The 58230-nt window shown below is 36.0% G+C and overlaps 3 protein-coding genes across 8 annotated transcripts; all 3 read right to left on the bottom strand.

Moving 5' to 3' along the window:
- Nucleotides 1-2718: 2718 nt before the first annotated feature.
- On the bottom strand, nucleotides 2719-21792 carry LOC6567570 (sodium/potassium-transporting ATPase subunit alpha). Of its 5 annotated transcripts, none has more exons than XM_043214991.1 (11): nucleotides 21340-21792; nucleotides 19605-19621; nucleotides 16151-16231; nucleotides 14409-14543; nucleotides 14062-14328; nucleotides 12194-13975; nucleotides 11906-12121; nucleotides 11239-11333; nucleotides 4244-4418; nucleotides 3935-4167; nucleotides 2719-3867 (listed from the first exon to the last, which is right to left on the bottom strand). In XM_043214991.1, the coding sequence occupies exons 2-11, from the start codon at nucleotides 19614-19616 to the stop codon at nucleotides 3747-3749; spliced, it is 3117 nt and encodes a 1038-aa protein (XP_043070926.1). In that variant the 5' UTR covers nucleotides 19617-19621; nucleotides 21340-21792; the 3' UTR covers nucleotides 2719-3746. The 5 variants fall into 5 exon arrangements, with proteins under 5 accessions (XP_043070926.1, XP_032595846.1, XP_032595845.1 ...); XM_032739955.2 differs by lacking the exon at nucleotides 11239-11333 and adding an exon at nucleotides 6745-6839 and having other exon boundaries at nucleotides 19605-19742; XM_032739954.2 differs by lacking the exon at nucleotides 11239-11333 and adding an exon at nucleotides 9680-9774 and having other exon boundaries at nucleotides 19605-19742.
- A 12274-nt stretch (nucleotides 21793-34066) lies between these two features.
- Nucleotides 34067-36265, bottom strand: LOC6567569 (solute carrier family 25 member 45). Of its 2 annotated transcripts, XM_001993756.2 has the most exons (5): nucleotides 36073-36265; nucleotides 35044-35156; nucleotides 34736-34976; nucleotides 34548-34662; nucleotides 34067-34481 (listed from the first exon to the last, which is right to left on the bottom strand). In XM_001993756.2, the coding sequence occupies exons 1-5, from the start codon at nucleotides 36116-36118 to the stop codon at nucleotides 34100-34102; spliced, it is 897 nt and encodes a 298-aa protein (XP_001993792.1). In that variant the 5' UTR covers nucleotides 36119-36265; the 3' UTR covers nucleotides 34067-34099. The 2 variants fall into 2 exon arrangements, with proteins under 2 accessions (XP_001993792.1, XP_032596094.1); XM_032740203.2 differs by lacking the exon at nucleotides 36073-36265 and having other exon boundaries at nucleotides 34736-34959.
- Nucleotides 36266-40539: 4274 nt separating this feature from the next.
- LOC6567568 (serine/threonine-protein phosphatase 2A 56 kDa regulatory subunit epsilon isoform) lies at nucleotides 40540-43591 on the bottom strand. Its single transcript, XM_001993755.3, has 7 exons — nucleotides 43034-43591; nucleotides 42766-42965; nucleotides 42269-42463; nucleotides 42013-42203; nucleotides 41610-41943; nucleotides 41317-41546; nucleotides 40540-41239 (listed from the first exon to the last, which is right to left on the bottom strand). The coding sequence occupies exons 1-7, from the start codon at nucleotides 43170-43172 to the stop codon at nucleotides 40912-40914; spliced, it is 1617 nt and encodes a 538-aa protein (XP_001993791.1). The 5' UTR covers nucleotides 43173-43591; the 3' UTR covers nucleotides 40540-40911.
- Nucleotides 43592-58230: the final 14639 nt, after the last annotated feature.

Here is a 58230-nt window from a genome sequence, read left to right on the forward strand (position 1 = left end):
TGACGAGTGGTTGGGGGTTTGTTGGTATAACGACAGGGACAGAGACAGGGAATTGGTATGGGTAACGGTGCTGGGAGAAGCGGCCCCACCCCCCACTTTCTTAGACAAGCGAACGCGCAAGTTTTTGATGCCCGTGTTAAGTCTATTGGAAAAGAGGTCTGCTCGTTCGTTTTTTAAGCGTGTGCGCTACTTTAACTGAGGTATATGCGAATATGTTCGAAATGGAAATTAGAAAATTAAAATCGCTATAAAAATATTTTAATAAATTTACTATTATAATTTTTTAAATATATATGATAATCAGATAAAATGTGTATATTTCTAATTAAAGTAAATTAAATTTCAATTTCTGATTTTTTGAAGTTAATCAATACATTTATACATTGGAATTCAGTTCATTCAAGTAAATCTACCTTGAATTTTAAAATGACATGAATAAATGCAAATGATATTTTTAACAAAACGTTAAAATAAAAACAATGTAATTAGTAATTCCACTTTCAATGCCACTCAAACAGCTAATAACCAAAAATTATTATTACAACGTTCTACGTAATAAACCATGGCTGTAAAACTACATGTAAAGCGCTCATTTAGCCAATTTTACGATGCTTTGTCAAAAGTAAAAAACATTTTCATTTAAATTATAGAAAAATGCACAAGTTTCAAGCTCAGTGTAAATCAGGGTGTTAGTTACAGTTAAATAAATAAAATTCACCTGAATACGTTTGAGGTGTCTCAGTCGCAATTCGCGTTTACTTTTCGCGCTATCGGCGATGCTGACGTAGAACAGGGCCATAAGCCACCCTAAAATATCATCAAAATAAATAAGCAAAACGGAAATTAATAAGACCCAAAGATTGTTACCCCGTATGGAGTCCATTTGCAACAAAGCAGCAAAAAAAATATAAAAAAATAAAAAATCAGTAACAGGGACAGATACAACAATAAAAATGGCAAAAAGAATAATGGGAAATGTGCTCATCGATTTAGACGGAGGTCCTTTTCATATACCCTATAATTGACTAAGAAGCTTCGTTGACCAATCAAGATTTAAGTAACAAATATATATCCATTATCATGATTTATCAATATTTAATCTAATCTTTTTTTTCAATTTCTTTGTACATCATCCAAAGAAACTGTTGAGCAGCCCAATAAAACAAAAATTTTGTTTTGTTTTTTTTTTTAAGTTTTATTTATGTAGTTTTTTATTTTAATCATTGTTTAAATCTACAAATACATTTACAGCGGAGGGCGAAAGAACAAAAAATTAAAAATGTTTACTCTCATGTTTTTCATTTGTTTTGTTTTGTTGTTGTTGTTGTTTCTGTTTCTGTTACACATTATATCGTATGCAAATTGTTTACCATTTCTGCTTGTTTCTCGACAATTTGTCAATGTTTTGGTTATTGTGTCGAAAGGTTTTATAGAATTGTTTTGCATTCGTTATAAATGTTTTGTTTGTTGTTCACATTATGAATTTATATTGGTTTTTTTGTATTCGCTTTAGGTTTTTTGTTTTGTTTTTGTTTTGTTTCATTTTTTTTTTTAGTTTAGTTTCACTTTCACATCAACAACAATATTCATGATGATGAACATCGTTATCATAATTATTATTATTATTCAATATAATTTGTTAACAACTAATAATAATTTTGTTTTGTTTGTCATAACTAACATGCCATAATGCAATCCATTAATGTATCATTAATTTCAATGTCAATGATCATCATTAAAACTCATCATAAATGAAAAGATAACAAATCGAGAAACTAGTTGAAAAGCAGCGGCGGATTTATGTCTCTGCGTGTGTTGTGTGTTGTGGGTGTAACTGACTAACTGACCAACTGACCGACTGACCGATTGGCTTAGTGACAACTACTGTCAGTATTGTCACAAATTGTCATTTATTAAAAACGCTCAATTTGTTTGCCATTTGGATTGAATTGAAATTTTGCTGTTTATTGCCTACATGTCAACAATTCTAACCACAAGTCAGCTAGTGAGTGTGTGTGGAGTGTGTGTGGGGTGTATGTGTGTGTAAAGCGAAAGTTATAGAAAAAAGAACACAATACTGTTAGGTACTGCCTAGGGCTTGCCCAATTTCTGGGGGACGCTGTGCCGTGTAAAACGTAACAAACATTCATTATCATTTTGTGGGCGTGGCAGTGTTGTATATACGCCCAAGTGCCCAAAAAACGTGTGAGTGACTGAGTGAGTGTGTGTGTCTGAGTGTGTTTGTGTGAGGATTTGTGTTGCTTGGGCTTCAAATGCACACAAAAGCATAATATTCAATTTTAGGTTTTATGGCTTTTATAAACATTTACTCGTCATATAACAAATTGTTAGCTGCTTTCACTCAGCTGCTGTGTCTCTCTCCCTAACCGACTGCCGGCACAGCACAGTAGTTCGCAAATGCTCTCTCCACTTTGTTTTTATCTTGGGGTACACTGCTGTTTTCGGTCCATGTGGCTCTGTGCCGCTCTGTTCCCGCCAGTTGGTAGATTTCGTTATCGTTTTTTGGTTGTTGTAAGTATTGTATAGCTCCATTTATATAATCAAATTTTTTTCCATATAATATTTGTGTATATATATAAACAATTATATTAATTGTGTTGCCTCTTTATTATTATTATTTTATTTTTTTCATTTATTTATGCTTATTTCTGCATTCGCTTTTTTCTCAGATGCCCCACAAATTTGTCCAAATATTCGTGTTGTTGTTGTTGTTGTTGCTGTTGTTTTATCTTTGCTTCGTCTCTGCTTATTTTGTAACTACGCTAATTTATTCCATTTTTGTTTTTTGCCTTTTGTTTAGTTTTTTTTTTTGTTTTTTGTCAAAATTTTCGTTTCTTTTTTTATTATTTTTTAATTTCTCTAAACTTCTTATATAATTTGTCTCTTCATGCGTTGTGTTATCTGTCTAAAGGTGTGTGTGTGTGTGTGTTTGTGTGGGTGGCTGTGTATATGTATCTGTGTGTGTGTCTGTGAGTTGGGTATGTAAATATTATTAATGTTAGTTGCGCTTTAGCTTTGCTTTTGTTTCTTCGCGCTGTTTGCGTTGTTATTATTTTTTTGGTTTTCTCCACTTTTATAGCATTTTTATTAAATATATTGTTGTTTATGCTTTTTGTTAAATAATTTTACTAAAAACTTGGTTTGTTGTTAGGTTATTGTTTGTGGGGTTGTTTTTGTGTTCTCGAAATTTGTTGTTGTTTTTTTTTCTTTTTTGTTGAAGTTTTTACTTTATTTTTATTTAAATCTTATTTATAGCTTTAATTTATAATTTAAATTTACTTAAATGTTTAAAATAATTATCGCTTGCATTTTTGTTTTTGCTTGTTTTTTTTTTGTTTTTACTTTAAATAATTAAATTAAAATTTAAAACATATCGCAATATGTTTTATGCTATAGCTTTTGTTGTTGTTATTTGTTGCAAGAGCAGCTGCAGTTGTAGCTGTTGCTGTTGTTGCTGTTGTTGTTGCTGTAGCCACACAATATTCTGTGGTTGCACTATTTTGTGGCTTTGTTGCTGCAATTGTTGCTGTTGTTGGAGCCACACAGAATTCTGTGGTCGCTGTGGTTGCACTTTTGTGGTTGTGTGGCTTTGTGGTAAATAAACAATTACTATTTGTTGCCTTTGCTGGTTGTATGTGTATTGGGTATGTGTATGTGTGTTGGGTGGTGTTGGGAGAGTGTGTGTGTTTGTGTGTATGTGGGTGTGGGTGTGGGTGTTTAGGTGTTTAATAGTATGTCTCCTGCTCCAACCAGCCGCCGGGATTGCGACGCAAGTAGAAACGACGCGTCTCATCATACACAAAGATGGCCAACATAAATGGAATGGCTGGGAACCACCAGACGAGTCTGTTGACAGAAAGAAAAAACAACGTTTTCAGATTGATATATTATAAATCGCAGATGAAGTGCTCACTTCAGTGGGTACATGCGCAGACCCTTATCCATGCCGGGGCAGTATGAGAGGAAGGCGGCGAGAACCGTTTCGAATACTAAGCCAAAGTTTAAGGCCCAGTTACGCATGCCTTGGTGGAAGATGGAATTACGACGCGTCTTACAGATGATCAAATCGGCCCATTGCACAACCACAATCGAAATGAAGAAGGCAGTGTGGCAGGTATATTCCAAAGTCTTGCGATCGCGATAGGTCTACAAAAAAAGAAACACATAGCATGATTCGTTAGAAATCGTCAAACTTGTCCAAACTTGTGCTATTACAACTCACCCATTCCTGACCATACGAGTCAGTTAGATCGTTAACGGCCTTGGAGTCCCACATCTTACGGATGCCAAACAGTTTCATGGGCAGAAAGCCGTTCTCAGCCATAATGACAAAGTATACGAAGAAACCGGCGGCAGCTTGAATCATGCCAATTTGTCCATAGGCCATCGAAATCAATCTAATTTTGGTAAAGCCGTTAACAAATTGAGCAGAGAAATGAAAAGGCAAACAAAATGCGTTAAAATGTGCTCGAGACAATGCATTCAGATTTAATTTTTGTGTGGTAATTTGTTGATGTTTCTTTTTTTTTCTCTTATTTTTTTGTTTGTTTTTGAACTGATATTGAACGCAAAGCGACCTTCCAAGAGCATTAAAGATTAGGCATTGTTTGGGCATTTATTTGTTCATGGTTTTTTTTGTTATCACAAAATAAATGAAAGAGGAATGTTTTCCAAATATGGAAGTAATATAAAACATAAGTTGATTGTAGAAATATAAATGTAAGTTGGACATTTTTGCAAAAACCCTGAACAAGAGCAGTTCACAAAATTGCAATCGAGTTTCCTTTTCTTTTGTATTTGGTAACTTTGATCTTTATGTCTTATCTTTAAGCTGATGGACGCACTCTTTTTTACTTTAAGCAAATGAATGTTTAATGTTTTTTTAGTTTTACGAGTGTTAAATTTTACATATAGCGTGGATTGTGTTTTAAGCGAATCATTTTGTTTTCGATTATTTTATATTTATTTGTTTTGTTAGCTATAGCGCGCATTTAATATAAGCGTGAGAGCGCAAAGAATCGTTATCTTAATAATTCTGATTTTGTTTTGGCATCTTTATAAAGTTGTGGTGAAAAGCAAAGTTTTTATTGTTAGTTTTTGGGGTGGGCAACGTATTAAAAACATGCAGCTACTCTAAGAATATTTAGTATCTAAACATGCAGTGGTATATTAAAAATTAAAAGCACACAGAATGGGACAAGCAAATGCAGCTATTCACAACTGTTTGTATTTGGTTTGCATACCATTTTTCATTTACTTACGCTTAAAAAACTTTGGAACAAAACAAAAACACAACTTAAAAACATATGGAAAACTTACACATAAAATTAACATGTGGAAAAACCATTGTTTTTCGTAAAAAAAAAAATGCATACATAGACTTAGAAATAAAATTGATTATAATACGAAAAAAAATATCCATTGTTGTTTAGAACCGAGCCCACGATTGAGACTTACTGCGACGTTGTATTTTTGGTACCAGACTTGGGGAGGATTTCAGTTTGCGATTGATATTTGATATATAGTATATATATATATATCTAAATATCTATATATATATTTATGCGGATATGAGTGTATATCATCTAAGTAAAACACAACTGAAGCATTTGGTATTTGGTTTTATGCTTATCGACTTGAACAAACTCAACTACTAAGTAACACACTAACTGGGCTAAAAGTAACGGCAGTAAGCTTCGTTTTGTTATTGTAATTGTTGTAGTCTGTTGTTTGGTTGGTTGTTTTTTTGTTTGTTGGTTTGTTTGTTTTTATTGTACTAATTTTAACTACGGTTATGATTTTTTCGCTAGTCGTTTTGTTTACTTTTGTAATTTGTCAACGTACATGTGTGTGTGTATCTGTGTGTGTGTGTGTGTGTGGTGTGGTGTGGTGTTATTTTCTTTTTGGCTATTAATGCTCAGCATGTCTCAGAACTAGGTCTAGAAGCGACTTGATTATTGTTTCGGTTTGGAAACATATATTTAATGGTAGTAGATATGTGCGATAAAACACATAAACATTGATGCACATTGATTTTGGTTTTGGTTTTGGTTTAACAACGAAAAGACAAAAAACAGTTAATATATAAATTGGGAACCTTTGTGGAATAAACTAACAGAAGGAAGAATTTGTTTTTTTTTTTTTTTGTAATATATATTTAGAAATGTTTTTTAGAATTTGGAAAACAGAAACACATTTTTGTTTTGGTGATTTTTAAGAACATTTTTCATTCCACATCAAGAGCTCGAATGAAAAATACAAGAATTTAAATGATAAATTTGATTTAATTCAAAAACCGTTGCAAGGTTCAAATATGTAAAAATCTTTTATCGAAATAGTTGAAGAAGACACCAAAAAACAAAACCAAATGAAACAGAACACAAAAATGCATCAGCAAACGAACAAACAAATGCAAATTTTGAGGTTTTTTTTTTGTTTTTTGGGTTGCACTAAAAATTAGGTGTGTGTTTCAGTAATAATTTTTGTAGATTGCTGGCCAATTGGAGAGAGAAAGACAGGTTGGTAGGGAGGGAGGTAGGAAGAAAGAGGGTACGCGACACACACACAACTCAAACCAAAGTCAAATTGGAAAATTTAAAATAAGATGTGGTTGCATGTTTGTTCATTTTCTAGTATTTTGTAACTAAACAACTAAAAGTAAACAATTCTTAGTTTTTTTTTTTTTGTATTTTTATATCCTTATCGTAATAGATTTGTCCTGACCTGCGGTTTACCAAGTTGTCGCGGTACGGATCTCTCGGCTGACGCTTCATAATATCGCTCTCGGCTTGCTCGTAAGCGAGTGAAATGGCCGGTATCTTTGCGGTATTATTTTCATTTTCATTTTTGGTTTTCGTTTTTTGTTTTTTTGTTTTGAAGATTTTAGTTTAGTATTTGTTTTTATTAGTTGTTATAGTGCAATTTGCAAGTAGTTTCGTCATTTTTTGAGTATAATCAAAAGAAAGACATAATAAAAGTTAGAAAAAAATGTGGGGGAAAATACGAAAAAGGAAAAACTTGGTTAAAGTTTGACGTAAATCTCTTGCTGGCATATTGTATGTATATTAGATAATAAATACTTGTTGTCATAGTATATACTAATAATAGATATATAAGTATAATTGCTAAGATAGTTTTCGCATAAATTAGTTATAGTTAATAATTAGTACTTAGATAGAGACAGAGAGAGAGCGAGAGAGAGAGAGAGGGGGCAGTTGCATTTGGTATTTGATAAAGAGAGAGCGTTACACAGTGTTCAATCAGGAGCTTATCAAGTTCAGTATTTGTTTGGTAATTGGTATTATTATTTAGTGGTAATTGTTATTGTTTTAGCTGTATTTTGTATTTGGTATTTAGCTCATGTGTACTTACAAACCTAAAAACTACACTGGGTGGCAAAAAATCGGGCACCCAAGTAACAAAACTTCGGGTAGTACAAAAAGAGGATTACGTTTGAGTTGGTAAAGAGTTTGCTTAGAGCTTAACTTGCACTATATTTTTGCTTTTGTTAAATATATTTATATATATAAGTATATATGTTAAGACTAGAGAAAATTTGCGACAGTTTTTAACGCGATTGGTTTACTACAAATCAAAACAATGATTGATTGATTGATGATTGATAAACTGACCGACCGATCAAGAGTTTAGAGAGAGAGAGAGAGAGAGATCTCTTCGATTGATGACTGACTGGTTGGGTTGATAGATGGTGTTTTTAATGTTTTCGAACAATCAGAGAGAAAACGGTTAAATGACGTATGAGTATGTTGAGAAGATATCAACTACTGGCTAGGAATGCATTAAATTCGATATACAATTGCAATTAGCATAAGTAAACGCAAGGAAAATTACATATATCTGCATATTACAGACTCACTAGAATTATAGTTAAACCTGTACTAGCATAAAATAAGATAAGATAACACTATGGAAAAGTTGTCTGAGATCGCAACTAATTGTATATATATATATATGCATATGTAGTATATATCCAATAGATACACACTCCAGATCTGGTCTTAGTCGAGTGGGTGGGCGGCGCAGAAACAACGCTGACGTAGACTTACCTTCCAAAATGGAATTGAGATAGATAATCGAAAGTTAAGAGAATTGGTCTTATGGAAAAAAAAATGAGTGTTACAAGCAATGAAATTATAGGGCAAGTAGAAAGAATTGGAGCACCGTAGTAGATATACATATTACATATTCAAGCAAGAGAGCAAGAGAGACCAAAAGGAAGCAATTGCGAATTGCGAATTGCTTGTGTGAATAATCTTTTGAGAATTATATAAGCCGAAAGTGGTCGTTTTTTCACAGAATTGGTGAAGAAGACATTTTCCAGGTGTTTGGTTTTCATTTTCTTTCAGTTTTTCAAGTGCGAAATTCGTTGATTCTTGTTTTTTTTTTTTTGTTTCCAAGGCGAGATGGATCAGATATATATCACCCGAATAAGTAGTTGCGTAGTTTTTCTTTGTGTTTCTTTTTTAACTTTGATTTTCAGTGTTTCACATTTGATATTGTTTGATAAATTGAAGAATTGCAAAAAATGAATTGAAATTACATAAATAAACTGTTGCTATTGTAGATATATATGTATATATATTTAAGTATATATTGGAATACGAGTATGCGCATATAAATTAAGTTGTATATAGCATTTTATATCATTGCATTAGAATATAATATGAAAAGCGCAAATTACATCAACAAAAGTTAAATGAAACTTTTGAAATAAGACAAAATATTTAAAGAAATAAAAGTAGTAAGATACTTCACGAACGAAATAAATTGAAAGAGTATACAAAATTGTAAGTGTATTTGTGAAGCCTATAGCCCCAGTGTTTGTTTGAAGAAGTCTGCTGCTAAAGAGCAAAAGTTATTAAAAATGATTTTAACTAGATCAGCATGAAAGTGCTTTAGAATCGAAATGAAATACGGTTTTTCGTTTTAGCTATAATAAAATGTAAAGTCGAGATCAACAATGTTAATAATCTAGAAATATTTCAACATTACGTTACTTAACTTGAGACATTTAACTAGAACTGAAATTTGAAGATACTCAACTCAAGAAAAAAAAACATTAAAACACATAAAACATGAAACAAAAATAATTAGAACTCTTCCAAAAAAAAAACTTTAACAAATTAAAACATTTAACAAAAAATACATAAAAGAATCAATTGTAATTTAGAATAAACATAAATAATTATTTTTTTAAAAAAATGCACAGCTTTTAAAACATTCAACCGAAAAAGGTAATATAATTATAGGCTAAAGAATACTTGAAGCTAATTTGAAAAGTTCTTAGTTCTTAGTTTAGTAGTAGACAAAAAAAGATGACTGAATTAAATTTCTTTAGATAGAAAGCGTACTTTGCTTTAAAGTTTTTGACCGAAAAACGTTTTCGAAAATGTACTTTAGATAAATATCAAAATTTGTAATTTTCTTTTAAGATCATTATTATGCTGTGGTTGCAATAAAAAGAAGAGATTTATTGTTGTTCATTTGCACCTCAGATTTACTTTGATTTTTTTTTTTTTTGTTACTTTGTATGTTTTTGTGTATTTGATTTTGATTTTCTCATATGTTTGATTTTGTAGTAGTAGTAGTTGTTGTTGTTGTTGTTATTTGTTGAGGGCAGCACAAAGAAAAACTTTACCTTTCGTTGACCAGCTTATCCGAAAAGGGATTCCTGGGCTGGCGTTTCATAATATCAGATTCAGCCGTCTCATAGGCTAAGGAAATCGCTGGCACCTAAACGTGCGAGCGCGTTCAACGTTTGTGGAATAAAAATAAATTAAAAATCAATACGATAAATTATGGCAAATTCAGTTGGTATCTATTCTCTCATTCTGAAATATATATCGCGGTCTCTCTCCTTCAAGGGTGTCAAACGGAAACTGTAGACAACGACTGCGAAATCTGTGGAAAATCTGCCGCAGGGTGTGGTTGGTGGGTGGGTAAGGGTGTTTGTTAAGGGGAAGGAAAACCTTTGGCAACTTATATACTAATTGAATAAGCGACGACTTAAGAACTGGACGACTTAAAGCTAGCTTAGTCAGCTGTTAAAATGATTTCAGTTGAGTCTGAGCATTGAGAGTGGAGGAATGTGAGGAATTGTGTCGCAACTTAAATAACATAAAAGATTTGTAAACAACATAAATCGTAAATTGCATAATTTTCAAAAAAAATTTCAAGAACTTCCTTTTTGGAGTTTTTGTTATGCTATGTATGCGTTTGCGACTATTGTATTTGCTACAGATTTTGTGTGCAGTTAATTTTGTTAATACCAATCAATATAATATGTATATGTGTAAATGCCAAATATGTACGTGACAAACAATTTTGCAATGTTAATTTCGGTTTGGTTTTTTTGTTGTTGTTAAATTTTGGTTTAGTTTTACAAAACGCATAAATTATATTTTAAACAAACAATGCCAATATTTCAGCGGGACGGTGGGAAAAACAAAAAAAAAAAACACTTGTGAAAACAATTTTGGCGGTGAGGTAAACGAAACATGTACAACGCACATCAATTAACATTTAGAGCGTTAGAACAGAGGCAAATTTTCTTGGTTATTTTTGGGTTTTTTTTTTTTTTGGGAACTGTTCGCAAATTTACACAAAGGCAGAAGAACGTGGGTATTTGGTATGGATGTGTATGGCCAATTGAGATTACTTTTTGTTACAAATAAAAATATAAACACAATATATATATAAAGTGTGTGAAAAAAGAGGTGGGAATTGTACAGAGCTGTTAATGAAATGGGCGATCAGGATGACGAATGGATTAAATGGATTTAAGAAAGGTATGCTACAAAAATGTGTGAGAAATGTTCAATGTGTAAATGATAATCTTAGAAGTAAGTTTGTAAACCATAAATATGGAACGGTTTGTTAGTTAGTTGTATTTAGTTCTTTGCTGCGCTGCAAGTTTGTTATTGTATTTTTTGTTTTGTTTGGTTTTTTAGTTTAATTTACGCTTATGCTAATTACAATCCAGCCACATACACAGACATCGATAAGTTATAGTTTATGATGTTGCAGCTAAAACGCTTTTTTAGTTTTAGTATTGTTTTTTTTCATCGGTTTTTCTTTAAGTTTAACACACAAGTGCAGTGTTAATGTTAGTGTGAGTGTATATATGTGTGTGTGTGTGTGTATGTGTGTGCGAGTGTGTATGTGTGTTTGGGTAGTAGAAATTGACTTGATTGGCACCTTGAATTCACTAATTTATCGTTGAATGGGTCACGTGGCGGACGCTTCATAATATCGGCTTCGGCATGTTCGTAGGCCAATGATATGGCTGGCACCTAGGTTGTGGATTATTGCAGGAGCGTAAGATTAGCAAAACGGTTTTACAATTTACAATTTTTCATACAGAGTATTACAGAGTTTACGAGCTAGCAGCTCAATCGTTGGTAGGAGAGTACTTAAACTACAAATAGAGAGTTGTATATATATATATATAAATATAGCCTAAAACTAGCAGTTAGCGGGCAGCCGGACAAATCGTATTACGAGTCACAGCAATGGCTGCTTTCCATTTTACCTTTCGTTGACTAGATTGTCCACGTCGGGATTGCGTGGACGCCTCTTCATAATGTCCGCCTCGGGTCCTTCGTAGGCCAGCGATATGGCTGGTATCTGCTCGCCCCCAAATCAATTGTATTCAATTGTACAGTTTATGCAATTTATGTGGCGGGTGATTTTTTTTTTGAGGGGGATGGATTCTTATGTAGCTATCTAACTTGACTTGTTGGAACTTTTACATTTAACTTGCACAGCTATATCTTAGGCACATATACAGTTATATATATGTGTATATATTATGATTAGTTTAGGTGGTTAGCTCTTTTTGGGGCGGGGAGGCGGGTAAACTTACCATGTCAGTGCCCAAATCGATGCACAGAATTGTAACTGTACCCAGTGGCAGTGGTATGTCGCACAGAATGAAGGCCAAGAAGGGTGAGATTTCGGGAATGTTGGAGGTCAGAGTGTATGCAATGGACTTCTTCAGATTGTCAAAGATCAAACGACCCTCCTCAACACCAGTAACAATGGAGGCAAAGTTATCATCCAACAAGATCATGTCAGCAGCCTGCAATAGCAATCAATCGTCGATTAGCAATCAATTAAATCTGTTTAGATAAAGATGTTTAAGAGAACGCACCTGCTTGGACACATCGGAGCCGGCAATACCCATAGCAACACCAATATCGGCCTTCTTTAGAGCAGGCGAATCGTTGACACCATCACCAGTGACAGCCACAATGGCTCCCATGCGCTGGCAACCCTCGACAATGATGAGTTTCTGCTGGGGTGAGGTACGGGCAAACACGATTTCAGTGTGATAGCGAAGGATCTCGTCGAGCTGGTCGGAAGATACATCGCGCAGTTCGGCACCGTGGACAACGGCGGCCTTGGCCTCGCGGGGATTGACCTCAGAGATGGGGATGTTGAGGCGCTGGGCAATATCCTCAATGGTCTCGTTGCCCTCGGAGATGATGCCGACAGACTTGGCAATGGCCTTGGCAGTAATCGGATGATCGCCGGTAACCATGATGACCTTAATGCCGGCAGAACGGCACTTGGCCACAGCGTCGGGCACAGCGGCACGTGGGGGATCAATCATGGACATGAGTCCGACGAAGCGCAGATTGTCAATGGGGAAGTTAATGTCATCGGTGTTGAACTTGAAGCCAGTGGGATATTTGTCAGAGGGCAGCATGAAATCACAGAAACCGAGCACACGCTCGCCAAGTCCGCCGAGCTCCATGTAGGCATTGTTGAATGCCTCCTTCATCTCCTCGTCGAGTACCTTCTCCTTGCCGTTGATGAAGATGGTCGAGCAACGTTCGAGAATACGCTCGGGAGCACCCTTCATGACGAGCAGGAAACGTGGATCGTTGGCATCCTCAACCTCGTGAATGGACACCTGGTACTTGTTGGTCGAATTGAATGGCACTTCGGCAATCTTCTTGTTACGCTTGCGAATGTTCATCACATCGCCGAGAGCAAGTTCCATGCACTTGAGCAGTGCCGCCTCGGAGGCATCACCGCTGACTTCCTTCTTCAGAATGGGCACACCGTCCTGGCCACCTTTGAACTCGGCACGGTTACAGAGAGTGGCAATGCGAGAGAGCGCCTTGAATCCAGGGCTAGTTCTATCGTATTGAACACCCGACTGATCCTCAGTGGTGTCGGCCTCAATAATTTGGTTATCGAACCACATATGAGCGACTGTCATTCGGTTCTGAGTGAGTGTGCCTGTCTTATCGGAGCAGATGGTCGAGGTGGAGCCCAGGGTTTCGACAGCCTCCAAATTCTTCACCAAACAGTTCTTCGATGCCATACGCTTGGCGGTCAGGGTGAGGCACACGGTGACAGTGGCCAGGAGACCCTCGGGCACGTTGGCGACAATGATGCCAATCAAAAAGATGACCGCATCCAGCCAGTGGTAGCCCAAAATGAAGGCAATCACAAAGAAGGTAACGCCAAGGAACACAGCGACGCCGGTAATCAAATGAATGAAATGATGAATTTCCTTGGCAATTGGTGTCTCGCCGGTATCCAGACCGGATGCCAAGCCAGCAATGCGACCCATAACGGTATGATCGCCACAGCTAATGACAACACCCTTGGCAGTGCCCTCCACAGCGTTGGTCGAGAAGAACGCCAAATTCTTGGTCTCCAGGGGATTCTCGTGTGTGAATTCGGCACCACGCGATTGCGGCTCCGATTCACCGGTCAGCGATGAGTTGTCCACCTTGAAGGTGCGCGCCTCAATGATGCGTATGTCGGCGGGTATGCGATCACCGAACTTCACTTCAACCACATCGCCCAGGACGAGATCCTCGGCGCGCAGCGTCAGTTTCTCGCCCTCACGTATAACAGTGGCAAACTGGGGCACCATGTTCTTGAACGATTCCATAATCTTGGAACTTTTCGATTCCTATATTAAAATGGAAGTGCATGAAATCATACAATTATTATAAGTACCCACAACTCAAGTGTGCAGCTGTTAAGATCGTATCTCACCTGGTAGTAGGAGAAAATGCCTGTCACAATGACGACAGCGGAAAGTACAATACCCAGATACAAGTTATCATCGGCCGGTTCCTCGCTGGTTGTGGCCTGAATCGAATAGGCCACGAAACAAAGTATAGCACCGATCCACAGCAGCATGGCGAAGCCACCGAACAGATTCTTGCAGAACTTCACCCATTCGGGCGTCTGCTTGGGCGGTGTGAGCGCATTGGGACCGTCTCGTTCTAAATTCTCCTTGGCCTTGGCATGACTCAGACCCTATACATAAAAAAATGCAAAAATTAGATCAGCTATCAACTGTATGGATGTTTTTCATTTTGATCATTGTAAGCACTTACATTTTCGGGATGTGTCTGAAAGCGCTGATACAATTCCTCAGGAGAGATTTTATGAAAGTCGATATCTAACTCCTGTTTGAGATCATCTAAATTCTCTTTCTTATTGACTGCTTTGGCCGGCATCTTGCGTCTTGACTGTGGGCATGACAAACGAGTTAAAAGGATGGTGAAAAAATACAAGTTAGTTTCTGTTTTATTTTTTTATTTTTGTGAGGCAGTACAATTAACCCAAAAAATAGAAAACACAAAAATCGATTTACTCCATGCCATCAACCGTTATGCCCCAGATAGGATTTTGTTATAGGGTGCACTTTGTAAAGGGAGACCTTTTACCATTTTAGAGAGTGTTGTGTTACATAGAGAAGAGTTATCAGCTACAATACCATCATAGTTGCCACACGTTCCCAACTTACCAATTACCCCATTCGGTTATGGGGGTGATCCATCGAATGGATAGGGGGTGTGGGGGGTAGGAGGAGCTAAATACTCGTAATTGCTAATGAGCAGCGAGCGTGAGAATATTTGTTTTGCTTCTCGCTAATCTAAGCTGAACACAAAATACAGCGCGCATGCAAAACATCATGTAGCGATTTTAGTCGCGCGCAAAACGCGCAAAATGTGAATGTCACGTAAAATGAATGAAAATGTTTAAAAACAAAAAAATAAATAAAAGGAAAACAAAAAACCATTGATACAATCTAAAAATGTTACTATCTACAAAAGGCATTAAGTAGGAAACGAGTTGTTTAACAACCCAAAATGATAATCTACAACGGATCATATAATAAATGGCTAGAACCAACATTTATTTATCATGCACACATTGACCTCACTAAACTTTCGAATTTGGCAAAGAAAACCACTCATGAAATAATTATAAATAATTTTATACTATATATATATATATATATGTTCCACTCATATAGATATAGACACGCCAGCTGTCGTTGGTCTAGTCTCGGGTCTGCGGCAAAGCTCTATAGTCTATATTTTCTGTCTGTCAGTCTTTTTTTTTATGTTTGTCTGCTATACTTATCACTGTGTGACGTCGCAACAAGTGCACATATTTCAAACTATATGGAAATGCTCAAAACTGGCTTAAACGAGTTCTACTTGAATGCTCATGAACTTCAACTGGTTGCAATTACTATGGCCTTTGTTGAGAATTATCAACTTATTTATTTTCTATAATATTCATATATTCTAGAGAATTTTCCAGTTATTTCAAAATATGTTACTAGAATTATGTAAGAACTATCTAATCTATTACAGTACACTTCAATTCGCAAATATCTCATCTAAATGCACTGGTATATTGAAACGGTTGTGCTATATTTAAGATCTTTCGATCTTTCGATAATTTCGTTCAAATGTCAAGTGTCAGAATAATGTTGGAATCATGCCCAAATTACGAGTAAATATTATATAAATGCAAAAATAATAAATGTAAGAAGTGTAAGAAACGCAAATAGTTTGATGAAAATGTTAAGTAAAAAAGTTGAAATAACCCATAAGCACATAATAAATAATATAAATTGAAAGCATAACCGAACAAATCGACAAAAATGTGGAACAAATCGATGATTTTTGTGTACAGTATATGTTATATATGTATATATATATGTATACACATATTTGCCATGTATGTATGTATATAAGTATTTGTTTATGAGAATGTGTGGCGAAAAATTTTAAAATGAAAACGAAAATACAAAACAAAAAAAAGGAAAGAAGCAATTTACCTTGTAGCGGCCATCGGCTGTGCGATTGTCGTCATCGGTTGCAATAACCGTTGCGACTCGATAAGAGTCCGCTCTCCCATGCTGTAGTTGTTGATATTGATATTGGTGTTGGTGGTGGTGTTGGTATTGGTGTTGGTATTGATTGATGATGTTGATTGATGATGAACGACGGGAAGAAATACAAATCAAAACGTAACAAACAATGGCGAAACAAAAACAGAACGACAAGCATAATTAAATGCATTACTTTAGAACACTAGACTGATTGGGATATACATAAAATGATTAACTAATCAAATAAACATTACATTAAACACTACATATATGATGATGATGATGATGATGTATCAAAACTGGATGGATGGCATAAGCGAATCTTAATAATAATCTACTCATACAAATATATATATATATAATACTAGAACGAGGACAATCCCAAATGGACAATGAATCATGTTGGCTGTGCTGATGAACTGAATATTGGAAGGGACAACAGGGCGCATGTGCCGCTACTTGGATAGCAATTGGAAGGCGAGGCATATCGTTACTCGACCGACTGATAGATAATACCGCTTCATTATGGGACCGCCACTGACGTCAACAATGGGGTTGAATTGGTGCCTTCTGCGATAACTAGCCTCCACAACTAGGCGAATATTTATCAGCAAAATGGACATTATGAATCACAAAGTGTAATTCGAATGCACAAAACAAAAAAAAAACAAACAAACAAACAAACAAATAATATTTGAACGCAGTGATCACTCGTTAAAGTTAACATAATAAACATTTTTTTTTATAAATTTGGAAGTGGCTTTCAAATGAAACCATTAAAATATACTCCTAATTATTTTAAGTTAAGGTACAAAAATATTGTGAAATCATCATTTCCCAAAAATGTCACATTTCGAACTCACTTTATATATCTCAAGGTTGTGATTTTCGAGTGAGCACTGTACACAAAAAAAAGAGAGATATGTATCTCTGTTATAGGTTTTTGATACTCATGCAAAATAAAACGACATGCCAAGTAATTAAACAAACAAAGAGCGCACGAGCAAGCGAGCGAGCGAAAGAGAGAGATACAAAATGTCTACAGATAACTAAGTATATATGTACTCGTATATATAAATATATATATACATATATAAGTATATATAAGTATCTTGGTGGGGGTGGGGGTTAGGATCAACCTGTCGCGATCGCTTGGACGCCGGCAACGCTTGATGGGCAGCAAAAGCAAATTCGTCGACTTTTGTTTGTGCTTTGATTATTTATTTGCTCAAGCGATTGTACAAATGGGGGTAGGAGGGACACAAGGGGGGCCTTATTGGGCTTTTGAGTTTTAAAGTGGGGCATGAAATAAATCTTGAAAAATATACATATTTTTTTCTTTTTTATTTATATATATATTTGAGTTCTGCTTACGCACATTTATTAACTGTGGCCCTTTATTTGTTTGTTTGCGTCTGGTTTGATTAGATTGCAGACAATTTCAGATCTTTCTATAGATATATATATATATATGTGGGGTATATATATATTTGCTGATTAACGTATGCTAAACAATCTAAGGGTATAATATAAAATTGGTTAGTTATATAGCTTAACTGTAACTTAAACTTTCAATTTAACGAATATCTTAAATAATGCAAACAATTGTTAATACATTCGATATATGGTTTTTTTTTTAACTCCCACAGACAGCTCGACTGGCGATAATTTATTCTTTCCTAAATAAATTAAATCAATTGAAAGGTGACTTTTATTTTTTTGTATTTATTTATTTATTTGTTGTGTTCATGGTTCGATTCATTTGAAATTTGAAAACGAAACGCGTCACGCGGCCATTGAAAATGCTGAATGCGAATTGTGTTGTAAATTGTTGTTGTTGCGGTTGTTGTTGTTGTTATGGTAGTAGTAGTAGTGACAAAACTCAGCATGTGAGATTCGAGAACTGTAGGAGAACTGGAGGAGAGCTGGTCGAAAACAATTAGAACGCTTTGGGGGCAAACTGGCTCAGGATGGTTGGGATATAAATCAAAAAGCGACAATGGCCCGGCCGACGACATAGAGAAGTTTACATAACGCTGTCAATTAAGCGCGCTCCGATACAAATGCATGTCTTTCTCTGTGTGTGTGTGTATCTGTGTGTTTGCTGCCCAGCGGTTTCCCCAACGTTATTGTTTGAGCATTTGGCGCGCACTTTTTGTCGCGCAAAGCATTTGGCATTTGAACTTGAATATCAATTTACAACAACATACAAACTACATAACGACCAGTTATCGGATGCATGGCGAGAGTGAGATAAAAAATTGACAGCCAGTCACCCAGTCAGTCAGTCACTCAGTCAGTCAGCTCGGCCCCGCTAATTGTTCAATCAATGCAAAAACCTATCTGGCAAACGAGCACCACTCACACATAGGCACACATACATATGCATATGCCATAAAAGTATGTGCCCAAAAAGAAAAGAAAACAACAAAAAAATGAGCAAATTAAGCCACACAATGGCAACGGCAATTGTAAACAATTTTCCATTTCAATCTCAGCTTAACGAAAGTGCATAAAACAGCACATTTCAACTGAGATGAGCTTTTCTCCGTCTCTCGCTCTTTCTCTATCTCTCCGTCTGTCGATATCTATGTCAGTCCGGTTTGAACCAGTCTAAAACTAGAATAGACAAACAGGTGCTTTGTGCTTATCAATTTAAATTGTTAGTTGCAAAGCGCATCGATCTTTTGATCTCTAACCGTGATCTTCGATAACCAGTTAAAAACCAGTTCCAGCTTGTTTTTTGTTTTGATTTTTTTGTGTCTGTCTGTTGACCTGTTTATATTATTTTTATGAAGAGCATCCCTGCTCAGTATCAGACACTTCTCGAATGCGAACACGTTTTACGATTGTCGTATTTTTGGTAAGCAGATGCTAATGATCTCCAGTTCAAACACGTCCCTGCCTGCTTGTGTACATGACTTTTAACAAATGAACGCTAATTATTCGCATGTTTTGCATGTTCCTCCCTCGCTTAACCGATTCTCGTTTGTCTATTATTAAAGCGTTCGTTATCGTACCTTTTTTGCGGTTATTTTCGTTGCTTTCGCCATTACACAGATCTACAATATTTCACTGTCAAACATCTTAATCACTTAGCATGCGAGACCCATCAGATTAAATTAGATTAGAGGTTTATCCACATTGAAAACCTTATACGATAAAATATACGGTGGTTTTGGGGCCAGAAAAAATCAACCTTACATTTCTGTTAAACACTTAATAAGTAAATTCAATAGAAAAGAAACTAATACTACAATTAATAGGAAACTAAAAATAAAATTATATATGCAAATGATGATCGCAAATTAATGATAATTAAATTAATACGTAAAATACCGTCTAGTTAGCACATATTTCTGATTATTTTTGAAATTATTATTATTTTCTTTTTACCCACCTGAACACTCATAACGTCTGCGATGTGACGAAGTGTGACGGTAAAACGACGAATAACAAATAATAAAAAAAATTACAGCCACAGACAAAACTTAATAACAGTTATAAAAATAAAAAAACATAAAACAAGGAACAGAAACTGCAATAAAGAAATAAAAAAAAACAAAAAAAAGGGAGAAAAAAATGAAAAGAAAATTTAATGATTTTTAGCTTATGCAACAATCTGCAGGCAGGCACAAAAAAACGAAGAAGAAGAAGAGAAAAGAGACGACCCTGGAAGGGTGCAGAGGAGCCAGCCAGCGCATGGCGGCGAAGCAGCAAGTGGACCGCACTACCAAAGCCAATGGAAAGGTAACAGTAAAAAGCAGTGCAGAGAGAGTCGGCATGGAAATTGGAAGTGGAAGCTAACTGGAATAGAAACTGCAGCTAGCAGCAGCAGCAGCAGTAGAAGGATGTTAAATAATGGCACACGACAAGAGCCCAAAAAAGAGAGTGCACAGCAATAGAGAGTGAGGGCGCGTGATTTTCGATATCGAATGCAATGGCTAGCACTTCGAAAATGAGCGCCATCTTATTGTGAGCACACTGAGAGCAGCGCAGCACAGAGAATAATGTGTAAGGGATATGCGAAACACAAAATGTAAAAAGAATATATATTATACTGTTGTCCAAGATTATTCCATCTCTGTTTCTGTAGCGCGCACAGAATTATGAAATAACCAACAACGGGTGGTCGTCCCCTCTCTCCCCCCTTTGCCCAGCACCCGAACTTGGGCGCCCCTCATTGCCTCACTGCCCGCTGCTCTCTTTCAGTTGGGCTCCTATGCTTGGGGTTATATATATATATATATATATATATATATATATATATTATATTATATATATATATAGGGGCACAGGCACAGGCAACCGTTTGGGGTGGCCAGGAAATTACTGCTATTCCAAAATGAAATCGCCGCAATTGAATCTAAACGATTTCATTGCCACCAAATGTACGTCAGCGCTATAAAAAATTAATGTGCATAAAGCGAAAGAAAAAAGAACAGACAGACGGACAAGTATTTTGTATATAATACACACATACGTAGAATGCATGCAAATATTACATATATACAGGGACCGCTAAAATGAGAAATTATAGCCGTATTTTTCAATGCATTCCTTTGCTTGCAAATCTGCAATTTTTGCATGTTACTTTTAAAGAGTAGCAAATTTTGACTTGCGTTTTATATGAATTTGTAAGCAACAAAAAATAATATTTGCAAAAGTTTTCGCGTCCACTGTATATACTTTTATATAGATAGAATATTCGATTGGACAGAGAAGCAGCACTGGAAACTGAATGTCAAACCAAATGAAAGTTACTGTTAACATGTATGTTAAATGAGAAGAGACATTTCAGACACATTGTCACAAAATCAATCAGTTAAATATTAATTACACAGTTCTTGAAAAGCTCTTATGTATAGTTATATATATATATGTATATATGTATATATAGTCTATACACCACATACGTATCCATTACGGCTCTGGCATGAAGTTTTGGAAAATCGATTTTGTACAAGGACGTTGTCGTTGGTCTCCTTTTTTTTTACTTTTTATTTTATATATATACAAAGTTTTACTAGGGTTGCATTTAAAGAGTAAAAATCTAACGACAACGTCTACATAATAAAAAGATGATAAATGTTACCCACAGTAAGTAAGAGTCTTGTTTAATTTTTGATGTCTACCTTTTACACTTCGAGTGCTATTACACAATTTTCTTTCCGTTTAGCTGTGCCTCGTTGTTGAGGGGGGCGATCGGAGGAGGGGTGATTTCACAGAAAACTACCCCTTTAAACTATATTTTACACTTTAACTGCGAACAACAATAACAAATCACACACACGTTGCGTTTTTTTTTTATACTCGTTAAGCTGTGGAACAGCTTAAGAGTTTGCGTTTTTTTCTTTTGCTTCTTTTTGTATCCTGTGTGCTTCTTCTTCGGCTTTATCGATGCACAGTTATTGTGTAAGCAGCGGGCAGCAGCACCAGCGCAACGCAGGAGGAGGCGGCGGGCAGAGCGGAGCTGTGTAGAGCTGTACTAGTACTGGCACACTGGCTGTACCACCCGACGTTTGAGAGACGAGAGCTCAATATAGCTACTACAGTTAGACCGACCTTCCTAGTTCGGTAACAACGCTCGACTGAAAATTTTCAGCATGCCGCGAGTGGTTAAGCTTTCGTTCAAACAAACGAAATAAACGAAACAAGAAAAAAATTCTATCGTGTTCGTCCGAATTCGAAGATATCGCTCCGAGCTTTTCGTTTACCAGATGTTTCGCTCCTACCGCGGCTGCCTGACTGCATATGTATAGTACATACTTATGCATTAGATAAGCTTTCGAACTCTCGCGCGAAATGTATGGCAGTGTGACAAGTGAGGCAGGCAATGGGCAGTGTACAGTGTACAGTGGTGCGAGAACTTCGAAACTGGAGCAGCAGAAGCGCCCTCATAAAATCGCGACTCGAGCAAGAGTCTCAGGCTGAGGCTAAGAGAGAAAGAGAGAGTGTGTGTGCGTGTGTGTTAACTGCTGCGCAGGAATGTGTGTCAGTCAGACGATTTTCGAGCCGTAGACATTTGCATGAATTGTATAAGCAGCTAGAAACGAAAACAAAAACCTTTTTGATAAAACATCCACAGTAAGAGTTTTTGACATTTACTTTTACAATTCGTCATGTCCGTTCTTTTAATCGCTTATCGAGCGCCTCAGCAACAATGACGTCATCTCACACACACACTCACACACACCCACAGAGAGATGTTAATTATTCATCAACATGTCAAGCGGTTGGACAAACTCACTCATTATACAAAAAGATAAAAAAGGACAAGAAATAAAAAACAAAGTCAGTCAGAGCGTAAAGTAATATATAAATGTCAGCAGTAAGTTTTTCTGAACATGTCTTGGGGGTTGGGGACGAAGGACTCTTGAGCGAGGACATCTTTCGCTCGCCAGCTATCTTAAGTGGTGCAGTTCTATTTTGGGTACTTCAGCTCGAATACAAATGCGAATACGAGCAAGTCTAATTACACTAAATGTCAGCAGCACCCTCGCACACAGACACACACAAACACACACATACAGATCCAAGTAATAGAAAACCCAAACAGAAAATCAATAAAGATATCGCAGCAAAAGAAACTTGGCTAACAGGGTTTTAAGCAGCGGGGTCGGAAGGGGTTGATTTGTGTACAGTAAAAGCTGCTTAGCTGTAATTAACCCAACTAAAAGTCCTTGACGATGTGACTTACTGACTTACTGCGGAAAAATCCTCGATATTATTTACGAATGGCTGATAAGATTCGAAATACTTAATGTCGATATGAAAAAGCTAAAGAGTTAAATATTAAGCAACGATTGTTTGCTTGTGGTTAGTTTACACAGCTGGAATATTGTATTTTTTTGGTATAATTTACTCGCTCGAATACGATATTCCCTGAATCCAGCCGTCAAATATATTGTATCTGCCCAAAACAATAGTTTACCAATTTATTGAGAATTTAGAATCTTATAATTGAAATCAAAGTAAAATTATTGCTTGACGAGCATCTCCTACGTAGATCCTTGCCTAGACATATAATAATACAGACTGACAATGCTTGTGCCTGCCGACAGTAATGATATCAATATAGGTGTTGATTAATAACATGCATATGCATCTAATCTGCCAATAATATATGCGAACTTATAGTTTCTGAGCTGCTCGAGGTCATATCGATTTGGCTGTTGATCCTTATCAAGATTTTGTGTACTTTATGAGATCGGAAATGATTCTTTTTGCTTGTTATATATTATATTATATATATTTTCATTTTTGTAGTTTTGAATTTTAGTATTCTAATGTCTAAAGATGTGTATCTCCTCTGGGCAGTTTTCACTGTAAGCGAATAAGCAAACAATAGGCGCACACTGACTTTAAGTGGCCGACGCTGCCGGCGCTGCGGGCTAAATGGGCTGAGAGTACACGTAATAGCATAAAGTGAGCTGTGCACGAGGAGGAGGAGCAGCAGCGTCTCCTTTTCGCCTATTCTAATATCCATGTTATGTAACGACACGAAACAGCACGAGTGTCCGTGTGTAAGTGTGTGTGTGTTTGTTCGGTGTACAAACTTTGGCACGATGTTGCAGCTGTGACCCCAAAACGAGTGCCAACAACAACAACTACAACAAAAGACATATCACACCCACAACCCCAAGTCCCACCCTTTGTAACAACTTAACTGGTGTGCAAAGTTTGCTTATGTAAACGAGTCGATAGTTGGCCAACGATGTCCGAGGGCCGATGAGTTCAGCTGACAAATGGTCAACTGACAAAAAGAGGCATATACATCCATATACATATGCATATATTTATATATAAATATATGTATATACGATAATGATATTGCCATTCGTCATGTTCACATTGTGTTTGAGTTATTGCTATTGTAATATACTTACACATTTGCTGATGGGCGCGTCAGGTTTATAAATACATTTGTTTTATAATAGGTATTCGCCAACTTGACGACAGCTCAATGCGAGTGTCGTCCTTTCGAGCCACGCCTGCAGCACGTGTATGAAGACGCACGAGGCTCCGATTGTGGCAGCAATGCGAACGTAATTTAAACAATCAACGAATGCTTATGCTTAGTAGCTACGACTAACAGATACTCTGGGCTCGGCTCTGTAGAGCTTCAGCATCCAATTGAGTCCTTGTATATGAATATATTGTTCATGTAGTGATTAAAATAAATAATATGTTCTTTACTTCTTTCTTCTGCTAATCCGATCCGTATTCAAAACTGCATTCAAAAATGTACATTCCAAATTGCAATTTGAAAAGTTTCTATTACCATTTGAGCTAGAGAACATGATAATAAGACTTGATGTCTTTAAAATATACATATTTGTTATTTATAGATTCACATAAGCATTTTTGCCTACTTTCTTAACTGGATCATACCCCGTTTAACTATCTGTTTGTAGAGCATGTGAACCGACAGCTTGCCAAATAAATATTTGGAAAATCAATAAGCGACATGAAAGCAAGACAGCCTTTGCGAGACGATGAATTTTCAATATATGTGATACTTATGTATGTGTTATATATATATATATCTAATATTAAAAGGCACTTATGACTTTTAAGCAAAATAAATATGTCAGCACATTAACAATATTGTCGTAGCCATAGCTGCCCCTCCGGCGAAAGATGGAACTCTCGCACATTACGTATACGCAGCGTGGTCGTGTGAAAAGCGTGAAATTCAGATTGACGACCTACAGCTAAAACTGTAACAGCATTGTTAATTACAGTAGCCTGTGGCGCAATGTTTAGGAGTGATTTGAACTTGTATATTTATAGATATGTTAAATAAACTTAAACTAACAGCTTGTTTACCTGAAAACTTTAACAGATATGTTAAAAAGTTCAAATAAAGTTACAACTTGTTTACTTGTTCGTTGGCATTTATAATTCAACAGCATATTAAAATGTGAAACGTCTGCGGATACTGCATGAAAAAGGAAGTGAAAGAGCTAATGTTGCAGACCAACAAAAGTTGCTTATGAACTTTTACACCAACCAATATGTCAATGTCAAACGGTTACCGCAAAAATAGAAACTTTATTTCTCCCGCTTAAGGATAACGGACAAGGATAAATTGAAAAAATCGTATGTGTGAGAAGGCAGACACTTGTTATTAGAGAATGAGGCTGGCAGCTATTTACACAGATTGTCTGTGAACAGATTACATAAGCGTCAGTCGGTATGGGATTTGTTTTTTTCTTTCATTTTTTTTTAATTGTGTTCATGACCATGGCAACCGACAGAGCAACAAATCACAGACAGTTGTAAGAAGCATAATCAACATAAATGTTTGATATATCTACATAGAAATGTAAAGCATATATCTGATATATATAGTATATATGGTCAAGTATATGCATATGACAAACCAACAATGAAGCGAATGAACTATGGCGCTCGGACTTGGTCATTTTGTACTTGAGCACTGATTAAAATGTGTTGTGGCCCCTGCAGCTCGGTTGGATACTATGATGCTATGATGCCACTAGATTTGTGGCATGCTCAGAGTGCTCAGATCGTCTAGTCTAGTCGCTCCTCGTAGGCGTTATGACAGTAGATTTACGAGTATAGACGCGCTCGCTTTAATTTGCGCTATTCATTGTGTAGAAAAGTAGAAAAGACCTCCAGCTAGATGGATAAGAAAGAAAAAAAAGCAAAAAAAAAGAACCTTAAGACACGGCGCTGACAATAACGCAGGAAAGTCACTCGCAGCTCTGCTTGAATGAAATGCCCCCGGAAAAAACCAATTGTTAGACTCGAGCTTAATATCCAACGAGCCGAATGGCAAACGTGTCTGCCTGTAGCCAGGCCGACAGTCAGACGGATTGACCAGCTGACAGATAGACAGGCAGACTGACTGACTGACCAGCCAGTTAGTCAGGCTTTGGCTTTGGACACAGATGCGCCTGTCTTCTTGGTGGGCGGCGGACAGGTTTACGTATGAATATCGCTGCTGCCTTTGAGTGGTGCAATAAATTTTAATCAAAATTAAAATATGTGTATACACAATAAACTAAGCAAAGTGCCTAGTGTGTAATTTAACACATACATAAGTGCAGTGCACACACACACACACACATATGACAGACCCCATAGAGATGTCAACCACTCAGCGCGTGTGCTCTCTTCGGCTATGTGGCCATTGTGTTCTTGGATGTGCAAATTACTTGGGGAGAAAAACTTATGGATTCAAAAAAGAGTTTCTCGCTGATTCTAATCGCAATGAGAAAGAGCAGCTTCTTACTCAGCTACTAAAATGAGAGAAAAAAGGGCTTTTTAGCTGAGAGATGACTTGAACAGAAGAACAAACTTATTTGTCATAAACCAGATAAAGAATTTCTCTCTTCAAATTAAATATTCTTGATTGAAAACGGAATTTTTTCACGTTCATCTTATAAATAAAAGAATTGCGCCTAAGGTATCCATATTCCAGATAAGAACCTATCTTGCAGCCTGCAAATAACTGTGGTACAATAAGTGTCTCTTCTCGTGCTAGTCAGTTGTATTGAAATTTTTTATTATAGCCAAAAAAAACGTTTCTTCTGGGGATCAGTGCAAAGAATTAATTTTTGCTTGGACACTCTTAAATTTAAGTACTTTGAATGCTGCTGATAAGATGTCGTTGCTTATCTAAAAGATTTATTATCATATTTCATTAAGTTTTTTATGTGGCGCTGCCAAACCAGATAGCCAGTTTTTACATACCCTGAACCCATTGAAAATGGGTAAAAGGGTATTATGAAGATGTGCACAAGTATGTAACAAGCAGAGGGAAGCATCTCGCTAAAGCTTATAAGTATCAACAGCCGAGTCGATCTAGCTATGTCCGTCCTTTACCATAAGAGCTATGGACTCAAAATGTGAAATAAGAAATCTCTGTTTTCTTATTATCAATTGCAGCAAATCAATCAGCAAACACACAATTAATATGTATATATCCACCTGACATGCTATTGATTATCTGTAAGAATTTCATAAATATCGATAGATGAAGTGGTGCAGGGTATCTACAATTCGAGCTCTTTCGACCAGATCGCTCTTACTCGTTTCCAGGGCACTTATATATGTGTGTGCCCAATTAGCAAAGATAACAATGAAGCTAAACAAACAGATTCCACAATCTACAAGCGAAATTCGAGAATATATTATTAATATTATGTAATACTTAACTATATTCTTTCCAGAGATGAGTACGAATCTAAAATATATATAATATTGTTCTCAATGTCTAGACGAATATGACAAATTCGACTCGATAACATAACTGTCAGGTTAATTATGCATGCTTGTATTTTATTGGTAGTCATATATTTATAAAATAATTACAGGGGTACTACGACTTAATTACCCCAATTAACTGCTACGACTGATGGTCGTGTGTGGGTTACCCCACTTAATGACCGAAAAACTGACAGTCAAAGCCACAGTCTACAAATTCTAATTGGAACGCACACTGGGATTCGAATGTTGGAAAAATCAAATTTAAAACGCATTAAACCCGAAAAACATAGAGCATGAAATTGTAGAAAACAAACCTTGAGCATATCCTGCTCAAAAAGCTTGCCTGGCAACTGTTTCAAGGGCCTCTGTTAGTACGCTGAAGAGATTTTAAGATAGCTCAAGCTTATCTATTCTTGACGCAACTGGATTGAACCAAGTACGCAAACCAGTTAGTCTCAAGTGACGCTGATATAGATGACGATTTGCTATAGATAAGTTAAAGTTAAAAAATAATTAACAAAATTCAACAAGGCTACTTACTGACGAGTTTTATTTTTATTTTTGTGTTTATAATTACCGAGAATAACAACTGATTACGGAATCGAATTTAGAGATATGATTTGTGGTTATATTTAATATTTTTTACTATAGCTCTATTTGAAGTAAGTATTATAATATGGTTTAAGCTAATGTTTTAATTTTCTCTGAACATTTTGCAATGTGTTGTTTAGCGAAAGCGTGCAATTCCTGATTGATAATAATCGAGAATTGTGAGCTATACTAAACGATCATCTTTCGACGGATTTTTCCTGTAGATAATTGGTTTGGTTGGGGCAGGGAAATGCGATGTGTCAACAACGTCAGCAGCTCGCATTGAATTGTATTTAAATTATAACAAATTGCGGCCAGGCATAGCTGTTGTATATAATATTTGTAGCCGTATCTGTAAGTGTCGACAATTGTAGTCTATGGGTGTGTGCGTGTGTGTGTGTATGTGTGTGTGTGTATATGTGGAGATGGCATTAAATTAAATAAACATTTAATATGACAATTTAAGTAGCAGTTGCAAAGATGCCAAGTGCGAGTCTTATGCACAATTGAGCTACATTCCCGGACTTGTCGCATCAAATGCTCTCTGCCCAATTGTCCACATTATCAACGTGTGTGTGTTATATGTGTGTGTGTGTGTGTGTGTTATGTGTGTGTGTGTTTGTGTGTGTGTTGTGTGTGGTTGGTATTATTACTGTAGTAAGTATTATAAAGTTTTTACATTTACCTTTTTTGGGCAAGGCCAAACTCAACAACATGTGGAATATTTTTATCTTTTGGGTTTATGCCATCAACATTTGTGCCGACAATTTTTCGCTATAGCCAATTCGCTGTCTCTTTCCCTCTCTCTGCTTGTTGATTTTTTCATAGCCTATCAATATGAAATTCATTTTCAAATTGCAACATTTTTAGCCAGGCCATTTGAATTGGCCCTATCGTCATCGATCTCAATAACTATATAGATTCTTGATCAGCATTACAAGGCAAGTCGTTATAGCCATGTCTGTCTGTTTCTATGCAAACTTAAAACTCTTTCTGCTGCAAGCAGTACCATTGACATTACTCACTCTTCACATGTGAACAAAGTGTAATTCAGATCGGACTTCTATATCATAATGCTGCCATAGTAATAATCGGTATATCCCAACCAAACTGAACAGTTATGTAATTATGCTTCTTACATTTGATACTTGCTATATCCTAAGTATTTCGTAGGGACATCCAGGCTGTTTTGTAAAATAGTAAAACTTTGATGTCGGCAATTTGACGCCGGTCTACAAATTTATATAATCTTTGGCCTGTCTAAGATAGCCGTACTTTCCTGTTTTTATGATTAATCGATTTGAATTGTCGGCAAGCCAAAGTTTTGGCAGTTATGCCATCTGATTTCCGCCTCAATGTCTGGCACCAATCTCAGCTTGGCTGATTGACTCCCACAAGATGGAGAATAATGTTCAAATTGAGGTAATTGTTCTCGTCTCGAATGTGTGTGCTGCATGATGGGTCTCTTTGTGTGTATATATGTCTTTGTGATTGTGCCCAAGTTCGAGTTTTGTTCAGCTGTGGCATGCAATACCAACAGCAGCCAAATCGTTTAAGACAGTCAAAGACAAACCCTAAACCTAAACTGCTGATCGAATAGCAGATAGTGTTATACTCTTATAATATGCAGCTATATTTAATTTTTAAGCTCTAAATGTGTGCATCAGACAAGTATCTTTAATCGTTAGTCATTAAATGATCGACACGAAGATGAAGATAATACAAACTAATCGAATTATGATGACAGACTATAAAAAACAATGTCAATGGCCTTCGAAAACTCGCCAAAACTGTCCACTGACTACTCAAGTCCAGTCTAGTCCAGTGAGAGGGTCACATGATGACGTTAGTTTGGGTTTGGCGTCACTCGATTGTGCAGAGGGGTGCTTTGTGTACGTCATTCATTTCATCGATTAGCACTTCAACCGATACGTAACTTGGAGCTTAGTGTTTTTAAAAATACATCAATAAATAAATCACAGACAATGACACACACACATACACACTTATCTACAAGTGTGGCCGATAAGCAGCTGAGATAAATACAATGTCATTATTATGGGCACTTGTTTTCATTTTCACATCTACACTCAGTATAGTTATGCAATCCTGCTTGGAACTGTGCCAAATATCGCAGCCAGCTCATAAATGCAATTTCTTGTGTTTTAGGGGTACACTCGACCTTAAAGTGCTACCAAATTCGCAACAAACAGATAAGCAGCTAACTCATAATTTATAACTGCATGTGAAAAGTAAAATTATTCTCAGAGTATTGGAAAATAAATGAAATCGGTATTTAATTGAATTAAAAGTGGCGTCATTTATTTGCTGACACAATTTAATTATCACACCACACATAAATTAGAAAGCCACTAATTGAAATAGATTTCTATCATTTTCCAGATTCGATTATTCTTACTTATTATCGAACTCCCCAACAATTTGAATATGACAGCATATGAGTAATTTTATAGACATTAGACCAGCCCCCAGTCGTGGCTTTCGTTTAGAGGTCTTATAAATGATTACATTTAGTTTGCACAACAAGGCCTAGTTTAAGCATTAATAAACAGAATATGTTTATTTTTTTTTATTGGTTTTGGCATAATGTGAGTGGTGAATTAAGTAAAAGTAAATGAACACCTATGATTAATGTTGTTAATTATTTGTTTGTTAAATAAAAATGATTATACTCGTTTGAAGAATAAAGAAGAAGAAACGAACTCCATTCAAGAATTGATTAATATATATTATGTTCTTTTTGCTCAGTGTAGTTTATTTATAGATAGTTATATCACAACCGATATATCTCTAAGAGGATTAATGTATCGGATTGTGGCATGCATAATTGTGGCATACATTATTGCCGCATTTATATTTACAGCTCGCTTGCCTGACCCAAACTGTGGTTTTCAATATGTTTGCTTCGAAGGAAATAATATAAAAAAACAATACTCATCTATACAGCTTAAGGGTGGCTTTCTCTTAACGATATGCAAATCTATTTTTCGAGCGTTTTACTATCCCTTATCCTTCATCCTTTCAACTCACAAATGAATAACATTATCACCTTGACCGAAGTATATACAAGTTCTATGTAAAACTAGAAAATACTGCCCCATAAAACACCAACAAAATTATCTGATTGTATTTGTCTCGATTTTGTGCTGTGCTTTTCTAAATTGACTCAAATTGAAGGCGCATGACTCAGCATACGAAATCATGTGGAGAGGGCGGAGTGAAAGGGAGTGTTGCCGCTAGCTAGGTTCGTGTCGTGCCACATAATTCTGTGCTTCTTCTTCGTTCGGATTTCTTTGCGTGAAAATCATAAATTACAGTAGACGGTTGAAACTTTGGAATATCTGCAATGCTTTTAGTTTCTTCGTTCGTTAACTTGTGGCGCTTGAAAGTATGCAACGTTTTGAGCTTTACAAGCTTTACAACAACGAATCTAGTTCTTAAGTTGCAAATATTCGATTGTTGATTTCTTCTTTTATTAAGGTTATTCATTCGGGTAATTTTTATATTTTTTTTCCAAGTAATCTAAAAGTTAAAGCGTCAACATATTATAGATTGTTGTTGTGTTGTATTGGTTGGCTAGGAGCAAGAAAAATTCGAGAATCGTTATTCACTCGGCTATTTTTTGTATCTTTTATTTGAAGTAATCTAAAAGCTCAAGAACCAGCAAATTAGAAATTGTATAAAAAACAATTAAGACATCTGTTGGCTTCTTATTAGAAGAATAAGCAAGGCAAATTGTAGAATCGTTAACGAAACCTAAAATAATTAAGTCAAAATATGAACGTCCTTCTGTTTGTCCATCTTAATTAATTTCCACAAAGTGTAATGAAGTATGGTCTGTGCAAGGGACACGCTCAGAAGCAACAAATTATTGTTTGAGCTGTAATTAAGTCATAGCAACAACGAGAGGCAAAAACCTTTTTTGATAATTATCAAAGGGTCCCCCAAATAAAGAGAAATATAAGACAAGTAAGGGCCAACAACATTTTCTTATAATTAGCAGAGACATGACGCGCCCCAATGACACCAATTCCGTAAAATGAAAAGAAGAGAATCAAAATGTGCCTCTGACCACAGAGGGTTGTTTCGATTCGGTTGTCTCTTCTTTTTTTTTTTTTTTGTTTGCCTGGTTTGCGTGAGATTCCAATGCTAAAAGTTGCGTATCCATGAAATCTGTGGCAGTGTGGGGCGGAAGGGCAGATGGAATATGTGGTTGAGAGGGAGGCGTGGCAGTCTTTCGATTGCATGCCAACAGAACCGAGCACAGACACTGGAAGTGTACCGGTTATGTAAGAAATAAAGCGGAAAATATTCAGTCTATAAAAATAAAGCTTTTCTTGCTTCCAGGCAAAATTATGCATGCAAGCCGTGAGAGAGACAGAGCACGCGCATAAGTGAAGGGGGAACGCACTGGATTTGACTGGAAAACAGCTAAGCTTTGCGCATGAACCAACAACGACCACAACAACAACATAAAAAAAGTGCACGGAGCTAAAAACGTAATCGAAAGAGGCGGCCAGGTGAATACGGCGAATACGCTGCACACCGTAAAGCGCTTTCATGCTAAGCCGATCAAACACGACGCCTAATCCACGAATGCTCACCTGAGCTACGAGAGAGCGAACAGTGACAACGAGAGAGGAAGTAAGAGAGGATAAGCGAGTGTTAAGCAGAGAAAGAGAGAGAGAGAGAGAGAGAGAGAGAGCGAACGCACACAGTCACTTGTTTCCGAGAGTTAGAAGTTAATGACAAAACGAACAAAAAGAAAATAGAAGAAAAAAAAAACAGCTTGCTAGCAGAGCCACAGGGCTAACTTCAATTTATTGATCATGTCTGTGCGCTAACAGCCAAGTAGGCAGCAACAACAGCAACAGCAGCAACAACATTTGGAAAACAGCTAAGCTCTCCAATAGGATTAGGCACACACAAACAGTGCCAACACCCGCGTTGCCATTCCAGTCACTCTTAACTGACAGCATCAGCAACCATAAACAAATTAATATACTTGACGTCGCCGCCTTAGGGCGTCGGCTTGCAGCAGCGCTACGCAAACAACAAAACCCAATAACTGACACACACACAAACAAACTCACACACGCATATGGACGTAACTACGAGTTTCGATTTTTTTCGTAAAAAAAAAACGCCCGCTCAGCACTGTTGTTGTTGTTGCTGCTGGTGTAATGTTAAAAAACACACCTCAAACTTCTAATAAAGTTTTAGCCTGATTTGACTGGGTTTCTTCACATATTTCTTGATACACTGTTCTTATCACATGTTAACAATTGTTTGCACTTAAATTATGACTTAATTAACTTAGTTTTATAATAATTTTTTGGTAAATTATTGCGCTCAGCTCACCTCGTAATCCGACCCTAACGCCATGTTTTATCGATATGACATTTCTTATCGATTAGTCAGTTATGTGTATTTCGGCCCAGTGTTGTACAGCTGTTAAGTATTCTATTTGGGGACGCAATTTGCGTTAACATGACTGTTATACATATATATCTTGGACAAAAGAGAACTGCAGTTTGGCAAAGAACTTCATATTTCTTTGTTTTCTATTAGGCTTTCGATCTGTACGTGTCAGAAATTTTTAATATTTTCTTTTTACTGTCAATAATTACAAATACATTTAGTTGCATAACTTTGGGCTGTGTTTCTAATTTTACCTAACAGCTTTATTTGCAGTGTTCAGCGTTGCCAGGCTGTTGAAAGCTTAAGGCAATTTAGCATAATTTTACTCTGTTAGCTCGTTGTTCAATAAAAACAGATTTAAGCAAAATCAATCGAATTGTTAATATAATAAAAATATAATTATAATAATATTTAATTTGCACATAACAAAATCACAAGCTATTTATATTGCATGATTGAAGCCTAATTTGATATGTTACTTGGCAAGAATTCACCTCTGCTTGACTGTGTCGGTTAATAACAGACATGCTTAGCGAAACTGTTAACTAACAGCACAGAGTCGTTACAATATTTGAAAAAAGTAACAGCTTAAAATAAAACCTTGCTTTGTTTATTGGTATTTTAGTAGTTGTGACACAACTCCAGCGAATACTCATAGCCCAAAAAGGCGGCACCATTGAAGGGTATTGCACGCGCTACCAGCATCCAGCTGCCACGAAAAATACTACGCCAGCCATATGCTCGATAGTTGACAAGTACACAATGCATTATGCCACGAAACTTGTGATTCTCATCCGCTTGCATGATCGTCTTGACCACATCGAATGGTATAACGCAGACCCAGGATAAGACGCCCGCCCATGCGCCTGCAAACGTGGTCACAAATAAATTTGTACTGGTCGCATTTCCCTGACTCCTGCGCTGCTTCACAAAATCCGTATTATCCAGATAGTTGGCAGCTTGGCGATAGACGAGCATATAGATGCCATAGGGCAACACATCGCTGCAATCGCACAAATTTTACACTCAGTGAAAGAGGGACTAGCCATCATAAATCATATCTACGTACCGACACATCATGGGAACTAAGCCTCGATATAATCCCGTGATGCCATCATTTTTCAGTATCCGCTTACAAGTGCCAAAAGCTGTGCGTTTCTTTCCATATATATAGTCGTTATAGTCTGCGGATATTATTCGGAAGAGAATTATATTCCAAAGTTGGCAAACTGAATTCTCAATTTCAATTCTACTTACAGCAGTGCGTTTGGAGTCGCACTTTGATCAGCTCCATGGGGCATGCTATGAATGATTGCGCAAATCCTGCCAAAGATCCGGCCATGAACATGTTGTGGTACTCGAGCTGTTCCCGCTGGTAGTCGCTGTGGCAAACTCGGCGCAGTTGCCGCAAATGGTTGCCGTAGATGCCGAAGAGTATGGAGTTGATGGCACCCGTCGACATCATGGGGAAGAGCATGCCCCTGTAGAAACCGTTGATCTTTAAAGCGTTGTCAACCGACTGCGTCTCCCCCGTTCCCTCCATCCCCTTCCCAACTCATACTTACCCCATTGTTGCGGCTGTAGATTTGCTTGACGGCCGTCATCACAGATGTATTGGATGCTTGCTGCCAGGTCTTGATAGTGTCCAGTGGATGTGCAACGAGAACCCCCGTGGCACCTGCACAAGCAAATAAATAAATAATATTAATAATAATTAGCAAACTTGATAAGCAGAATTGGTTGACTGCAACATAAGTATATAAAAATGTGCATTTTATTTTTTTTATATTCTGCTCTTAGGCATTAAAAAATACATCTATTAATGTTCTATCGAAAAATTGTTGAATTTAGAATAATAATACAAATAAATAAATTAGTGTTTTTGAAAATGTCTCATTTCTTATTTAAATGTTTGCAATTTAAATTACATAATAAATTAATTAAAATTACCATTGTCAATCAAAATAATTGTTGTGTTTTTCTCATTGGCCATAAAACTGATCAAAAATGCTTGCAGGCATCAAAATTGTACGTTAAACATTTTCTAAAATTTGTATATAAAAAATATAGATTTTGTGGAAGCATTAATAATTATATTAATTATTATTATTAGCCCGAACAGCAGAGAATCGTACAAAATAAATATAATTTAAATCATTTAAAAAAAATATACTTTCAATAAAATAATTATAGTAAAGACAAATTTTCCTGAAGACCATAATGCTTCTATAGCTTCTAGTGCTTGCCATAAACAATGTAATTATAATTAATAAATAAACCACGTTGATATATGTAGTATGTGGCATAAATTCATTCTGATAAAATGAGAATCAGGAGGAGCAAAAGGCCCCATTGTGGCGCACATGTTGCCGCTTGGCGTTGCCAAGAATTTCAACTTTTGTTGCCCAAAAATACGCATTCGGATCAGGGGCAGTTCGGCACATGAACTTGGCCGTGACGTCGTCGTCACTGCTGTCGGATGATGTTTACAACTGATGATGTTCTTCTCGCCGTCAATCCGCAAATCCGTCAACAAGTGGCTCAACTTTAGTTTTTGACCCGATTCGATTGCATCATTCAAATTGGAAACTCACCACCAACGCAGCCGGCGACAAAATCACAATAGTTCTCCCACTTCATGTTTGTTGTGGTGTTATTGTATTAAATGCAGTCACACTTTTGATGATGAATTAAAAAATAAAGCGAAGTTATTAACTCTGCACTATTGATTTTATATTTTCTCGTTGCTGTTGTTTGTCGACTGCATTTGGCAGCGTCAACGTTGGGACTGCAATCCAATTGGCGGCGCTGTTGTGCAGCGCCAGCAAAAGCTCGGCGAGCTTTATTGCGCTCAAGAGCTGACTGGCACAATGCAAAAATCGCACCAGAAGTATATGCAAATGCACGTTACATATTCAAACTTATAAATTGGTTTAACTGTTAATGGATCGATCATTTCTGAAATGCACTCGCACTGCTTGAATTTCAAACTGCTTGCTGCTGCTCTCAAGAGCTGACTGCTACAGCTGAAAAATGGCGGCAAAGGCAGATGGAAATGTACGTTAAGTTTTTAAATCTTGTCATTTGTTTTTATTGTATTGTTGATTGCAAACTCCTGATTTTGACTGCTTGCTAGCTGAAAAACATTTGTTTTTTTTTTTTTGTATACTCGCAAGTATATATATATTTATATATATATATATATATATATATATTCATTTTCTTTAATTTTTTATAATCCTTTTGTTTTTAGTGTAATTGTAATGGTATTTATTTTTTATACTCAGCATAAGATTTTGTTTAGTTGTAGTATGTCTAAAACATAGCGCTCGGTGTGCCAAAGAAAACAATAAATTTGAAAACCTAGCACAGCGAACCAAGACTCGAGAATTATTTAATGTTCTGCTTCTGTTCATAGGTTCATTATTTGTTTTTGTTTTGTTTTTTTTTTTTTGTTTTTACAAGTCTAGAACATAAGAAAATATTTCACATTTTATAATTATGCAATATGTTTAATATTGTTAAAGCGCCTTATTTTGTTTTACTTTATTTTATATTCTTTATGTTCTTTGTTTTATTATTAATGCGACTTTACTTTTTATTTTTTATTGATTTTTTTATGATTTTATTTTTTTAGTACAGTTTTGTCTCTAAAAGTACTTAACGAGTTTTGCTTATACTTTTAGCTGGCTTTTAAGCAGCTATTTGTCAACATGCTTTTTTTTTTTTGTTTTTCATTATTTATTTATACATATAAATACATAAAACTATCGTTAAAGTTACAATGTAAATTGAAAAGCAGGCTACAAATTAACTCAAAGCGCAAGAAAAAAAAAAATAAACACAAACGAAAAAAATAAAAACATAAAACAAGACCACATCTCTTACATGTATAGATTTATATATATATATGTATGTATACATATATATATATGTTTTTCTCATTTATCAGGCATTTTCAACATTTTTTGTTTTGTTTTTTACAGTTTCTATATATTATTTTGTTTTTTTGTTTTCTTTTTTTTCTCTTGATTGGCATTCCTATGTGAATTTCAACATTAACTAGAGAGGGGGGTGTTCAAGATGAGTGTTTGTTTTATTTTCATTTTTCATTTGGATTTTGCTTTTTCTCTAGGGGGCAAGGGGCGGAAGAATATAGCTAGAGTAGTTGCTGTTTTTGTTTTTAGTTGATAGGAAGGCATTTACTACGAACAGTATTTTTTGAATTTTATTTTTTTTTTCCTTTTTTTTTGTTATCATATCATTATTGCTTCCCCATACGCTATAATCGAATACACTTTGCCACAGCGCTTGATTCCTAAATGAATCCTGAATTCTCCTCCTCCTCTTCCTCCTCCTCTATTCTGTGGTGTTTTATGATGGCAGTCAAGTTCTAGAAACATGCCGAATATTTAATGTCTATTGCTTTCTTAGATGTGTTGTTCTCCTTGTGGTTGTTGATCGCATTTTGTTGTTCATTTGTATCATTCTTGAATTATTAAATTACACTCTAATATAAAGATGCAAAACATTTCATTCACACTTTGCTTAGTATTTAGGCCATAGATTCGGTTTCTCATTTTATTATTTTCGTTTTCAATTTTTATTATTTTATTTTATTTTTTGTTTTTGCTATATGACATTTTAGTTTTTTTTTTAAATTTTTTTTTATTGATGATTAACACGATTTTTCAGTTTGAATATTTATTTTTTTCGACGTTTACAAACATATTTAATAATAATAACTCATGTGTTTTATTCATTTCTCATCTTTTTTGTTTAACGCTCCTGTTTTTTTCTTTTATCTTTCTCGAATCGTTCATATGTATGCATATCATAATAATAACTTACGTTTCACAGACACAATTTATATTTGTATGTATGTGTGTATGTATCTTTAACTTTATGAGTTTGTTCTGTTATATTAACTTTTGGATAATGCATACTTGGATACTTTTGTTGTTGTTGTTGTTCTTGTTGTTTGCAATGGGCGCGTGACTTGAATGAACAAACATACATATGTTTTATACATATACATATCTTTTTATATTCATTTTTGCATAATAATATTCCGTTGATTATGATATTTGTTTAGTATGAGTGCGCCTAAGTGTGAGTGTTTTTTTAATATTTTTTTTTTTTTATCGAATTGATTGTTTGATTGATAGATGGAGATTTTAATATTTTTTTTGTGTTATAACGGAGCGGCACAGATAATTTGATACTTGTTTGTTTTGCTTCTATGCATACCATATTTACAATGAAAGGATCCTTAAGCGAATTACTCGAGAAGTTGTGCGCATTTTCTTCAAGTGTAGAGAAACCAAAATGTTGTTGCGATAACAAAAAAAAAAAAACAAAAAAAACAGAGAACTGCCGCTCCATAAATATATATATTTACATATATATATATATTCATTGTATTATCGCTGATATATCTGTGAAATGTGAGAAATGCTGAGTGAGTAGATGACAGTTTGTGATTGAGTGGCAAGTGAATGATTGAGTGATTGAGAGGGTGCCTACCTTAACGTAACGTTCCAATAGGTATTTCTAGAGACTAACCACAATTACTTTTATGTATATATATTTACTTCGGTTCTTTAGCTTACAACTTTTTATACAATGCATATTTTTTTTTATAATTTTAATTTTTTTTTGTTTTTTTAATAATTATTTACTACGCATGCGCAACTCATTTGCTTTAATCTTTAACTTAAAGTCACACTATTTTTGCACACATACATACACGTTCATGATATTATAGATATAATTATTTTTGCATTTCTATATAAATCAGCATTTATGGGGTTTATATATATATATGTATGTATGTATGTATGTATGTATATGTAAGCCACTTCTCTTGCCCATTTATTCATTTATATTTTGCTTCTCCTTGTGATGAATGCCGCTAAATTACTTCATTTATTCTTTTTGCGAACCAAGCTAATGTTCTTAGTTCCTTATATATATTTACTGGATATATATATAAATATATATATATATATATATATATATATATATGTATTTATATAGATGCTTATAGGTCTGCGTGGGCATTGGGCCGGTTATCGAAATAGTTTTTTGGAACAGTTTTTTTGTTTTTTGAAAGTTTTGACGGCATGTGCAACACTTAGAGATAAGTAACAAAGTTTTTGCAAAGTCGCTCAGTAAGTCTACGCGTATATAACCCTAAATAAGCATACATACACACATGCATATGTGTGTGCACACACATACACATGCATACGTATATATACAATGAAGATATCAGTGGGTTTTTATTTATAAGTAGGAGCTGAAAGTTGGACACATACCAGAGACTGCTTCATTTTCGGAAATCAACCGAAACTCGATACACACACATTGTATTCCATATAGTATTTTGTATTATTATACACATTTCTAATGCTTGTGCATTGGGAGCGCGGGCAATCAATAGAAAACTTTAACTAGAGTGTTTGTGTGTCGGTGTATGTATGTATGTGTGGTTTGGGGCAGCTGTTCTAGGCTAGGATAGGCTAGCAACACGTCTAGTTATTTGTTGTAAAGAATATCTCAATGCGTGTTCTTAACAATCATCGAACAATCGGCTCTCGATTTTAGTTTTTGTTTCTGTTTTCTTTTCTTTTTTTTTACTACTAACACTTTTACGCTTTATTCAATTTGTTTTTGTTTTCTGTACTCTTATTTTTTGTTTTTGTTTTGAGCTTAAACCTAATTAATAATATTCTTTTCTTTCTCTTGTAATATATGTATATATTTATATGTATTTATAATATGTGTGTGGGTGTCGTGTTATGTTTGTGTGTTGTGTGTGTGTGTGTAAGTTGTATTATATTATATAGAAATTTGATGTCGCAGTTATGCTGCACTCTTCAAGCATTTTAGTTAGCCACGCTCTCAAATTCTCAATTCTCAAACTAAACGTTCCCTCCTTTCGCCTCCTCTTATGCCTCTTCTTCTTCTTCTTCATCTCCTTGCTCTGCTCCGATTCTTGTACCGCTCCAGCAGCTGCAGCTTCTTGGGTTTTGGTGTCTTGTTAAACGAGTATACAATTTAGTTTTCATATTTATTAAGTTAGCATTTTGCTGCTCTTTGTGTTTATAACTATTTATCGCCAGCTCAACAATATTCATTCTTATTCATTTCTTTGATTTGATTTAATTTTATATATATATATATAGATGTGTGTGTGTGTGTTTGTTTGGGTTTAGAGTGTACGTGTGTGTGTAGGTGTAGTGTGTTGGTTTTGGGTGTGCGGAGCCGGCTAACATTTTATGTGTTGTTGTTCGTGTTGTTCTTAAACTTGTTTGTTGGGTGTTTTGTGTGTGTGTGTTAATTTTTGCATTTAACTCTTGCTGTTCTTGTTGTTGTTGCTGTGGTTGTTGTTTATTGTTAGTTTCAAGCGCGCATTGCGTTGCTTCTATTTAGTTGTCTGCCTTTTCTGATTTGTTTTTTGCATTTGCTGTCGCAGGATTATTGTCACCACCGACGCCGAGGCCGCCGCCACTGGAAAGGCTGCCGCTGCTGCTGCTATTCGACTGTTGCTGATGAGAGTTGATGGCGCCAGTGCCGGCGGCTATGTTCGACGGCTGCAGTGACGCTGCGGATGACGACGATGACGCCGCCGCAGCTGATGCGCTGCTGTTCGCTGTTGCAGCGCTGCCGCCTGCGGCGCGCCCGCTGGAACGATTCGATTCGAGTTCGTGCAGCTTCTTCCACAGCTCTTCGCGATCGCGCTCACGCTTCTTTTCCCTGCAAAAAACCACGAATCAAATTGAACAATCAATAAATAAATATGATTCACGACTAGTTTTAATTATGCCACCCACTTTTGCCTTTCCGCCTTGTAGCTGGAGGTCAGCTCATCGAAGAGTTTTGAATTCATTTCCATGAACGTCTTCAATACATTGTAGACAAGTGCAACGATGGTCTGATTCCAATGCTCCTTGCTGATGCGATAGAGCGCCGGGAACATGATGGGCATTATAACAGCGTTGTTTTCCTCAATTAGCGACATGGCATATTCATTGTTCCACAGATATAGAGCACGTTCAGCAACCTAAAAACAAAGATTTGGTGTTCAATTAAAACCATTCAATAGGAAAATCGATTAATTTCAAACCTGAAAATGTGGACTCGATACGCATTTGGCAATTTGGCGAAACAACGGCTCCTGTATCTTGACAAACTGCGGCGGATCGATCACATCCAAGATCTCCTCAATTTCGCCCAAGAACATGACCTCCTTTTGGGAGCAGGTCTTGGGCCAGAACTTGAGCAGACCACGCACCACCGGATCGGTGAGGAATGGATCCTTCTCTAGGAATTGTACAATGCAATACGCCAGCTGAGCATGATAAAGCGACAGGCATTTGACTTTGTGCAGCGGCAACAGAACCTTAACCAGAAATTGTTTATGTTCCGCCTTCAATGGCAAGGCAAATCCGTTAATGATGCTGCAATACAAACAAACAGACAATATTAGCCAAGAATAAAGAAGAAAGAAACAAGTTTTTAACGCTTACCTGCCAAGTATCTCGAGCAGCTCGCCAACGCCATTAAAATGCTCCGTCTCATAGATGAACTTCAAGAATATGTTGTTGATCTGTTTTCGTATAAAAGCGCGTAAGCCTAAGAATTTCCCATAGATGCGATGCAAGACCGTCTTCAGAAAGTCACGCTCGCGCGGATCTTCCGAATCGAACAGTTCCAATAGCTGCAAACATTAATTATGTATTTAAGAAATGTGAAAACAAATCAAAGATTTCAAAATTTAATTACCTGCAGCACAAACTTTTGATCGATCACACGTTTGCCAATGGTCGCCTGAAAATCTTGGGATTCCAGAAAGCGCAAGAACACCTCATAGACCAGCTGCAAATGGGGCCAGGAGGCCTCCAGTGTTGGATCATCCTCTTCGGGATCAAAATCGGGATTTTCACTGGGCGGCAATGTGCGAAATAAATTGCAAGAAATCTAAAAGAAATAATTAAGGTTAGTATTAGTTATGGTTGAAAATTGTATTATAAATTAGATTATTATTATGTAATAACTTCAATTGTTTTACAAGTGTTTCTTGCTTAAATTACAGATCTTTCTTAATAATTCGTTAGCTAAATTTGCAATATTTTTCTGACATCTGATAAATTATTTTGACTTTGATCGTGTTTTCAATCACATTCGCATTACTTATTCTAATGTGTCACAAATCTTCTATGTATACAACAGTCTCTGTTGTTGTATTTATTTGATATGATATTATAAAATGAATTAATTACCATGCGTATTATTTCGGGATAGACTGGTTCCGTAAGCACGCCACGCCCGTGTGTTATATAGGTGGATAGATCATTGAGAGCAGCCCGTTTGATTTCCTTGCCCTTTAAGTCCGTAACAGGATCCATAAAGTCAAATGATACGCAGCACTGACGTAATTTCCGTATAAACAGCTCCTCCTGTTCCAAGCTCGAGCAATCGGCTATTGATTAAATGACGAGAATTAGTTTCAAGATTATAGGTATTAATTAATTAGTTGTTTTTGATCACCTTTTAGCGGCGGCAATTGCTGCAGCTCAACATCCTGAGAGTTTCTGTAACGCGAGGAACCTTGACTTTTTTTACTCTTCTTTTTGAGTGAACGTTTGGCGAACGGGTCGATTCGATCCACAAACGTGCCCGATGACATCTTTTCAGATTTGGGTTCGTTTGAATCGTTGGCGGTCTCCGTGGCTGACTGTGTGGTATTCAGCTTGCCGGCTTTAATTCCAACGCTTGCCAATGAAGAAATTTGATCGTCCAACGCCCCACCGGCTGCTGCACCAGATGTGCCCACCACGCACACGCCCACACCACCCACGCCCTCGTCGCCGTCTTCGTCCCCGAAATCGCTGCTGAGGATTGCGACCGGTTTCTTGTCTTTGCGCGTTTTGCGTAGCCAGCCAAAAATTTTATGTGTTATGTTGGCGACTTTTGCCGTTGAGTTTGGCGTCTTGCAATTGTTCGCCCGGACCGCGCTGATGCTGCTGCTGCCTAACGGTATTCTGCGCTCTTCTATATGCTGCTCCTGCTGCTGCTGCTGGTTGTTGCTTTGTAGTTCTTGTTGATGTTGCTGCTGTTGTTGTTGTTGTTGTTGCTGCAGCTGGTGTTGTTGATGTTGTTGTTGTTGCTGGTGTGTTATGTTGATGGCGGTTATGTTGAAACGATATCGACTTATCTTGGCATTTAACACACGTTGCCCGCTGAGAAGTAGGTTCTTGGTATCCAAATAGTTGTTGCCGTTGCAACTGTGCTGCCGATTAGTTGCGTGTTGTTGTTGTTGCGGATATTGTTATTGATTTAAATTCGTTACACTGCAATTGTGAGAGTTGCATTAATAAGTTGTAAAGTTTATCAATAATGATCTCGCTTGAAAAGTCAAAAGCTTCTGTTATCAAAGTTGTTTCATTTGCAAATATTGATATTATATTTATTTTAACAATACTGACAAGTTAAGCTATTTGACCTATTTGGAAATAGTAACATAGATTCTACATACTGAATCCATTAAAAATGGTTGAATATTTAGCATCGAGCCAATAATGTTTATATATCTTCTGGAATCTAACTTCTCGTAGACCACAGATCAAGTTTATTTCATTTGATGGATAGAAATCGATTAGTAAATTCTACAATTTATTTAAAAGCTTCAAAATCGTTCAGGGTATCTGCTTGTCGAGCTGCTTCGCCTAGAGACGTGTCCAACTTGTTTAAAATGTAATAAATACAATGTTCTTAAGCATGACAACCAACTCCCACATTTCAATCAATTTGATAAAGCTGATTATAAATTCTGCACAATATACTTTGCCGGCATTTTGAATTTTCAAGCGAACAGAACACACGCTATTTATTTAAGCACTCACCTGTGTATTCTGTGTGTGTGTTAGTGGGTGTTGTGTGTTTTGTTTCGTATTTGTTTGTGGCTATTTTAGTTGTTGTTGTTGTTCTTCTTCTTGTTTAATGGAGGGATTGTTGCATTTCTTATATGCGCCTTAGAGTTGGTGTTGTTGTTGTTGTGGTTGTTGTAATACTCGCTTATAGCTTCTAGGTTGCTTCTTGCTCCGCTCTGAATGGCACATCAATTCGTTTCGAGAGAGTTGCAGAAGAATTTGCTGTCGATAAACTGCTCGCTCACAAATATTTTTATATTCACATACTTCTTGCTCTCACGCTCTTTGCTCTCTTCTCTTGTATGTTTTTTTTTTTTTTGTTTGTTTGTTTTTGCTGGGTTTGTTAGAGTAGATTTCCTTTTGGTTTTATCGTTTTGATTTTTGGCATCACATGCACTGCAATGGAGGTAAAAGAAGCAGAGTAACATTAAATCACACCGTCATAAATAAAGGAAATACATGTTATAAATACAACCACAAAAAAAGAGAAAGAAAAATTGATATAACTCATAGTTTGATATGATTGAGCCAAACGCCATGAAACGTCATGTACAAAAATGTATTTTCTCTTTTGTTGAATGCCTTTTTTTTTAACCTTATCTAATCGACATGCTTGCGCTGCTCCCCCCTCGCTTTTCTGCTCATCCCATATCTCTGGCTAGATAGATAACACGGGCGACATTGAGGCAACTGTGATTTCAGGTTTGTTAACTGAACAAAAACCCAAATGAGGTTTTTCTTTTGTGCTTTTGTGTGTTGGTTCTTCTACTTTTTGCAAATGACCCCATAAGCTGAAACTGGCGGGCAGCAGCAGCAGCAGCAGTTGGCCAAAATGTAAATGATGCTGTTGATGGATTGACGTTTGCAGCTAACAGCATTTGGCATCGCTCGATAACCGCAAATGTGAATCGGGTTTTTGGATTGAGGAAATACGCGAAATTCACAAAATTCGAGAGCAACATTTTCGTTTGCAATTTGCTGTTTGACAATTGAATTACGTTTACGTCTCTGGTGTATCTTTTAGAATGTTGTCTCATGTTAACGGATATTAAAGCAGCAGCAGCAGTAATACAAATTAGCGTCTTTTTTCCCTTTAAATTCGTACTGCTTATACTGAATTGTTGAATAGACCGTTCATGCAGTTGCAAATCAAATCAGAGTTTATATACGCATATATATATATACATATATCTATTATATATTGTTTAGCTTGGAGTGTTGACTTTCAATTGTCACGTTTGACTGTCTGACTGACTTACCAATTCAAGTATTATTTTTTGTTATAATGAAATTTGCCTAATCTAATTAATTACATTTTCGTTTTGACTAGAGTCGAGTCCCAAATTGAATTAGGCTAAATAATAATATGTAGAATTTCTAGGGCAAGTATATTTATTGTAGGTTAAATTAAATTTTGAAAAATTCGTTCAGAATTGAAATGAAAAATTTTAAATTGATACAAATAGAATCTTAAGTTTATTTATAAACAGCAGACTGAAAATTGAATTATTTGACTCGACTCAAATAAATAAATTTTTTAAAAATTAATTTATCATCAAATTATATTTATATATAACTTTTATATTGAAAACATTGATCAACTACACATTGGTCTACCAGAGAGCGAACAAGAACAGTAACTTAAAGTCTATGGCATAAATAAAAATATAAATGTTGCATGACGTAGTGATCCTAAACAGATATATTTTTTATCATAAGTAATAATTGCAGCAAAAGGTGACAGCTATTTAATTATTAAAGCTTACAAACATGGAGACAGATATACATTTTAAGTATATTTATTTCCAGCATCTACCCCAAATAGTCAGTAAAAATCCCATGAGTCACTTGGCTTTTCAATTGGCTTGGGATATATGTACATATAAATGTACATATAGACTTCCTTGCATCTTAAATGACCTATGCATTCGTTGGTTAACTCAAGCATATGCTCTTCAGTTGCGTCTAGTTCAGCCACAGGGGACAGATGTACATGCATATATGCATATATATAAGAACATGTCTTTTGCTTATGCCAAGCACAATTTGCACAATTTGGCATGCAAGTGAGGAAAAAACCAGCGAGCCGACAACCTAGCTAGTGGAAACATGTTAAACATGTCAAAGACAAACAAACACATATACACACACACACACACACACAATAGATAAATACACACACACCCACACATCGAGAGCTAGCCACAGTTGCTCTTGTTGTGTGAGAGAGCAGGGTGTATGAGTGACATGACGTTAAAATGCGATCGACTCTTACCTGCTGACAGCAGCTGTTCAGATTGCAAATGGTAATGGAAATGAAATTGTCGAGGGGCACGTGGTGTGTGGCATGTGTGGGCGCTTGAGTCGCATTGTCGAACAAATAAGTTACCAATTGCTGACCGGAACTGCAGAGACATAGCCGGCACCTCCAACACTCCACCCTTTGCGGTAGCTGAGTTTGTGCAGCGGGTTTTGTGTGCATATTATAATGATTCTTATTCAAATAGCAGCATGCATCATATATATATATATATGTACACATATATACAATTTAAACTTGTGTGTGCGTGTTCTTAAAGCGACAAAATGCTTGCGAAATGCATTTTACACGAAATTGATTCAATTAATTTTAATATGTAATGGGCGTGGTGCTAGTGTGAGTGTGTGTGTATGTGAGTTTGCTGGGTAAATGGCAACACACACAAGCACACACAGACGCAGCACAGTCGGAGATTTAATTTAAGTGAAATGAAAAGGAAACCAACGAAGTTAACGTTACCACTACCAGAGACAGCTACATCGACAGCTGGGGACGCAATTACGCTTACTACTATTATTATGCTATTTCCCAAAGTATAAAGAGAAAAACAACACGAATGAATGAACAAAAAGGAAAAAAAACACATTAATGTTGCTTTAGGGCAAACCCAAAATAAGTACAACAATATACAAAGCTGCAAACACAATTAACCCATCGCCCAGATACTCTGTAATATAATTTCTAACACAATTGAATTTCTGTGGGTAAAACTATAAGAAAAAAGTAGAAAAACAGTTGACAAAAAGAAAATATTCTTAAGAGTTTGTTATAAAATCGTTAAATTCCAAATAAATGTTCCTCAGTTATAAAAATTACAAATCGATACGGCGTTCGAGATACTGAAAATTTCACTTAGTTCTAGATTGTAGTTGTACATTTCCAATAACTAATTTCTGTATTAATATATATTATATTTAATTAAATCGCACAACAGTAACAAATTCCAACAGCAGAATTCTCTGTTCATCTAAAATAATTAATATAATATATTCAATATCCTCAAATCTGACAACAGCCACAAATTGCAATACCTAATTTTTGTTTTTATATATAATATTAATATATATATATATATATATATATATATATATATATATATATATATATATATTTCATTTGTAAAAATGTCTAATATTTTATATAGCCCATTGCATCAATTGCAGTGTGAATAGCGCAAATAATGCTCAAGTTCTTTAAGCTTCTTTGCACAGCTCAAGCATATTATATGATGCATGCACGTACATAGATATATACCCGTCATCATCATTATATACGCTCTCTAGTTATTTGTGCCCGTGGTGACTAACCTGGTTGGCTGTTTGACTTTTTGACTGAATTGCGTCTGGTTGTTCGGGTTGCCCATTGGGAGAGAACGCGGTCAACAATAGGTCGTCTATTGCGTACATTTGTTGTACATTTGTTTTCACTCTATGAGCGTCTGACCTTATGACTTTATTAGCCATGCCAAAACACCAACAAAATAATGAGACAGGTTTGTTATTGTTGTTGTTGTGTGCTTGCCGAGTGTGTGGCAAGCATTTTCAAGATTTTCCTTTAAGCACTTGGAAAAAAACCGTCATCGTTCAGCGTTTCAGTGTCATCGTCGTCATCATCATCATCAGACTGCGATGGCGTCGCTAATGACTAAACCGCCCAACCCCAACCCACCCCACGTTCTCTACGCGTATCTCGCTTCCTCTCTTTCTCTGTCCCTCTCTTTCTCTGTCCCTCTCTATCTCTCTCTCTCTTTCTCTGTCTGTCTGTCTCTTGCTATCTGTAACGACCGAGCAGTTTCTCTCGTTCTCTCTATGTGCTGTGCTCGGCGCGTGTCTATTGATTTTCTGTGCATAATCGATATATAAATATTGCAACTGCCTAAAAAACTTTTGCCAACTGTCAACTTTGGCTATCATTCAGTACCCTTCGCTCCCCTCCCCTCTCCCCAACAAAGCTACGCACACCCCTCACCCCTAATGCCCACACCTATTTTCAAGTGTCTGTTTTGTTGGTTGCCTCTTCGGTTTCGTTTTTATTTTCTTGCTATTTCTTTTCAGTAGTTTCCCTTGAAGTGGGCTCGTCGAGGGTGGGGTAGTGGGGTTGGGGCTCTTGGGCAGTGCAAATATTTAATGAATATTTTTCATTGCTTGATTTTGATTTGATTGCGCTTTCCGTTGAGCATTCCATGTTTTTTATATTCTTGTTGTTGCGTTGTTGTGTGTTTATGGTACTCTCTGTTGTTGTTCCTGCTTGTGACAGTAAAAAAAAAACGTCAATGGAAAATCAACGTTTTGTTCTTTCAATTGCTTATCAAATGTTGAAAAAAGCTTTTTTATTTTGTCACCAGTTCTATTTTAAAGAGCTCTACGCGTTTAGTTGACAGCCCTTTTGAGGACATACAGAGGAACTTTTGGAGTGCGACATAAAGAGGAACATTGCTATATATATATATATATATATATATATTTATAGAAAAGGTATAGGAATATACTCTTTAATTATGGCTCCAGATCAAGTTTTTCGTTCTTTATGCTTTTAGGGTTAAGTTTTTTGTTTCCAAATGCCAACTCGCTGCAAATTGCGCACTACTTTTTCGTCATGCCCCAGACTCCTAGTTGCGACGTACTTGAAACATGTCTCAAGAAATTGGCATTGGCGCTTGGCTTTCGGGCAAGAGGGCTAGGGTTGGTCTGCCAGAGCAACTGTAAACTACGCAATAATATTTTGCGCACGTTTCCTTAGCGCATGTGGTAGCCCAGCACACAAAAAGACAAACACATGCCACATGCCACATGCCGCACATGGCACTTGGTAAATCCTGACAAGAGTTCAGGGGCATTTCATACAGAAGTAACTTGGCAACGATGGGGATGCAACCAAATGCCTGCCACGCCTTCATCGCCTGACCCCGCACTGCATCCGTCAACGCGTAAATTGCACAAAGAAAATGCGCGTGTGAGAACGTGAAAATGCGTCAAGAGCAAAATGCATTCAGAGTGTTCGCGGGAAGAGGAAAACTGTGGAAGGGAGGCATGCCTGTGGAGAGGGAGCAAAAGAGAAGCTGTGTGTGGGTGCACTAAAAATACAGTTGGCGTTCGTAAAATACAAATCAAATGATAATAAAAATTTTGTAGAAATTTACGTTTCCATTTTTATACCATGGAAACATTAACTTAATTCATTCGATAACTGCCCTCGTTGTGCGAATATCGATTTTTTAACAGCTGGGTTCAAGGTATTTTAGTTAAGCTGTCTCGTCTAAGGCATTCTAACTTTTTATTCATTAGATGCGTATATAGGATGGAAATCGTTTAGTAATTTGAATATTCCAGAAATCTAAACTCTTATCAATATAAAACTGAACTTAAAAATAAGAAAAAGAATATAATAAAGCACTGCACTCATATCGAATCAAATTCTATTAAACTACTCTTATATTTCTTTGGTTTTTCGACAAATGTAAACAGAATTTTGCAAAACCACTTAAATATTTAAGTTCGTTTAAAAATTAAAAACATTTTGCACATTTTATTCGACTTTTGAGTGTACTAATTAGCAAGCAACCACTGTGCTTTTTGGGTTACTTACTTAACTGGTTGCCCAATTAAGTGGTTCGTGAGCTGCCTTGTTGTTCAAGTTTAATTAGCTAAATGCGAATCCTACACCAACACCCCCCTTCCCAACCTTGCAACACGACAATGGAAATGTGTGGTTGAGAGCAATGTATTTGTTTCTATTGTTAGAGTTGACCTTGAACTTTAGCATCATTGGTTCATTAAGGTTTGGAGCAAGCAGCCAAGCCAACATTGATATCAGCACAACAGGGAGTAATGAAATCAATCAAATCAGTCAGCCATCAACTTGCTGCTGTGTAAGCCAAGTGCAAAATAAAGGGTGGGAAATGGTCAGGGAATGTAATATGCAAATGCAAGTAATTGCGTGTGTGTGGGTGTGTGTCTGCCAAGCAAGCTGATGCATGCATTTGTATATATGCTTCTTGTATGTGCAAGAATAATGCGCTGTTAAATTTGCATAAAGTGAAAGGAAATGGAACAATAAGTTTTATAAGATTTCATACACAAACACCAACACATACCACACCACCACCCACTACCCCCTATGCAGCAACAACAGCAGCAACAGCAGCAGCAACAGCAGCAACTAAAGAATCGAAAGTTTTCACAATGTGTGCGGCTGCCTCAAGGCAGCTGTTGCAAGCGACAACAACAATAACACATTGTAAGCGTTGTGAGTGGATGACTGAGAGAGAAAGAAAAATACCAAGGGAGAGAGAGGGGGAGAGACCGAGAATGAGTGGGAGTGACAGTTTTGGTGGTGCTGCTGTTTTGCTTACATTTCTTCTTCTTTCATTGAAAGCTGCTTTGGGACTTGCCTGCTGTCCGCCACCCATTTTGAGGGGCTTGCAATTTTTATTTGTTTTGGTTTCTTTTCGAAACAGGACACACAAAAACACACGCGCGCATTAAGCATGCATCTTTATACACACACTCAAACATATACACACACACACACACTGCCAAGTAACCAAGCAAATTTCTCCCCTGTTTTTCAAATTGGGTCAAATCTAGCTGGGAGGCAAAATGGCAAAGTGCATTAAGCTTATGATTGAGTTTCAAATAAGCAGTTAACGAATTTCAAAAGATTTCATTCAAAAACTAAAATCAATATTTGCTTTTAATCTACAATTCTTCAATTTCACAGTACAGTAAAAGAAAAATTAACTCTAGATATAACTCTATATAAGGTGGTACATTCGATTCCGATGGTGTTTTATTCAAATTTCAATTTCTTCCCAATGCCGCTGGAATATCGTTTATAATAAATTGAGCATTGTTAATAAGTACTGCTAGCAATCCACTTGCATATGTGTTTATTTTACATAGTGTTATTCAATTTTCTAAGCAACAATTTTCAAACGGGGCGGAAATTGAATATGACCCAGTTGTAATCTGGAATCCTGCATGAGTAATATTCAATGAAAAGTGCTCAAATATTCTGTACAATTTGCAGTTTTCAGTAGATATGGACTAAAATTGTTGTGAAAAAGTTTATCCACACCGAAAAGTATATATTCTGAGTGAGAGAGGGAGAGGGCAGACAACAGCAGTCAACAATTGTGGCATGTTAGAGCGCATCCTGTGGGGTATTATCACTCTCCCAGTTGCTGATTTAAATGCACTTTTTGTTGTTGTTGCGTTGCTTGAGTGAGAGTCAATGACAAACCGATTCAATTTATTGATATATTGATAGCTCAATTCAGTGTTTGCATATGCTGCTCACAACCACAAATTGACGCACAAAACTCGCTGCTGAGTAATATCAATTAAAAGAGGCACCCTATTGGGTGGCACAACAACAACCACAACAACAGTAGCAGCAGCAGCAACCGCAGGCCAACATAACGGCGCAAACGCACGCAATAGGCCCAGTTGTAATGTTGTGTACTACGTCATAAAAATAGAATAGAAATGCCACATGCAGCATGTTTTGCTATTTTAAGGTATCTGCCCCCAATGGCGCAGAAGAGGTGGCTGCGTTGTGCGCCATCCACAGCAGTTATAATTATTGCGTAGTTGCAAAGGTGTTTCAGCTGAATAAACCAATTGCAGCTTGCCACTTTAGAGAATTTTAACAATAACACGTAACAAGAATGAGAGGTTATTTGGACATACCGACAAATAAATACCCTTGCAGCCAGGCATTTCCACAGAAAGATAAACCTAAACCGAAATGTTAAACTGCTTTAATCAACCAGATTTTCTAATATTATATTTATAATATCTTGCTTTTACAGCTTATATCAGTCGTTATTTCGTGTAAATACTTTAAAACACATTTTCTCTTTAATATCAAAAGTAGAAAGAAATCAATTCCTTATTCAAAAATTATATTTTTCTAAGATAACCCTTCTATCATAAAACTTATTTTTATCGACTCGACTTGTGATGCTGGCCAATAACACATATAATTTATGGAAGAAGTATACTTCACTGCATCACAAATATGAAAATAATATTATAATAAAGCAATTTTATCGTCAATTGACTGATTGACTAAATTATTGCGCGTCGAGCAGGCCCAAATATACCAGGATATACCTTCTAGTTGTTGAATTTTAAACGGAAATTCATTTCTTGAGACTGCTTACCTAATAACCTAATCTAGTCTTAGCTAATTATTATCAGCAACTACGGCCTTGACAAAACAAAAAAAAAAGAGAAAGCACATAATAACAATAGCAAAATGTCTAGGCACATCATAATTGCATCAGCTACACAACCACTGGCGTGTTGAGTTATGGTGTGGTGTGCTGTATGTGGAATGTATTAAATAAGAGACACACAACATAACTAGGTAAAAACAAAAACAGTTGGTTGGGCCAACAGCCGCAATTGCGAAGCAAATGACGAAATCGTTAAACTGTAAGCAGGCCAGACACAAAGACAAATGCCAACAAAAAAAAAAAAAAAACAACAAGACCAGCAACAGCAGCAGCAAATTTCTTCAATTTAATTAAATAATTAAAAACAAAGACATGACCCCGGTCAAAATTGCCAGAGACAAACGGTCGATATGACTGTAAGTCTAATTAAAAACGACAAACAACAACCACAAAAACAGAGAATTCTCCACACATAACATGCAAAATTGGTTTTAGAACACGCGCCAATTTTAACTTTTTCTTTTTGTACAACATAAAACAAAAACATTTCCCTTATCAGCAGCAGGGCATATCATATGAGGTGAGGCGTTTACACAATCTACTGTCTATATAAAATCTGTATGATTGCATTGATAGCCGGATACCACTATGTCCAACATTTTCTACATTCACATTCTTTATATTTGGCGATTCCGTTATAGGTCCCCGTTGTCATCATTGTCTGAGCGTCAAAGCTATCGCTTGATTTAAATAAAACAGCTGATCGGCCTGTTTTTATTTGCCTTTGCCAAATTGATAAGAAAAATAACTAATTAATACCCACTTTTATGAGAGCAACCCAACATTTAAGAAAGAAATCTACGAATTTAATTTTAATTGGCAATCAATTTTAATAAATTATACAAAAATTAATTACAATAATTTAATTTTTCTAATTGCATTGCATACCTCTCTATTATTTGCCAAAAGTAGCGCTAAGTTTGTACCGACATAGTAAATACACAAACTGATTAAAAAGGAATGTGAAAGGAATGACATTTGTAAACAAAAAATAAAGGAATACTTTGTGTATGAGCCTGATACAAAAGCAGTTCTTATAATGTACATAAATGATTTCAAGATAAGATATACATAAATAAATATATATATATATATATATATATATATATCGGCGAAACTAACGCATCTAACTTTCTGACATTTGCTAAACTTATTGGAAATTCCAAATGCACAACTATTTTATGGGTGTTGTTGTGGTAATGTTCGCCATGTTCGCGGATTGTGATTTATGGTACAGCAACTAAAACCAAAAACTGGCACAAAATTTATATCGATTGTCGTGGGCTTCAGAGAAATCAATGTAGATAAAAGATAATAATTTGTTGCACAGCAGTTTTATATATATATATATATTATTGACAGTTTCGCTATGAACATTTGTTACATTCATTAACTTTTTGACGATATATTTTCCATAAGAGAAAACATTCTGTAGTTTGAAAACTCGCATTTTAGAAATTTATGATTTAAATTGTTTTCTTATCCATTTCGCAGACAAATAAAAATAAACCGATCAGCTGCTTCATTTAAATCAAGCGGTCATTTTTCCACTCATCATACACTGAATGTGAATGTAGGAAAGTTTGGTCATAGTGGAAACCGGCCATAAAATACAATTTCTATAAATTTCCATTGAGATTGGTGTGTATGCTTATCAAACACTACCCACTTTTGCACTTTTACTGTTTGATTTTGCTTTTTTTCTTTTTTGTATTTTAATTAGGCGATTTGAGTTATGATAAACAGATATATAGCGCCGCGTGGGCGTGGCTGCCCGCCAGCCAGCTAATGAGTGCCTCACAAAAAATAATATGTCGCATAGCGAGCGACAGATAAAATTCGAAGGTAAAAAACGAGCAAGTGCAGATAAGATAAACACGATAATAATGCCATGCCCACCCCAAAGGGGGGCGTAACAAGTCCCGAGTCAAACCCAAAAGGCACTTAACATAATTAACAGAATAATTATGAACCTGTGACCAAGCAAGGTTAAGACTGTGTAAATAAATGCCAAGACACTAATTTTCAATATATTGCTTATATTACAACTAGAGATCGATTAGTTTCTTCATTCTACAGTTCATCCTGATCACTTCACAGCTGCATTTCCATTTAGTGCTGATAATCATTTAAATCCAAGGCCAAATGATTTCATGCAGCTGGCATCCGAAGAAACTGAAAATGATGTGTACCAAAAATAAACTTATTATTTTTATTTAAGAAATATTCAAAAATAAATGTGCTGGCGAGTTTACTGCACTTGTGTATGGTACAATTGCTAAATCGCTCAACGCTAAATGGCACACAAAAAAAACAAAATGAGAATGAAAAAAAAGCGAATTCATTTCCCCGATTTTTTGTTCGTTTGGCAGCCAATGTTTTGGGCCGCATCTAAAATTATATCATGAGCTGAAACGCTAAGGAAAAACGTCATTAATTGCAGCATTTAATAACAGCGAAAAACGAAAACGAGCAATTTTCTTTTGCACATGTGTGTGCGTGTTTGTCAGTGTGTGTGTGTGTCTTTCCACGAGTGTGTCAGTGTGTTTGTGTGCTGTTTGCTTAATGGCTTTTCGTGGCAATTATGTGTGTCCGTCTGACAGCTGATTTTTTACATGTTTCAAGAAAAACGTCAGCGGAGAACACGTTCTTTTTGAAGTGTCGAATATTAAATGCACTTGCAAACATATGAGGAATATTGTGTATAATATTGCCAATTATAATAAATTCAATATTGTTCATTTTAAATATCTCTGCCATGGCCAATAAGTCAAAAGAATATACAAATTGTATTATTTTCTTTGAAAGAGTTTTCTATTGCCACTTCAACTATTTAAGCAATTTGAACATAAAATAAAAAAAATAAACTCTGCTTATTCAAACTTAACCATGCAGCCGAAAATAAAAACAAATTGAAATTCCACTGCATTGTATATCAATTCCATGGAAAATGGGAAAAGCTCAATGCAATTTATTCTTCATCCATACAATAAAACCTGAAGCTGCAATTTGTATAACCTAATTCGAAGTTTTTGTTTACATTGCCGAAGAGTTGCCACAACGGGTGGGGAGGGGACCGACTCGATTGCTTATGGTATTGAATGGAGTTGAGAAAATAATGTGTGTTATAGTAGGCATACACATATATATATTTATACTCTGTATATACATATATATATATACACCAACCTCTTACATATATAGAGCAAGTTTTAACAACGGGTGGCGGCGGCAGAAATAAATGTAAACATGACAATAACAAACCAGAAACTGAGTCTGCCGCGCCAATTGGGTCGCCTACGAAATTAGTTAGGGAGTTACTTTTTATATGGGGCGCAATGACAGGTACGAAAACAACAATAACATGATGCATTAAGAGCTGCAACAAAACAACAAACTACGCTAAACGGCGTCTGAAGCAAAGCGATAACAACCCAAACAAAAATAAATAAGGCACAGAAAAATCACTGCTGTGTCGACTGAATAATACTCTGATTCCGGCATAAGAAGAGCAAAGGTGCACCGGACTTTTCTTGAGTTAAATTATCATAGATTATTTCTTAGGATCATACAATTTTCATCGAGAGAGATAGATATAAATCGAGAGAGTGGAAGAGAAAGAAGCAGAATAGGAGAGAAAGAACATGAATAAGTTATAAGTGTTCATAATTGAATATTACACAACAATTTTACTTTTATAAATAATTTACAATATCAAATACTAAATAATATACAATTTATGTACTCTGTTTTCATTTTAGAAAAGCGTATAAAATGAGCTAGTGGCAGTTAGCGAGAAATACAAACTCTTGGAAGTTTTATATTTAGTAGAACTTTTGCTTTTTTACGCAAATCGATTTTCTAAAATTCTGGGATTTGACTTTGGCACAAATTTGTTTGGAGAACATAGTAATAAAACCGTTAGTGGCACTTACCAAGAATTAAATACTCCTGCAAGTTCTGAATTTAAGTGGGTATTTAGTACTTTTTATTGTGCTCATTTACTCAGTTCTTAAGAAAGTCATAATTGTAGAATTTCTCTATACTTGTGGCATTTAACTATTTTGCCATAATTTGTGGTATTGACGAAGTTAAGCGTATGTTTAATATTTCCAGTTACAGTTAAACGTCCTTTTAAATTGAAGTCGCTTTTTTTTTAATAAACTTGAGTTCATTTTTGGCTTTAATAGTAAACAAAATTGGTGGAAGCCTACATTTTGACCTCAGAACTAGCCAAAACTGGCAATAAATCAATAATTCTTACTAAAGCGGGAGTTTATGACAAACGAAATAAGAAATTGACATATTATATGACTGAATGCATTTGTAATTCTCACTGGACGAGTCCAGTCTAATTAGATGTTTTCAACAAAACCCAGGTTAACAATGAAAGGAAAATGGAAAATCAGAAATATAACTCTACATATATATTCTCTATCTATCAGGTAGACAGGAACTACATAGCTACTCATTTATTGAACGGGTGCATAGTATATCAAAAGAAACCAGATAGAGATGCATACAAGGTTGAGGAGGCGCCCACAGAGACAAAAGCGTACAAGCAACGCCTTCGTTGCTGGTAAATTGGCTTTTGGCACGCTTTTAAACTGCAGCCGAACAACAAAGCAAACACGCCACAAACAAATAGCGAAAACGAGAAGAAAGCATAAAGTACAACAGAAAACAGGTCGGCATCTGCAGTAATTTGATAATTAAAGCATCAGATTTAAGCAGAAAATCACTCAGCTCCAAATGTGGAACGGTCTTTATGCCATCCAAGGATAGAAGACTTTAATCGTCATTTAATTGATCTTAATAACAAGAACAGTAAAATGACATTTTCTACCGATACTTGACTGAATCGAAGTATGATTTAAATGACTGATTTCCAAAACTACCAAAGCTATAGTTTTGATGCATTTTTCATACTTATGCAACATTAATAAACTTATATCTATTCACATAAATTTAAATGTTATCGAATATTTCACATATCTATTTGGAGTAGAGATGTTTTTTCCGGTCTCAACTCTTCACAACTGTAATAACTATTGCGCAAAATTGATTGCGACAAGGCAATAAAGCAATTGCAATTGCCTGTGGATAAAAGTCACGTTCAATGTATTTGTCACATTTTATATTTTAGTTACCTTTTGCATTTCGCTCTGTTTTTAGTCTGTCAAATACAAGTGTGTAGTATGAATTATTATGAAAAAACTATAATAAATAATAATAATAAAAACGTTGTAGACAT

This window comes from Drosophila grimshawi, unplaced genomic scaffold (genome assembly GCF_018153295.1).
Source record: "Drosophila grimshawi isolate 15287-2541.00 unplaced genomic scaffold, ASM1815329v1 contig_311, whole genome shotgun sequence".
Taxonomy (NCBI): domain Eukaryota; kingdom Metazoa; phylum Arthropoda; class Insecta; order Diptera; family Drosophilidae; genus Drosophila; species Drosophila grimshawi.

Excerpts from the sequence above, each read along its gene's own strand:
- LOC6567570 (XM_043214991.1), bottom strand. Across the intron at positions 14,329-14,408 it reads TTCAGACACATCCCGAAAAT|GGTCTGAGTCATGCCAAGGC; the intron begins GTAAGTGCTTAC and ends TTTTATGTATAG. Across the intron at positions 3,868-3,934 it reads CTGCGCATGTACCCACTGAA|ACTCGTCTGGTGGTTCCCAG; the intron begins GTGAGCACTTCA and ends TTCTGTCAACAG.
- LOC6567569 (XM_001993756.2), bottom strand. The coding sequence starts at position 36,118 with ATGAAGTGGGAGAACTATTGTGATTTTGTCGCCGGCTGCGTTGGTG. Across the intron at positions 34,663-34,735 it reads GCGACTCCAAACGCACTGCT|ACTATAACGACTATATATAT; the intron begins GTAAGTAGAATT and ends TAATATCCGCAG. Across the intron at positions 34,482-34,547 it reads TTAGTTCCCATGATGTGTCG|CGATGTGTTGCCCTATGGCA; the intron begins GTACGTAGATAT and ends GTGCGATTGCAG.
- LOC6567568 (XM_001993755.3), bottom strand. The coding sequence starts at position 43,172 with ATGTCATCGGGCACGTTTGTGGATCGAATCGACCCGTTCGCCAAACGT. Across the intron at positions 42,966-43,033 it reads GCAATTGCCGCCGCTAAAAG|CCGATTGCTCGAGCTTGGAA; the intron begins GTGATCAAAAAC and ends TTTAATCAATAG. Across the intron at positions 42,464-42,765 it reads ATCCCGAAATAATACGCATG|ATTTCTTGCAATTTATTTCG; the intron begins GTAATTAATTCA and ends TATTTCTTTTAG.